The 72,089-nt window shown below is 37.7% G+C and overlaps 1 pseudogene; it reads left to right on the forward strand.

Annotated features, from left to right (window-relative positions):
• Window positions 1-26,329: 26,329 nt before the first annotated feature.
• LOC125088504 (putative elongation factor 1-alpha-like 3) lies at window positions 26,330-27,701 on the forward strand (annotated as a pseudogene).
• Window positions 27,702-72,089: the final 44,388 nt, after the last annotated feature.

A 72,089-nucleotide genomic window follows, 5' to 3' on the forward strand; every position in this document is an offset into this window, starting at 1 on the left:
ATCATATTTAGAAGGCCTAATGGTTAGCTGGCTAACTTAAGATCAGGGAAGGGGAAATTGTTGCTTATTATAGGACTATTTCCACCTCTGATTTGGGTCCTTATTTGATGTGATCATTCTGCTGGCTTAGGAACATAGTAAAAGGGGATAGTGGTGTTAGTTCTTTTTATCTCCATCCTATATCACAACTGTTATAGGAAGCATCTGCTTCCACACAGCAATGAGTTAGTCATTATATGTGGCCACAGTTTATTTCCTAAAATAATTTTAATGCAGGCTTGGCACATTGCTTTTGTTACTTTCACAAAGGCTAGGAAAAGACTATAAATTATTTTAATAAACAACTTTTTAGATAAGGCATTTACTATTTCAACTCTGGTACTAATCAGCTCCTAGCTGAATTAAGAAACTCCCATTCTCTAGGTCTCAGATTATTCACCTGTAATATGAAAGAATAGATAGGTGGTTGATGTGGGTCTTGATTTCTGATCTTCCAAGAGTTGGTGCTGTCCATAACTACTAACTTTGTTCTTCTGGTTTTTCATATACCGACAGTGTTAATTACATGTAGAGGATTGAAATATGGTAGAGACTTCTCCATTTACCTTTTCTCTCCCCAATCTCTCTCCAGACACCATCACTTGCCATCTTTCCTTTGAGTGTAGCTTCTCATCTCCCTATTTCCTTTACCTCTTTCTTAGCCTCTAAGAGGCTCCTTTTCTGGTCCTTCCTCCGTCATCACATTATCTATTTCTGCATGTTTTCACCACTTCCCTCCTTCCTGCCTTACTTCTTTCCCCTCTTTCATCCTCCCCTCCTTTTCTGCAGGTTTGTTTTGAAATCCCCCTGGAGCACACTTGTGAATCTGCTTTCTCTCACAGTGCTGAGGTCCTCAGGTGAAATGCCTTTGCTGAAGGTGTTAGGCAGAATGCTAAGTGTTCTAAGGACCTGCGAAGGTCTAGTACCTGTCTATTGGAATAAGTGGAGCTTCACAGTGAGACCAAGTTGACACAATGGGAAGACCCAGTGGATTTTCCTTCTCTGTTTGCCCATGGTGAAATCAATCATAATATGCCTCCTTGAAAATTGAACTCAGGGAATTGGAATCAGTGAGGTTCTTTGTAACTGTGCCTGAAATAGTAGGAGAAGGAAAACTGAGAGATAAATGAGCCAAGCAGCCTTTTAAGAAAAGCATCTTAAAATACTTTTCCATTGATGATTCATGCTTGTCCTCTGTCCTCATTGTCTTGTGTACAGAACCACTAGAAATGATTCATCATGAAACCCAAAGCCCTCAAAACTCCTGAATTGGGATTTAAATATGTATCCCATCCATTTTTGATATAGTCATGAAGCAGGCATAGAAGGCTTGTGACCATGAACTTGATATCTTTCATGGATTAACCCTGCATTATGTACAAAGTTGAGTGTAATCTAGTAGTAATACATATGTGGATTAGAAAGGCACTGTAATTGCTTATAGCTAAAGGTTGGCCATATAGAAGAGCAAGAAGATTTGTTCTGTTCTGAACTCGAGGGGTTGGGTGCAGATTGCAGGAAGGCAAAGTTTGGCAGAGTATAAGGAAAGAATTGCTAACAAGCAAATCTTCTTTAAGTAACAGGTCTCTGTGTTTCCAGTTCAGGAGAGGCTGGAAGGAAGAGAGTTTGCAAGGGATTTGAAGCAAATATTTACTTAGTACCTACTTAAAGTCAAGCACTTTTCTCAGTTCAGGCACCAGCAATGAACAGAGATAACTGGAGGATTGAGGTATCACATGTGTGACTTTAAGATCCCTTGGCCCTTGAGAATAATTCTGGTTTTTTTTTTTTTCCCTGATTTCAGGAATGGAGATTTTAATTAACTAAAAATAAAAGAAACCATCACACATGAACTATCATTTTTTTCTAGAATTAGAATGAGGCAAAACTTACTTATAACTGAAATTATATGAAACACAATGGACAAATGAATTAATCTTTGTAGATATTGCATGGCATAGGGTCATAATTCTGAATAATTACAAGTTACAAGTTCCAGAAGAAAGCTGGTCATTTGTGCTTGACTTGGATGATGAATAAGTAGGTATTCACTTCTTATTAGATTTTTTAAAGGCTAATGTTGAAATGCATTTGTAGTTCTAATCATAAGACCTATAGAGGAAACTGAGAAGAAGGGGAAGTTTATCTCTGGTCCCTTTCTTCCATTTTTGCCTTCCTCTCCCAGCTCCAGACAGAATCTTCTTTTATTTGCTTCAGAGATAGTGGTACCCTCAGGCCCAAGGCTCCCATGCTTCTCTGTGTCTCCTATCTTCCTTCACCCTTCCAAAGGTAGATCTTTGCAAATCATACAATTTTATCAATTCTCCTCTCATCTCTCAAGTAATATTCTTTCCTTGATCCTGCTTCCCAAACTGTTACCATAACAATAAGAACATATCCACATTGAGGAGACCACATTGTCTGGAGTAATGCTTCTGAAACATACAAATTATATATGTGTATACTCACCTCTGTGGCTCTTATCTCTTATTAGGATGTCAATTAAGTTTCAGCCAGTCTGGTTTGGGGACTTGAAATTCTGCATTTCCAACAAGCTCCCAAATGCTGCTGCTCTTGGACTGTCAATCAAAATATGAGTAGCAAGAATTTCATGGATTTGGAATTAGGAACTTCTCACTTAGTTTTATGATCTTGGGAAAGTTACTGACCTCCCTGGGCCTGGTTATCTCTTAAATGAGGATAAATCTATCCCCCTTTTCTTGGTATACTCTTCAGTCTAAGTTCATCTGCAGTTTGTAATTGTAAGGGCCTATTCAGCCAGAGCAGCCCCACCCTGGTTGAACTGCCATTTTGTTGTAAAACTTAAATTGACTCCCCCCCACCCCAGGGGAACTTACTTAAAAGCAAGTCTGGGAAACCAGTCCCAGGTAACAAAGTCCAAGTACAAGGGTGTGTCAGGCCAGGAAGAGGTATTCAATCAGTGGGGGCATACTGTCTCCTAGCTACCAAGGAGTATGGCCCCGCCCTTTGGGAGCCTTTTGGCACCAATTCTGACCAAGGTGTGATAGGCTAAATCAAATATCTACTAGGGTAAATTGTAATTCATTTGGTCACCTAGCATCACTGTGGAGTTTTCTGTGTGTGTTACAATTTCATTGGCCACCTGTGTGTGGCCAGGCCCAACCACGTGGCCTTTGCTCTATAAAAGTTAGTGTGGAAAGCAGGGAGGGGTTGCCCTCTCTGTAAGTGGTGCGGCCCTAGCCGGCCAGTTTGGTTCCTGATGCTTGGCGCAAAATAAAGCTTTGCTTGACCTTCACTTTGTATCAGTCTCGCTCCTTTAATCACGGACCCATTATTGGGGTACCCAATTTTGGGAGACCCCACAGTAATAACTATTTTCTATTTCATAGCGGGCCTTGTGAATGCCATTTGGTCACATTTTTATGACAAAGTAATACAGACTGCAATATTCTCATGGGGTGCATTGGAATATCAAGAGTGAACTCTCTGTTTAGACATAATTCCTACTGTACTGGATCAAATCCCACCATCTGACCTTCTTGTTATGTTCCCTTAGGAAAAAACAAAACTTGCTTCCTGTGAGGTCCATGTGACATTCTTATAGTCAGGATCACCTGGGGAAAGTTATTGCCAGGGAACCCAACTTATCCTTGGCACACTCGGAATAAATTTGAGCCAACTTTTCTGCACTGGTCTGTTCTTAAATCTGGCACTTAGCAGCTCTCTAAATTTAGTGGGCATTTTATGCTTTAATGAATATCTAACTGTGTAAATATAGATGTTGTTTGGTCAGCACTTTCCCTAGCAGTATTTTCCAGAGATAATTTGCCTGCAATGAAGTCCTGAGGCAAACATGCTTCCCCTCTACCAGCCTTGCACAAACAGCTGATCTAGGCTTGGGGACATAAATAACCTCTGCAGAGAGACACTTACCTCCAGAGAGTCCCAAACTTTGTCGAGAGTCCCAAACTTTGTCAGGGCAGTCTTTGTTTTAGAAGCAACTGGCTTTCACATTTCTGTTGGTTGAGTCTCTGGGTTTCCCTTAAGTCTCGATACTGGTGGCCATGGCCCTTCTTCAGGATTGTTTATCTTTTTAGAGCTAGAAGTTCTTTGAGATGAGCTCTAGTGGTTCTTAACCTGGAGTCAGTGATGGCTTTGGGGGTGCTTAATTTACAAACCTCTCAAAACATGTGTATACTTTGGAGGGTATGGAGGCTGTGAAGAGGAGGGGCTCATAGCATTCATCAGATTCTGAAGGAGTCTGTAATTTTAAAAAAAATTTAAAAATCTCTGATCTGATTAGATCCTCTCATTCCCACAGCACCTCTTTTTTTTTTTTTAAACACATAAAATAATGATTATCCTTTACCTGAATTTTTTAGTTATTAAACAAGCAACAAATATATTATGTTAGGTACTGTGGAGTGTGCCAGGAGATGCAATGAGCAATCACTGCTATTTTATATCTTACATTATTCATTAATTCATCAAGTAATTGAGGATTAAAAATTACATGGCATCCCTTATTTAGGCTGGGGATATAGTGATAACACTATTTCTACTTTTAGTAAAACTTCAGTGTAGATGAAGACTCGTGACCGTACAGCCATTTGTGGTAAACATCAGTGTAGCATATACTCCCCCTTCTCCACTTCCCCTTCTCAGAGGAGTTGTAGGACACATGTAGAACTGCCAGAGTTACATGGATTCAGCTCAGTGAATTGGGAAACCTAAGGGACAATTCTGAATATTCTGCAACAGTACAAACATGTTTCTCATTAAAATAAAAACAAAATAAAAACAGACAAACTCTTCCCTGGGAAAGTTTGGGGAGGAGTTAGCAGTATCCCAGGATTGGGGGAAACAACCACATCCATCAAATAGTTTCCAAATCTGCCTATATATTAGAATACTCTGGAGAGATTTTTGTTCTTTAATGCTTATCAAAGTAATTCATGACACAGTTACAAATATCTAGGAATTCACCCAGATATCCCAACTGTTTGGATGAATGGGAGAGGTCCTAAACCATTATTTTGTGCTGGGGCAGCACAGTTCCAAAGGTTTCCTGTGGACTAGTCCTGGGTGACTGAGTAGAATCACTTGGCTTGGGACCTTTCCCCTCATCCAAACAGTTTAGGCCTTCAAGGCCTATGATTAAAATGCCAGATAAGTGCTATAGATGTGTTCAAAGGAAGGAGAGATCACTTCAGCAGCCATCATTAGTGTCAGCTTTCTGACTGAAGTGGCATTTAAATGACCCTGGAGAAATGGGTTGATTTTGAGGCATACCCTGACCTTCATGTATTGGGAGACTATCTTAAAGATCTTCTGAACACTGGAAATTGTGGGGGATTTCAGTTTCCTCTCTCTCAGCCATTCCAAAAGACCTTCTGTTTACTCACATGCCTAACTTTAATATGGACCACACTTATTGATGGTTACCCCCAGATGGGGTTGGGGGGAATGAGATAAAAGGTCATGGGAGTACTCTCACTGCTACTTTTCCTTGAAAACAGTATACATCAGCTTGCAAAATGCTGTGGCGGAAAATACAGTGAACCAAAATGAAAATATGCTTGTGACTAACTTGACCTATTCTCATAACAGTCTCTAAATACTAATCTCATTATGTGCTTCGAATGCCATACATGAAGACGGATGCTTTTAAAGGTCGTCAAAATGAATGTATTAACAGTCCTTTGTTGGCTTATCAGGTGAAAAAAAAAAACATGAAATGCAAGCTTTTTCTCTTTTCTAGGGATTTTATTTTTTCTTCTTCCCTATTCCTAGTCCCATTGTGTTTTTTGACTTTAATCTTTACAAAATTACTAAAAATCTCTGTACCTTGAAAGTTTAGTAATTGTCAACAAAACAAAAATGTATTTGTTTTTCATTTATGGTTGCTTTTTCTCTTTTAATGGGTATCCATCTCCTATGGGAGCAAGCCATACTGTTCTCTGCTGAAGGGACAGTAAAAGTAAATATTACATTAATGAAAATATAATTTGAAATCCTTGGGAGAAATGTACTACATAAAGTAGTGTCACATTTTTCAAAGAAGTGCAAGAGTTAGGTATAGTCAAGGAGTGGGATAAAAGTTACATAGGAGTATAGGAAATAAGAAATAGTTTCTAAACTGCAGGAAAAGGAAGTATGTTTCCTCTTTATTTAACTAGGAGAGAAAGCAAAGAACAGATGATTTCAGAGTGCACTGATTTTTCATACTTAACAAAATGCTTAACTTTGCTTTGAAAACCAGAATAGACAAATGATAGCATTCTAGGTTGGGATAGCAGGGAGTTACATAAGAACAGAGTAAGAGGCAGTTTTCTGAATCCTTTTAAAAATGATCAAAGAAATTGTGGCTGGGAGAAAAGAGAGAAACCCCAGGGAAGGCTTGCAAATACATCTGACGTGAAAATAGGAGCTCCATTTTGCTACATTCAAGTCAGAGTCTAGAATTTTGGAGAAGCAGTGAGGTGTTAATTCTCGAAGGGGAAAGCCATGCCCAGATATCCTGTGGAGAATCGAGTCAACTGCCATGGAAATTAGGATAAATTCCTGTTCAAGGCCCAAGATCAGTATTAGAATTAGGATGTAGAGCCGAAAGTTTTGAGTTGGGGGAATAGTGGTCTAGTAAGTACAGAGCTAAGTAAGAGATTTCAGAGTTGGGGAGGGTATGTGCTATGGTGAGTGCTGTGACTTGTGTAAAACTGATGAATCACAGACCTGTACCCTTGGGGCAAATAATACATTATATGTTAATAAAAAAAAGAGAGATTTCAGAATGCTTTAGGAGGTTTTTATGACTCACTTATCTTGGGTTTGGCAATGGCTATGTGGTCTTTTGGAGTATCTGAGCAGCTTAGATACTGAACAGTTCTTGTCACTGAAGTACAAATGCCATGTGCACATCCTCAAAAAGCCCAGATAAACTCCATAGTCTGTTATATGTGGTACGCTGGAGTCACTGCTGAACTGGTCCATACACTTTTTTAGGAAAAGATGGAGACCCTGGAGGCTTAAAGAGGGAAGCTTTACTTGTCAACATAACTTCTATGACTAGAAATTATTAAAGCCAGTTGTACAATTAGGCTAACTGTACAGGGTTTATCAAATGGTAGACCTGTTTCCTTGAGGAAGATAACCCTGAAACCAGTTGTGTGCTGGTAAATGATGAACAACTGGATCTCCAGAAAAAGTGCATATACATATGTACACAAGTTTACTATACATTTTATTGGCATAAAGATATATAGCACCCAATTTATATTTGATAATAAAATATACAATACTCTTTATTATAAATTCCATACAATTGATTCTTGCAGAATGCTGACATTGATTTTCTTCCAAATTCTTGTATCCAGAGCCAAGATGTGGGTGCATTTGATGAACGAGTGTAGTTGTGATATGAATGTTGATTGATATTTTCTTTTACAATGATGACTGATGTGAAAATCAGACAGTGAGGACACGTGCTGGAAATTTACTCTTTTGTCAATGATATCAGTGATTTCTTTGCTTAATTGGGTAATTTTCAAATACTGGCAGGGTATTTCCTAAACTTCTTGTGCAATTCACAATGTAATGGCCATAGACACAATAAACTTTTATGTTCAATCTGTATTATTATTAGTTTTACTATCAAGAAAACAATAAATTAAGCCCAGATTTTTAGCATTTGCTGATTTCCATGGAATAAATACTCTCACTATGGTTAACTTCAATTCACCAGTGTGAATCACTGAACATGGGGGTACTTGTTCATTACCACACCAAAATATAATAATTCCAGTATACATATAAAATACATTTAAATAACCTCAAGAACATTAAATCAGCTGGCTATATATTTGAGGGTTCCTACAATCATGTTTGGGTTTGATAATTCACTAGAACAACTCACAGAATACACAAAAGTGCTATACTTATTGATTACACTTATATTGTAGGACAATGCAAATTAGGAACAATTAAAGGAAGAGATGTGTAAGGTGAAGTCTGGGAGGGGTCCAAACGTGAGGCTTCTGGTTATCTTTTCCTTGTGGAGTTCTGGATAGAATTATCTCCTGCCAGCTATGATATATGAAACCTCATAACTCCCAACCTGGGAAATTCACCTGAGCCTTTGGTGTCCAGAGATTTTGCTGGGGCTCTTATCACCTACTGCCCAGATGGCTAAACTTTTGTCTTCACTCTTCCTGGAGATTTAGGCTATACCTTTAGTCTTTATTTCTTCTGGAGGTTGGAACTAAATGGTGTATCCCAAAGCTCCTATCCTAAATCATAATGTTAGACTCTCCAATGGTTAAAGCCACAGGAAACAGATATACTTCTATCAGGCAGGGCATTTCAAGGACCTAGAGATCATCTCCCACTAGCTGGGGGCAAAAACCAGACCAGAGGACCTCTTTATGGATAAAGTTGATTTTTACTGTATAGATTTTGATTAGGGATTATGTTGAAACTGTAGACCAATTTGGGTAGTATTGTCATCTTAACAATATTAAGTCTCTCAAGTCATGAACACAGAATATCTTTACATTCACTTAGGTCTTTAATTCTCTCTGCCATGTTTTGATGGATCTCTTTGCACTTACACTTCTTTTGTTATATGTATTCATAAGTATTTTTGTTATTTTTTGGATGTGAGGGCAATCTGGCTGCAACTTCTGTTACTCTGATGATCGCCAGTGTTGATTTGGCTGTTCTAGCTGGCTAGGAGGGCATCCCCATCCTCTCTATTTGCTCCGTCTATGTCTCTCCTGAAGCTGCATGCTTGCTCTGTTGAAGAGGAAGACCTTCCCTTATAGAGGAGGACCATTCTTCAGTCAAGGGTATATGAGTAGCTGCACGCCCCTTCTAGAACCTGCAAACAAGCTCTCAAGGTCCATTTGTAGGAGAACGTAGGGTAGTTAAACTTCCAAGACTCTAAACACATTCAAATGAGGCACTGCATGTGGAAGTCCGCCTTTTTAAAAAATTTTTTTATTATGTTATGTTAGTCACCATACAGTACATCATTAATTTTTGGTGTAGTGTTCCAAATTTCATTATTTGTATATATTACATAGTACTCCATACAGTATGTGCCCTCCTTAATACCCATCACTGGACTAACCAATCCCTGCAAACCCCTCCCCTCTAAAACCCTCAGTTTGTTTCTTGGAGTCCATAGTCTCTCATGGTTTGTTTCCCCCTCTGATATCTCCCCCTTCATTTTCCCCTTCCTTCTCTTGATGTCCTCCATGCTATTCCTTATGTTCCACAAATAAGTGAAACCATATGATAATTGACTTTCTGTGCTTGACTTATTTCACTTAACATAATCTCCTCCAGTTCCATCCTTATTGCTACAAAAGTTGGGTATTCATCCTTTCTGATGGCTGAGTAATATTCCATTGTGTATATGGACCACATCTTTATCCGTTTATTGGTTGAAGGGCATCTCGGCTCTTTCCATAGTTTTGCTATTGTGGACATTGCTGCTATGCACATTGGGGTACATTTGGCCCTTCTTTTCACAACATCTGTATCTTTGGGGTAAATACCAACTAGTGCAATTGCTGGTCATTGGGTAGATCCATTTCTAACTTTTTGAGAAACTTCCAAACTGTTTTCCAAAGTGGCTGTACTAACTTGCACTGCACTCCTACCAACAGTGTAAGAGGGTTCCCCTTCCTCCACAACCCCTCCAACATTTGTTGTTTATTGCCTTGTCAATTTTTGTCATTCTAACTGGTGTAAGGTGGTATCTCAATGTGTTTTTTTTTAAATTTAATTTTTAATTTAATTTTTATTTTTTATTAGTATATAATGTATTATTTGTTTCAGGGGTACAGGTCTGTGACTCATCAGTCTTACACAATTCGCAGCACTCACAATTGCACATACCCTCCCCAATATCCATAATCTAGACACACTATCACTCCCCCATAACCCCCCAGCAGCCTTCAGTTTGTTTCCTGAGATTAAGAGTATTTTATGGTTTGCCTCCCTCCCTGGTCCCATCTTGTTTCATTTTTTCCCTCCCTTCCCCCCACAACCCCCCTGCCCTGCCTCCCAAATTCCTCATATCAGAGAGATCATATGATAATTGTCTTTCTCTGATTGACTTATTTGGCTCAGCGTAATACCCTCTAATTTCATCCACGTCATTGCAAGTGGCAAGATTTTGTGTTTTTTGATGGCTACATAGTATTCCATTGTATATATATACACCACATTTTCTTTATCGATCCATCTTTTGATGGACATCTAGGTTCTTTCCATAGTTTGGCTATTGTGGACATTGTTGCTATAAACATTCGGGTGTACGTGCCCCTTTGGATCACTACATTTGTATCTTTAGGGTAAATACCCAGTAGTGGGATTGCTGGGTTGTAGGGTATTTTCAACTTTTTTTTTTTTAAGATTTTATTTATTTATTTGACACACAGAGAGAGAGACATCACAAGTAGGCAGAGAAGCAGGCAGAGAGAGAGAGGGGGATGCAGGCTCCCCACCGAGTAGAGAGCCCGACACAGGGCTCAATCCCAGGACCCTGAAATCATGACCCGAGCTGAAGGCAGAGGCTTTAACCCACTGAGCCACCCAGGTGCCCCTATTTTCAACATTTTGAGGAAACTCCATACTGTTTGACAGAGTGGTTGTAACAGCTTGCATTCCCACCAACAGTGTAGGAGGGTTCCTCTTTCTTTGTATCCTCACCAACATCTGTCATTTCCTGACTGGTTAATTTTAACCATTCTGACTGGTGTGAGGTGGTGTCTCACTGTGGTTTTCATTTGTCTTTCCCTGATGCCAAATGATGTTGAACACTTTTTCATGTGTCTGTTGGCCAATTGGATGTCTTCTAGTGTCTGTTCATGTCTTCTGCCCATTTTTTGACTTGATTATTTGTGTTTTGGCTGTTGAGTTTGAGAAGTTCTTTATGGATCTTGGATACCAGCCCTTTATCTGTAGTGTCATTTTCAAATATATTCTCCCATTCTGTGAGTTGGATCTTTGTTTTGTTGACTGTTTCCTTTGCTGTGCAGGAGCTTTTAATCTTGATGAAATCCCAAAAGTTCATTTCCTCTTCTGTTTCCTTTGGCTTTGGAGAAGTGTCTTTTTTTTTTTTTTTAAAGATTTTATTTATTTATTTATTTGACAGACAGAGATCACGAGTAGGCAGAGAGGCAGGCAGAGAGAGAGAGAGGAGGAGGAGGAAGCAGGCTCCCTGCGGAGCAGAGAGCCCGATGTGGGGCTCGATCCCAGGACCCTGGGATCATGACCTGAGCTGAAGGCAGAGGCTTTAACCCACTGAGCCACCCAGGTGCCCCTGGAGAAGTGTCTTGAAAGAAGTTGCTGTGGCCAGTGTTGAAGAGAATACTGCCTACATTCTCCTCTAGGATTTTGATGGATTCCTGTCTTAAATTGAGGTCTTTCATAGGTCAATGATGCTCAGAAAATTGGACAGCTATATACAGAAGAATGGAACTCAACCATTTTCTTATACCATACACACAGATAAACTCTAAATGGCAGTCTGCTTTCTTCCTTTGCAGTTTGTGTCCTTCTATTTCTTTTTCTTGTCTAATTGCCTAGGCAGCCATCTTCCTACAGTGTAATTATACCTTCGGATTAGAACCAGAGCAATTGTACTATAAAATAAAACTGTCTAGAGTAAACATCCTTGTCTTGTTCCTGATCTTAGGAGGAAAGCTTCAGTCTTTTGTCTTAGGTATGATATTGTTGCATAATTTTTACAGATGCCCATTTTAGGTTGAGGAAGTTCCCTTCTATTCTTCCTTTGTTGAATATTTACATACTTTAACTTTTACTAGTGGTTGTTATGTAACAAGTAGCTTATAGAATTCCTAACAATGTAACTGTTGGAACTCTCCAGCCCATATAAAGTCAGTCTTAGCACTATACTGTAATTGACCCTTTCTGTCTTTTTTTCACACACCATTTCTAACTGTCGGCCTATTAGATGCCATTTGAATGAGTGCTATGTCGCTGTAATGCTAACAAAGGCCTTCAAAAAAGAATTAAATGAAAATTTTTATCTTCATAATAAAAATTAGTTACCACATTCCTTTCTGAAAATACAAAATATGTATTGTATTAAATAAGTAGCTTGCTTTGAGACTAAAATTTTTCAAGTGCCTGTTAACTTATGTAATTTAGTAAGGTGATTACTATATAAAACTAACATTTTCTTTTTTTTTTAGGTGAGGGAGGGGCAGAGGGACAGGGAGAGAGAGAAAGAAAAACCTTAAGCAGACTCCACACCTAGTGTAGAGCCTGACACAGGGCTCCATCTCACAACCCTAAGATCCTGACCTGAGCTGAAACCAAGAGTTGGACACTTAACTGAGTGAGCTATCAAGGCTCCCCGAAAATGAACATTTTCTAATTTATTATCTAGAAGCCTGGCTATCCTAACTCAAGTTTAATTTGTAAAAGATACTACTAATGAACATCAGGTCTATTTTGATCATGGAAATTTATGTGGTTGTAAAGTATTAGCCACAAAGCAATACCCAGTAATAACAACAAAAACTTTAGTACTATAGCCATGGAAAGGCCTCATTAAAAAACACATTTCAAGGTGCACTGTTTTGGTTTTGCCTCATTACATGTGCAATTAAGGAATAAACAATAAGGAAAAAATAGTTTTCTGCTCTCTTTTACCTCAGTTACCTTTAGGAAGTTTAATTAGTTTAAGAAATTTGCAGAGGAAATAAATTTGAATATAAAACTGTCATGTAGTCTGAAAGCATATAAGTGGAACTCTGTAATGGTTTATAAGTGCTATTATTTTTGTGGAAATGGTAAAAATGGCATCAATGAAGTCAGAATTTGTCATTTATGCTTTTTATTTATATTTAACCATTGTTTTCTGTAGCTAGATTTTATTAAACCATTAATTTAATTATGTGAATTGGTTAGACAAAAGCATTTGGGATTTCTGTCTTCATGATCTAGCTTTTGGAGGTTCAATTATTGAGACATTTGCTGCTTTTTTTTTTTCTTATTTAAACTAAGTTGCTTTTTTGGTTCTCATTTAAACTAAGTTGCCGTTTTAGGCACATAGGCACATAAATTTCCAAGGCCCCTTGGAAATTTATTGGCACTTCTTAGAGTTTGCAATAGTGGTGAGAAATTTGGTTAGAGTCAGATATGAACCCCAGAATTTAAGAAGTCAGATACCAGAAATCCTCAGTTAAAAGATTTTGAGGTAAAACATGGCTCAAGAGGGTTTGACAGTTCTCAAAAACAGTTTCTAATTATGATAGTGTCAACAAGGAAAGGTATGAGGGTCCAAAGAAAAGGCACCAAGTCAGAGAGTGATGTGCTACCGGTTTAGACTTATTGGGATAAAGTAGTTATGTTTGGGGTTATCTTTCCTTCTTACAGTGATGTCCTTAGCCTTCTCTTATATCAGTGGACATGGCTTCCTGGAAGCTATCTTCCTACAGTGTAATTATACCTCCTGGGAAAAGAATCTGGCCCAACCATTATTAGAATCCTTTCCTCCAGACACTGATTAGTAAGAGAACGAGTTTCTTTATGTATCTAGAACTATAGCATAGGAACATGGGAGTTCTGAGGCGGCATCTTCTCTCTGCTTTATTTATTGAAGGTCATAGAAAACCAATTTGAAGGAATGAAACAGATACACATGTGTAGAGATTAGATGAGATAGAATACATACTGTTTAAAATGTCAAAGAGTTTTTGAGCATGGGAAGGAACTGTCATTATTCTTTATCTTTATTTAATGCAGTTATTATTCTCTTACTTGTACAGGAAACTATTTTTGTTGAGTGAATTTAGGTATTGATTACAGATTTTGATTGAAGCCCTTCAAACAACTTAAACTGCAGTTATAAATTTACTGTGGTTGATTCTTCAAATTCCTGAAACGGCAGATGGAAACATATATAATAAAATGATTACAGATCTTCTTGATGCCCCTTTACCAGAGGGAGTTACAAAAAATACTAATACCTTCTACTTAATTTTGTTTTTATTTTTTGGCTTCATCTCTTTTTTACTGTTTTCAACAATTATGATTTCTTAGGATTTCAGATGCTCAGATAATTTTTTATATTTTCTTCAAGTTGTTTTTTGTAATCTTACCAGTACAAACATTAAAAAAAATTAGGTGGGGTGCAGGTTTGTGTTTTAATGAACTGAATCTTATCTTTTTCCTACAGATTTTGATTTTTTTGAGACTTGATTCATTTTTTAATTCTTTTTTAAAATTTATATTTCAGTTAGTCAGTATACAATGAAATATTAGTTCTGGTGTACAATATAGTGCTTCAGCACTTCTGTACAACACCTGGTACTCATTGCAACAAGTGTACTTTTTAACCCCCATCACCTATTTAACCTATCCCCACAAACATCTCACCTCTGGTAACCATCAGTTTGTTCTCTATAGTTAAGGATCTTTTTCCTGGATTATGTCTCACTCTCTTCTGCCCTTCCCTTCTTATTTGTTTTCTTAAATTCCAGAGATGAGTGAAATCATATGGTATTTTTCCTCTCTGCTAACTTATTTCACTTAGCATAATACTCTCTAGCTATATGCATGTCATTGCAAATGGCAACATTTCATTTTATATGACTGAGTAATATTCCACTGTAGTTATGTATACATACACACTTTATCCATTCATCAGCTGATGAACACTTGGGCCGTTTCCATAATTTCACTAATGTAGCTAGCTAATGCTGCTATAAACATCAGGGCACATTTATCCCTTTGCATTAGTATTTTTGTATTCTTCAGGTAAAAACCTAATGCATTTGCTGGATTAAAGAGTAGTTCTATTTTTAACTTTTTGAGGAACCTCTGTACTTTTCCCACAGTGGCTGCATTGGTTTGCGATGGTGCAAGAGGATTCTCCTTTCTGTGCATCCTCGCCAACACTTTTTGTTTCCTGTGTTGTTAATTTTAGCCATTCTGACAGGTGTGAGGTGATATCTTCTTGTGGTTTTGATTTGTATTTCCCCGATGATAAGTGATGTTGACCTTCTTTTCATGTGTCTATTGGCCATCTGTGCATCTTCTTTGGAAAAATATTTATTCATATGTTCTGCCATTTTTAAATTGGATTATTCATGAGTTTTATAAAAAATCTTTATATATTTTGGATACTACCCCTTTATTAGAGACATCATTTGCAGATATCTTCTTCCATTCCATAAGTTGCCTTTTAGTTTGTTGATTGTTTTCTTTGCTGTGCAGAAGCTTTTTATTTTGATGAAGTCCCAATAGTTTATTTCTGCTTTTGTTTCCCTTGCCTCAGGAGATATATTTAGAAAAATTTTGCCACAGCTGATGTGCTTGGCACATCAGAATTTACTGCTTGTACTCTGTTCTAGGATTTTTATGGTTTCAGGTCTCACATTTGGGTCTTCCATCCATTTTGAATTTATTTTTGTGTTTGGTGTTAGAAAGTGATCCAGTTTTCATTCTTCTGCATGCTGCTTTCCAGTTTTCCCAATACCATTTGTTGAGGCTACTTTTTTCCCCATTGGAAATTCTTTCCTGTTTTGTTGAAGATTAATTGACCATATAGTTGTGGGTTTATTTATGGGTTTTCTATTCTGTTCTATTGATCAGTGTGTCTATTTTTTTGCCAGTGCCACACTATTTTAATCACTATAGCTTTGTAATATAACTTGAAGTTTGGAATTGCTATGCCTTTGCTTTTCTTTTTCAAGGTTGCTCTAGCTATTCAGGGCCTTTTGTGGTTTCAAACAAATTTTAGAATTGTTTGTTCTAGCTCTGTGAAAAATGCTGTTGGTATCTTGATAGGGATTGCATTAAATGTGTAGATTGCTTTGGGTAGTATTGACATTTTAACAATAATTGTTCTTCCAATCCATGAACATGGAATATCTTTCCATTTCTTTGTGTCATCTTCAGTTCCTTTTTCTTTCATCAGTGTTTATAGTTTTCAGGGTACGGATCTTTAACCTCTTTAGTTAGGTTTATCCCTGGATATCTTACTGTTTTTGGTGCAATTGTAAATGGTATTGATTCCTTAATTTCTTTCTGTTGCTTCATTATTGGTGTATAGAAATGCAACAGATTTCTCTAGGTTGATTTTGTATCCTGTAACTCTACTGAATTCTTGTATCTGTTATTCAGTTTTTTGGTGGAGTCCTGTGGGTTTTCTGTATAGACTATCATGTCATCTGCAAATAGTGTAAGTTTTATATCTTCCTTGTTGAAGATGTACCACACAGAAATACAAACATTTGTACCATACAAAAAAAATACAAGATACCACCGCAGAAATACAAACAATTATAAGAGAATATTATGAAAAACTATATGCCAACAAATTGGACAACCTGGAAGAAATGGATAAATTCCTAGAAGCATATAAACTACCAAAAGTGAAGCAGGAGGGAGCAGGAAATTTGAACAGACCGATAACCAGCAAAGAAATTGAATCACTAATCAAAAATTCTCAACAAATGAAAGTCCAGGGCCAGATGATGCCACAGGCAAGCAAAGTCTACCAAACATTTAAAGACGTGTTAATACCTACTCTTCTCAAATTATTCCAAAAAATAGAAAAGAAAGAAGAACTTCCAAATTCATTTTTTGAATATTACCAAAACCGGTAAAGACTCCATTAAAAGAACAACTGGCCAATATACCTGATGAACATAGATGCAAAAATTCTCAATAAAATACTAGCAAACTGAATCTAATAATACATTAAAATCCCTCACCCCAACCAAGTGGGATTTGTTCCTGGGTTACAAGGGTAGTTCAATATTCACAAATTGTCAACCTGATAGACCATGTTAATAAAAGAAGGGATAAGAATCATATGATCATTTCAGTAGATACAGAAAAAGCATTTGACAATGTACGACACCTATTCATGATAAAAACCCTCAACAAAGTAGTTTTAGAGGGAACATGCCTCAATATAATAAAGGACATATATGAAAAATACACAAGTATCATCTGCAATGAGGAACAACTAAGAGCTTTTCCTCTATGGTCAGGAACAGGGATGTCCACTCTTACCACTGTTATTTTAACATAGTACTAGAAATCCTAGCTACAGCCATCAGACAACAAAAAGAAATAAAAAGCATCCAAATCAGCAAGGAAGAAGTAAAACTTTGATTCCTTTCTTGACAAGTGATCTGTTCTTTTTTTCATACAGCATCAAGTTTGTAACTACCAGGTTGTCTTAATTGTTTGATATAAAATATGTTTCTTATTATAATTTATTATAATTAGTATACTTGCTGTAATTATGAGTTTCATTCCCTTGGAGGTAAAGATGTGATTATGTGTCATTTTCTTGCTTCTTTAGAACAATGGGCTAATTGATCATCTTGGAACATATACTGTTGTCAGAGACAATCAACTTCAGGACTTTCATTCTACTTGGTCATCATAGTGAACCGTGTGGATTTGTTCTTCCTATTTGTGCATGGGTCTTACTTTTTCTAATGCTCTTTGTCTCACATATGTTAGTTCATTCTTTTCCTGCTGACATAGAGAGAAGCTGGTATACATACATGTATGGTTTGTAGACAGACATGCTTACCAGAAGAATAAATATCTATTATGTATTATTTCTTTCTGACTTGTTAAAATCAGTGAAGGTTCAACTCTCTATTGTATTCACTCTAGATTTATATCACTACATTTTGGTACTCTTTACATTAATTTTTCTCTTCTGGGGTATCCTTATGGGCTCATGGCCTTTTATACATTCAGCTCTAAACTGGGTCTTTTGTCCTCTAGAATTCTTGAAAGCAATCCTTTTCGGAAACAGTGGATTTCCAAACCCATTGTAAGTTTGCTCTTCCATAAGACATGGAATCCATTACCCTGTTAAGTGTTGGTGACATAGCAGGGAAGAATACTAGAGACCGAAGTCTGAGTATACATGAAACTGAAGGGGATAAAAGTGCTGCTACTTTCATTGAGTCGCTATGGTCTGAAAAAAGTACTTTTATGATTATGCGTTCAAACTCACCTTTTCAATTTAACTTTTTTGTTGTTTCCTACTTTCCTTATATTATCAGTTTTATCAGCCACAAATACTTTTGGCTTCTTTGACTAAAGAAAGTGGCTGTATTCATGACTAATGGAAGTGGCTGTATTCATACCTCTGCTTGGGTGGGCATATCCATTTATTCTTAAACTTCTGTTGCTAGAGTTAGTTCAGGTGAGCTTCTGCTTCTTGCAACCAAAGGTCTTAACAAACACAGGTTTATTATGACTAAGGAAACATTTCTTCTAGGGCTCCATAAAGATAATACAACCTAGTGCTTTTTCTGTCTCTTCATATTAGCACTGTTCAATAGGACTTTCTGTGATGATGATGATAATATTCTTTAACCTTTGCTGTCCATTATAATAACCACTGGCCACATACAGGTTTTTGAGCAATTGAAATGTGGCTAGTGTACCCGAGGCACTGAATTTGTTTTATTTTATTTTTAATTATTTAAAATTAAAGTAGCCATATGTGGCTAGTGTGGCTAATATGTTGTACAGCACAGCTTTATACTATCTCCACATTTTTAATGAAATATATGCAAAGTATATGTATATATATGTATATTATATATATATTTTAAAAGATTTTATTTATTTATTTACAGAAAGGTCACGAGTAGGCAGAGAGACAGGCAGAGAGAGAAGAGGAAGCAGGCTCCCCGCTGAGTAGAGAGCCTGATGTGGGGCTTGATCCCAGGACCCTGAGATCATGACCTGAGCCGAAGGCAGAAGCTTAACCCACTGAGCCACCCAGGCACCCCCAAAGTATATATTTTTATTACAAATATTTAAAGAGTTATAGGATCATAAAATGGTTTTATTGAGAGGATCCTTAACTATCTTACAACTATTTACAAATGAGAATAATGAAACCCAAAAGAACTAAATAATGTATTCAGAATCATGCAGTTATCAACTGAATAGGGACTCTAAAGTTTTTTTGAATCTCAGTCAATGCATTTTTTTCATATGTACCATATTATAGAAAATTGTTCTTTAAAGTTAATATAAGTGTATATTAGATATTGACTTCCAGTAAAAAAGCAGTAAAAATTTTTCCTTCCAATTTTTTTGATTTTAGGTATAGATACATTGTGTTCTTAAGTCAATACATTGATTAATTGTAGATAAGGATTCTTAAAAATGAAATCTTGAGATTTTGTTTCTTGTTGTGAAGTTCTGAAGGCAAAACTAATTATCATTAGCTTTCAATGAGTAAATGTGTATGCTTTCTGGGAAGACTATTTTTAGGTCCCTGAACTTCAGAGTTAATTTCCTCTTTTTTTCCCCTCACTCAATTAAAAAATGTATTATTTAGGATTACAGCACTGTGCTAATGTATTTCTGGAAAAGGGAAGAGATGACCTGCTGCTGTGTAAAATTGTAGCAAGAAATCAACAGGGAAGGGATTAGAACAATTAAAATCTTACATTCACAAAGGGAGGAAATGAAGTCTGATTAATAAGATTTATAGTCTGTATTTATAGGAAGGAGAACAACACTGTTTCAAATATTATTTGTACCAAACTCATTATCTTCTCCAACTCCCCAATATATAGGAAAATTCTTCCTTCTAATATCAAATTGAATGGGCAAATGCATGCTTGTATCATTTTTTAAGAGAAGAATTGGATTGTCTTAATGTCATTTTAAAGAAAAATCCATTTATTCTATCTTCTCAAATGCAGGGAGGTGATGTGTTAAGCTAATTTGCTCATAAGTGGAATTTTTATTTTTCAGAGAGAAAGAAAAAAGAAATCGATGTAGTTTTTTCCTCTGGCTATTGGTATATTCAAATCCTATTTTATTTATCACATAGGAGTCACAAATATTCTGGTAAGTAAAGGGAGGGAGGGAAAGATGTCAGAAAAGGAGCCGAATCTCCTTTTACACCAGGGTAGGTATAAAGATGGAGAAAGGAATAAATGCCTAAGAGAAATCACCCACTTGGAGGAGTCCCTATATCTGAATAATGTCTGTGCTGTACCTTTGCTTCTGATTCCTACTCTCTTCTTCCCCTATATAACCTCAGAGATTATATAGTACAAATCTCCCCTTGTATAGAGGACGTTGAAGTGCAAATAGCTGAAGTGACTCTCCTATGTTTACACAGAATGTTAAGACAAATTTAGGGGCAGAACAGAGGTCTCGTAATTCCCAGCACAGGGTTGTTCTCTCCCTATTGTGCTTCTGCTTACTACGGAGCACTGGGTGTTATACGCAAACAATGAATCATGGAACACTGCATCAAAAACTAATGATGTACTGTATGGTGACTAACATAACATTAAAAGAAAAGTTTAAAAATGGCTGAGTTTTCTCTTCCAACTATTTCATCAATAAAACAAGTATAATACATTTGTTTGATTCTGAGTCTTGTCAGAAATTATATCTGAGTAGTAGAAAAGGATTTGCTTCCTATAGACAATATTGAAAACAACCTTCCCTCCCCCACACTAAGCCTTTTGTTTGCCATTTAGCCTTTCCCTCTCATTGTGATCTCTAACAATATTTGTTAAATGTCCACTGTATGCAGAATATAGAAGTTAGCTTTTGTAAGGAGTTAGTTTGTGACCTTAAGTATTCGTATTGGTGAAGCTAATTTTTGCTGTGCTGTGGTATGACTTCCCCACCCAAACTTCCCTCTGAAGATCTAGGTCTCCCTCATCTAAAACATCACCTCTTCAAAAATGCTTCCTTGCCCACCTTATCTTCTGCTGCACCTCTCCTCCAATCTACTCACCTCTGCGTTACTTTGCTGTCTTTTCTTCTAGTTGTAATCTTGTCTGAATTTACTCTTTTTCTATTATTGTCTTTCATGTATCTTATTCTGTATTACTTAAGTTCCATGAAAATAAGGATCATCTCTCTGTCATACCCAAATTATAGAATGATGTCTGGTACTGGTGAGCTGTTCACTGTGTAGATACAGAATGAGTAAATTTGTGATTGAGTGCGCACATATCTACCTTTCCCCTGGTGCCCAGGTGGTGGATGCAAGGACGATGGGCATCAGCCACAAGGAAGCCCAGTCTCCACCAATAGCAACTGAGGTCCTTTTGAGCTGGGGCAAGGGCCCTGGGACCCTCTCCTTTTAAAGACAGTTTTTCCTTAGCCCTTGGGGTTCTTTCCTGCTAACTAACCACAGTTAGAGCCACGTTAGTCACTTTCAGCAGTAATATTAAACTTCAGAGTTGAAGTTTGGGTTGAGGTCTTTATAAGGACTTCTGGTTGGCTTATTCGGTTAAGTGTCTGACTTTGGCTCGGGTCATGATCCCAGGGTCCTGGGATTGAGTCCCATATCAGGCTCCTTGCTCAGAGGGGAGCCTGATTCTCCTTCTGCCTATGACTCCCCCTGCTTGTGCCTGTGTGCTTGCTCGCTCTCTCTCTCTCTGACAAATAAATAAATACAATCTTAAAAAAAAAAAAAAGGACTTCAGATTCCTAATGGCAGTTTTCTTTTATTCTCCTGTCTAGGTTTACATTCTCCTCATCTCAGTAGGCCTGTACTATTTTGTCTTGATAAAGTGAAATTCATATAACATAAAACCATTTACAATTTATCAAATTGGGTGGCATTTAATACGTTCACAGTTTTGTAGAACCACCACCTCTATCTAGGGCAAAAACACTTTCATCACCCCCACATAAAACTGTGTGTTCATTAAGCACTTTCTATTCCCCACATGTACTGCCTCAGGCCCCTAACAACCACCAGCTTGCTTTCAAATTCCATGAATTTGCCTGTTCTGAATATTTCATATTCATGAAATCATATAGTATATGACCTTTTGTGTCTTGCTTATTTTACTTAGCATAGTATTTTTGAGGTTCATCCATATTTTAGCATGTATCAGTACTTAATTTTTTTGTGGCAAAATAATTCTCTATTGTATGGATATACCACAATTTATTCAGTTATCTTTTGGTAAACCTTTGAGTTGTTTCTACTATTTGGCTATTTTGTCTGGTGATGCTATGAACATATACATACAAGCATCTTTTTGAGTCACTGTTTCCATTTCTTTTATGTATATATCTATAAATGAAATTGCTAGATCATATAGTAATGCTCTGTTTAACTTTTTTAGGACTGTGGTATTTACATTTAAAATTATGTCTGTAGGCTACAAGGAGCCTCCCCGGTGATTCCTGGCAGAATAAAAGGTCTACCTTAAGTTAATATTCCCAACTCTGTTAGTTAAAAACGACTGTCATTTTTAGAAGGTAGTTACCTTTGTAAAAAAACTTACTTCCCCTTACCCAAACAGCCCTATTACGAGAAGATTAAGTGAGATCTAGCAATTATGCATGGAATCTTGTATGCAGTAATTTGTAATTTATTAACTATTTGACTTTGATCTTGGAGAGGTCATTTAATCATTCTGGCCTCAGTTGTTTCATTGTTAAAAATGTTATTCATGTGTCTGTTAGCCATTTGTATGTCTTCTTTGGAGATGTGTCTGTTCATGTCTTCTGCCCATTTTTTGACATGAGTATCTGTTTTTTGGGTGTTGAGTTTGAGGAGTTTTTATAGATCTTGGGGATCAGCCCTTTGTCACGGACACATGAAAAAATGTTTGTCATCATTAGCCATCAGGGAAATTCAAATGAAAACCACATTGAGGGGTACCTGGGTGGTTCAGTGGGTTAAAGCCTCTGCCTTCGGCCCAGGTCATGATCTTGGGGTCCTGGGATCGAGCCCCACATTGGGCTCTCTGCTCAGCAGGGAGCCTGCTTCCTCCTCTCTCTCTGCCTGCCTCTCTGCCTACTTGTGATCTCTCTCTGTCAAATAAATAAATAAAGTCTTTAAAAAACAAAACAAAACAGAAACCACATTGAGATACCAACTTACACCAGTTAGAATGGCCAAAATTAACAGGACAGGAAACATCAAGTGTTGGAGAGGATGTGGAGAAAGGGGAACCCTCTTATACTGTTGTGGGAATGCAAGCTGTTGCAGCCACTTTGGAAAACAGTGTGGAGATTCCTAAAAAAATTAAAAATAGAGCTACCCTATGACCCTGCAATTGTACTACTGGTTTTTTAGCCTAAAGATACAGATGTAGTGAAAAGAAGGGCCATCTGTACCCCAATGTTCATAGCAGCAATGTCCACAATTGCCAAACTATGGAAAGAGCCCAGATGCCCTTCAACAGATGAATGGATAAAGAAGATATGGTCCATATATACAATGGAATATTACTCAGCCATCAGAAAGGATGAATACCCAACTTCTGTATCAACATGGATGGGACTGGAAGAGATTATTGTGAGTGAAATAAGTCAAGCAGAGAAAGTCAATTATCATATGATTTCACTTACTTGTGGAGCATAAGGAATAACATGGAGGACATTAGGAGAAGGAAAGGAAAAGTGTATTGTGGGAAATCGGAGTGGGAGATGAAGCATGAGAGACTGTGGACTCTGAGAAACAAACTGAGAGTTTTGGAGGGGAGGAGCCTGGGGGGATGGGTGAGCCTGGTGGTGGGTATTAAAAAGGGCATGTATTGCATGGAGCACTGGGTGTGGTGCATGAACAATGAATCTTAGAACACTGAAAAAACAAAATAAAATTTTAAAAAATGTTACTCATGAAATGGGAGCCTGAAAATAAAATTAGCTATATGGAATCTTGAAATGTAGTGTTGGCTAGAAAAAAAATCTCAATAGTCAAATCCAGTTTCCTTAAAATACAGTTGAGGAAGCTACATCCTTGAATGGTTATGTGACTAACCCAGGGTCACAGTGTTGTTGCTAAATTTATTACCCTGGTCTGAAGTCGGTCCAGTGTTTCCCATCCCATACAGTAAGTTCTGCTAGTTTAGTTATTTCCTATTTGCTACCAATGATGGATCGCCCAATATAAACTGAGAATTGGGCTCAGTATCTAAAATACCTTACCTCATGTTCTCACAATAATCCTGCTTTTTACCAATGAAGAAACAGAAGATCAAGGAGTTTTGGCAGTTTGCCAATGGTTATACAATTAGTAAATGGTAGTATCCAAATTGGAAATCAGGTGTGTCTGACACTGAACTGCTAAGTTTTTCTGACACTACAAATTTGGGAGGTTGTGAAGGAGAGAGTAGAGCGTAGAACCATCAGCCTAGGCTGTTAGTTAGAGTGATCTACCTAGAATTCACCTGCCTCAAACATCCTCCTTGTAGCATTTTGGAAATCCCCTTCTCCAGACATTTTCATCTGAAATCTGCAGTGGGAGAGGGACCCTTTCTTTCTTCTGGCTTGCCATTTGGTCTTGAATTTCCCACAGGTATAATTGTGACTCCAGGTGGCCAGGCAGTATTATGATTATTTTCCCCACAGGATAGACACCAAAGCTGGTATTCTAGGTCAGATTTGTGCAAGGATATCATGAATATCCTATAATTTTAGCTGCTCAAGATTACTTCTTTGAAAAACCTTTTTCTACTCCCTTTGCCAAATTATAGAAGCCTGAAATCACAGATTGTGAAACCTGACAGATTTTATAGAGAGCCTGATTTTGAAAGGTATATTAGATTGGCTTACTCAACAAAATATATTGATTATTGTATTAGGTGTCCAATACTGGACTTGTCACTGAGTATACAAATGTGAATAATATATGACCTTTAACTTCAGAAATTTCACAATCCTGTGATAGAGGTGGGAACATAAATATATAAATTATAGTACAAAGCTGGCAGCTTTTATGTGTTTGTAATCTATGGGTAAAGACATTATTCATGGACATTGTCCCCTGTCTCAGCTTTCTCCTATTTGTGAGGATATGCCTGTGTTGGTCCTGAGTTTGGTTTAATAAACAGAATGGCCTGTTGTTTGCTAACATTTCCTAAAAAGGAAGATCATAGCTTGTTAGTATACATTCTTCTGGAATGGCAATATAAGTCCAAGTATAAAAGGGTGGTGGTATAGCAAGATTTCAGCTTCTTTCTCAAATATGGCTATACCCTACTTAAAGGTAGAGGTCAGTGGCAGCTGGATAGCCTATAGGGAACCAAGGAACAAGGAACAAGCTCCTCAAGGGTAAGTGGCATGTGCTCCTGTTCTGTGCAGCCACTTCTATTAAATTTTGTATTTAGCCATTAACTCAATACATTGAGAACAGTTGTGTGTGTGTGTGTGTGTGTGTGTGTGTGTCCTTTTCCTGTAGATTCAGAGCCTAACCTGCAATGCCTCAGGAGATAAGAACACAGGGCTGTGGGAGTATTGAGAAAGAAGAACTTAGTTTGCATGGCTTCACAGAAAAAGTCACATTGCAGCAAAGTCTTGAAAATTTAGTATGAGTTTTCCAGTTGAAGAAGTTGAGGAGGGAATTATAGGCAGTGTGAACAGAATGAAGTGATAAAAGAGCCTGAGGCATTTAGGGACCGGTAGGGAGTCCAATGTATGTACTGCAAATGTGTCTGTGTATTAAGGTAATATTGACTGAAGTGTGGGTTGTAATCAGACTGTGGGAAGGACTCTGAGGCCAAGAAAAAACTACTCTACTGATAATGAGCCAGTGGAAGGTTTTAGGTAGGAGCAGGATGTGATCAGATTTGGCTCTTAGGAAAATAACTGGCAGTAATGAAGAGAGTGGATGAATTGTCAGTCATGGGAAGAGAATGGCATCTGAAGGGAAACATTAGGGCTAAAATAAGGCAGTAGTGGTGAGGATGAGGAGCCTAAATTTGAAAGCTCTTTCTCATCTGAAGATTGAGGGAGTTGTTGAGAATGACCGCATGGTTTCTAATTGGGTCATACCATTATGCTGGATGAAGATTGTAGCAGGCTAAGAGGATTTGGATTTTGGAGTTGGGGACAAGTGGGAAAATGATGAAGTCAATTTTGTACATGCTAAGTTTGAGGAGTTTTTAAGACATTAGATAAAGAAATAGTTGGATTAGAGATCTGGCAGTCACTGGCTTATAGACTGTCAATTCAAACTTGGGAGTAAGGTCATCCAGTAAGAGTGCATGGATTAAGAGGAGGATAACTATAAAATGGAACCCTAAGGACATCAAAGTTTAATGTAATGTAAAGAAAAATCGACAATGGTGATATTGAGCTAAGAGGAGGAGAGCTAGGGGAGAGGGCCATCCTAGAAATTAAATGAGGATGGGGAAGTGATCGAATGCAAATATTGCATAGTTCTTCAGTAGTATGAGTATTGAAAATAGTCCATTAGATTTGGCATTTAGGCTTTTTCAAAATGGGTTTGCTACCAGAACATACGTGTCACGAAAACCACTGCTAAACCTAAACCAAAATGGGAAAGGAAAAGACTCAAATAAACATTGTTGTTATTGGACACGTAGTAGATTCAGGCAAGTCTACCACCCCTGGTCATCTGATCTACAAATGTTGTGGGATTGACAAAAGAACCATGGAAAAATTTGAGAAGGATGCTGCTGAGATGGAAAAGGGATCCTTCAAGTATGCCTTGAATCTTGGATCAGCTGAAAGCTGCACATGAATGTGGAATCACCGTTGATATCTCCCTGTGGAAATTTGAGACCAGTAAGTATTATGCCCCAGGACACAGAGACTTTTATCAAAAACATGATTATGGGCACATCTCAGCCTGACTGTACTGTCCTGATTGTTGCTACTGGTGTTGGTGAATTTGAAGCAGCGTATCTCCAAGAATGGGCAGGCCCATGAACATGCCCTTCTGGCTTAAACACTGGCTATAAAACAACTCATTGTTGGTGTTAAAATAGATTCCACTGAGCCACACTACAGCCAGAAGAGTTATAGGGAAATCATTAAGGAACACAATACCTACATCAAGAAAATTGGTTACAACCCCAGCACAGTAGCATTTGTTCCAATTTCTGGTTGGAATGGTGACAACATGCTGGAGCCAAGTGCTAATGTGCTTTGGTTCAAGGGATGGAAAGTCACCCATAAAGATGGGAATGTCAGTGGAGCCACACTGCTTGAGCTTTGGATTGCATTCTGCCACAACTTGTTCAACTGACAAGCCCTTGCATTTGCCTCTCTGGGATGTCTATAAATTTGTGGTATTGATACTGTCCCTGTGGGCCGAATGGCATCTGGTGTTCTTAAACCTGGCATAGTGGTCACCTTTGCTCCAGTCAATGTTACAACTGAAGTAAAGTCTGTTGAAATGTACCATGAAACTTTGAGTGAGGCTCTTCCTGGGGACAATGTGGGCTTTGGTGTCAAGAATGTATCTGTCAAAGAAGTTCATTGTGGCAGTGTGGCTGGTGACAACAAGAATGACCCATTAAGGGAAGCAGCTGGCTTCACAGCTCAGTTGATTATCCTGAACCATCCAGGCCAGATCAGTGCTGGATATGTACCTGTGCTAGATTATCACATAGCTCACATTGCTTGCAAGTTTGCTGAGCTGAAGGAGAAGATAGGTCCTTGTTCTAGATAAAAATTGGAAGATGGTCCCAAGTTCTTGAAATCTGGTGATGCTGCCATTGTTGATATGGTTCCTGGCAACCTATGTGTGTTGAGAGCTACTCTGACTATCCTCTTTTGGGCCATTTTGCTGTTTGCGACATGAGACCGGCGGTTGCTGTAGGTGTCATCAAAGCAGTGGACAAGAAGACAGTTGGAGTGGCAAGACCAACAAGACTACTCAGAAAGCTCAGAAGGCTAAATGAATATTATCCCCAATACCTGCCACCCCAGTCTTATTTTTTTTTTTTGCACCTGAGACTTAATCAATGGTAGAAGAATGGTCTCTGAACTGTTTGTGTCAATTGGCCATTTAAATTTAAAGATTTCATTTATTTATTTGACAGACAGAGATCACAGGTAGGCAGAGAGGCTGGCAGAGAGAGAGGAAGGGAAGCAGACTCCCTGCTGAGCAGAGAGCCCGATGCAGGGCTCGATCCCAGGACCCCGAAGGCAGAGGCTTTAACCCACTGAGCCACCCAGGCACCCCAATTGGCCATTTAAATTTAATAATAAAAGGCTGGTTAATGATAACAATGCATCATAAAACCTTCAGAAGGAAAGGATAATGTTTTGTGGGCCATTTGTTTTTGTGTGTGTATGTTATTAAGTTTTAAGTTATTAGTTTTTAAAATCAGTACTTTAATGGAAACAACTTGACCAAAAATCTGTCACAGAATTTTAACAACCTTTAAAACAAAAGTTTAGTGAGAAAAAAAAAAAGATTTGGCATTTAGAATATCAGTATTGACTTAATAATGTAGTTACTATGGGGTGTTAAGGAATAAATTAGAAGTAAAAAAATGTTTATAATGAGTATAAATAGTAATTTCAAAATTCATTTCTGTTTTTATCAAGGCTATACATGTGCACATTTAAAAAATTAAAATAGTGCTGTGAATTGTGTAAGACTGATGAATCACAGACCAGTACCCCTGAAACAAATAATACATTATATGTCAATAAAAAAAAATTCAAACAGTACTAAAAGGTCATTAAAAAAAAAATGGTAGTCCCTCTTTCTGAAACTAAAATGTTGGACTTCATTCTCGAACTTTCTTAACTTTCCTCTTTTATTTCTATTTCTTTGATATTTTTGTCCTATTTTCTGGAAATTTCTTTCTTCATTAAACTCTTCTATTGCCTTTTAAATGTGGACAGACAATCACAGTTTAAATCTTCAAGGCTCTTCTTTGTTCTCTTATATATTGTTTCATAGTACCCTGTTCTTATTTCATGTATAGGTTATGTTCTTTTATCTTTCTGAGGAAGGAGAGACAAGGCTAAAAGTAAGTATGTTTAGACTTCCAAAGAGAACTCTGGAGCAAATTCCTATTCTTTGCTAAGAGAGGAAAGGTCCCATTCATTCATGCAAATGAAATTTTCATGGGCTTATCCTAACAGGCAGCCAGATTTGTCCTGACATGGCTGAGTATTGATGTGGACACAGTTTGGTTTCAAGCCAAGAATCCTTCTACAAAGACACATAGGCATTTTGTTTTGTATGCTGAACAAAATTCAAACCCTTCTGAGCCTCTAGGTGGCACAGAGGGATAATTAGAAAGGCATAGCTCTTGTCAGATCTCAACTTGAATATTAATTGGGACCAAGTAGTCCATGGAAATGAGATCCAAGAACCTGATGACTTAACATATCTATTTGTTTCATGTGGAGCAGAAAACCAAAGTGAGAATCAGGGCAGAAATACTGTTTAAGTTATATTTTTTGAATTCTAACTCCATCGTCCATATTTTCATACACATTTTCTCAGGGAATTCTCATAATAACATCATGAGTTAGGTGGTATTACTGTCTTCATTCTTTTTAAAAAAATTTCATTTATTTTTTAAAGATTTTATTTATTTGTCAGAGGGAGAGAGAGAGAACAAGGAGGGGGGAACAGCTGGCAGAGTGAGAAGCAGGCTTCTCACTGAGCAAGGAGCCTGATGTAGTACTCAATCCTGGAACCCTGAAATCATGACCTGAGCCCAAGGCAGACATTTAGCCAACTGAGCCACATAGGTATCCCCAATACTCATTCTTGATAAAGAAACTAAAGCCCATTGGGGTAGTGAATCCTACCCAACTAAGAGAGACTAATAGGATAATCAAGGCCTTTGACTGCCAAGTTCAAATCTCTTTTCATTAAGCCGCCTATTTTTTCCTAAAGCAAAAAAGGGGAGGACCAAGAAAATAAGTTGCAGAGAAGATGGGGAAGAAGCTGCCCTTAACTCACTGCTCACCTATTTATAATTTCTTAAATATTAATTAGCATTATAATTTTAATTTCTTCTCAGGAATAATTTGTTATTTGGTCAAATGTGATGTTTTCCTTTATGTTAATTTTATGCCATGATCCTTCCCATGTTTGAAGGATGGGAAAGGAAGGACCACGGTTTTGTTAACCTTTCCTTTAGTTAACTTTCTACAGACAGGCTTTGACTTTTCCATTATTATAAGGTAAGAAAGATAAATTCATTGTAGGAAAACTAGGAAATAAAAATAAATTTAAAAAAATGAGAATAACATATAAATCCTCTACTTAGAGAGAATCAGTTTTTAGACTTTCTTTTTTCATGGAGCCATATTGTTAAGAATGGAGCCATACTGTATAGAGTTCCATAAAATGTTATGAGCTTCTCATGTCAGTAAATATAGATCTGTGCCATTGCTTTTAATGACTGAAGAATTTTCCATTATATGATTATAACTAAAGCTTTATTTTGTTCAGTCAAGATTCATTAGCTGATCACAAGCTTTGTTTTATACAAAATAGTTTTCCCAAATAGTTTTCCTTTGTATTTTGCAATGCCACGTATCTGACTTTATTGCTTTCCAAGTAATGGCAGATTTGGACTCATGATTTTATAACTGCCAATCTTAGTAGGCATCAAGCCGACTTGGTAGAAATTGCTGGAATTGTCCAGCGAGAAGTAAATAGTTGTGTAGCACTTATTTTCAGCATAACCTAAGTGAAGATACCAGATAAGAAGTGATTAAAGTACAGACCAAAGAGGCTCTGAGTGAAAAGCAAGGGTCACTCCTTTATTGCTTTTCACATAAAAAGGGGAATAAAAGGGAAAGAAACTCAGGGACAAAGTGTAAATGAATTTGACTTGCTGACCCTTGAGAAATTTGGGATTTGAGCACTGAATCTTAAACACCTTCAGAGAATCACTGAGTTCAAAATTTAATAGATCAAGCTGGGATATGGGAAGATAAAACCCAAAGCTTCCTCACACTTCAGTGTAGCAATAGATATCTCTTTTGAAAATTTCAGGTCATATATGGGAAAGCTTTGCTGGAAAACAATCACATGTGGTAGTGGTTAGAAATTGCTTTCTCCTTGAACAAAGGAGAAAGGTGAATCCAGGGGAATAATAGTCAATGTTCCTGTGTTTCTTGAAGACATTTAGATATGGGTAGTGTGGACCCCAATGATGGGAAGTGAAGTAATGTGGCAAATCATTCTGTGATGTAACAAATTAAATTAGCGACCAGGAAATTTGGATTGGTCCCTGTTTTACATTAACTTTCTGTGTTACCTTGTACAGGCCAGTTAATCTTTTTGTGTCTCATGGTCTTCATCTACAAACTGGGGATGGTGTTAACCCTGGACTGATCCACCTTGTAGACATTGTGGGAATCAAATGACTTAATGATATAATGAATTTGGAGATACATTGAGAGGGACCATCTTCTACAGATTAGAAGCTCATGAAAAATAACAATAACTTTCATTTACTTGTTTTTAACCAAGTGCCTGTTTTTGTTATTGCTGTTGTTCCTAGAATACAATTGTTGAACCTCAGAACTATTTCTCTTGATGGAACTCCACACTAGAAGACCTACCAACTCAAACAGTAAATTGCCCAGAGTTAGTCATTATATGTTTACAGGGTAGATGTCTTTAGTGGTGTATTTCTTAGATATAATTTCATGTCTAGAAAAATCAGCATTAAGGCGTTTAGACTAAAACATAAAATCATTTCATTCAAAAGTAGACTCAAGAACGGAGAGGATGTAGTTAGCTAAAATAAAAATCAGGAAGGAAACAACCTATTTACCTAGCCCAAGGATTAGATTATTTCTCCCCACAAAAAAAGCTACATATTTTAAGTACATGGAAAGAATTTTAAAGAGGCAGTTGTTCTTGTTTGTGAACCGAACGCCATCTTTCATTTCGTGTGTGTGTGTGTGTGTGTGTGTGTGTGTGTGTCTAATCCACATGGGCACATAATTCAAAGATGCTTTCAACTTCTGAAATTCTTGAAAGCTGTAGTATATCTTAGACCAAATCTTACTATTAAACTGCTTTCCCAAATATTGCTATGTCTTATAATTTTAACCAGGAAGTTAAATCTCCCCAATTTAGCCTCTCCAGACCATTCCAGACCAGCTGAGGTGCCTTCAGGAAGTGGTTTAACTTGCTAGGGGTATCATTAAATCTTTATGTTGGCTACTTAAGGTATGTATAAAAGTAGGACATTATGTGATATGAACAGTAGAACAGTAATTTACATTTACTAGTGCCATTCACTTGCCTGGTTAATGAGGGAAACACATTAAGGACTCTGAAATTATGTGAATATGTATACTTAACATTTAATAAAACTGGGCTTTTCTAGAATCCTACCTTAATTGGGAAAATTACACTTTGAATTTAGAGATACTTTCATCACATGGGAGTTTAGACGTCTTTTGTCCTAGAAGTCTGTAACTGTAGATTACACAGGGATATGATAGATAAAAGAACATAAAAGCCTTGATTCTGCCATTGAGAGTGCTGCATGGTACCTAGCTCACCCAAAGGACTTAATATCCTTCCCCAATGTGAGTAATTTTCTCTTTTTTCATTGGTAGTAATTGTCCTGGATCAAAAATTTCAGTGGTGTAATAAGACAGTTTGATCTTGAATTTAGGCTTTTGGTCCCTCAATTCGAGTGTGGAATGTCTCCCAGCTCCATCTAAGAAATTAGTTTATAAAATCTCCCCTAAGAATCAACAGATTAAGTTGGATCTAGGAAAAGTCCATTCAATATCTTTTGATATTAGCTTTCAGAGAAGGAATACTTTTAATCTGTTTGCACTCTGCTATATATAGGATGTTTTATAAATGTCCAAGAAAATTTAGAGGAGGCAAGTATATTTTGTCCATCCCTTCCCTTTCCCTTCCTGTCCATTCAGAAGGAATACTTTTAATCTGTTTGCACTCTGCTATATATAGGATGTTTTATAAATGTCCAAGAAAATTTAGAGGAGGCAAGTATATTTTGTCCATCCCTTCCCTTTCCCTTCCTGTCCATTCAGAAGGAATACTTTTAATCTGTTTGCACTCTGCTATATATAGGATGTTTTATAAATGTCCAAGAAAATTTAGAGGAGGCAAGTATATTTTGTCCATTCCTTCCCTTTCAGGCATTTAGATCTGCAGGATAACTTTCAGTGTTTACTCCCACCCTCCTACTCTAAGTCTTTTTTCCTAACCCTGATTTGGGAGTGGTGGTAGGTCTTAATTTTCCAACCTGAAGAGGAACTAAGGGATTTATTTTTATTTTTTTAAAGAGTACATCTTCCATTTAAATATTTTTTAATATTAATTTTTAATAAGTTTTAAAATTTAACTTTAGTATAGCTAACATTATAGTGTTATATTAGTTTCATGTGTACAATATAGTAATTCAACAGTCCCGTACATTACTCAGTGCTCATCATGATAAATGTACTCTTTACTAGTATTAATATTTTAATATTAGTATGTTAATATTTTGGTGTACTTTTCCCCCTGCAAATGCTTTTTTTTTTTTTAAAGATTTTATTTATTTTACAGAGAGAGAGCGAGATCACAAGTAGGCAGAGAGGCAGGCAGAGAGAGAGGGGAGGAAGCAGGCTCCCTGCTGAGCAGAGAGCCCGATGTGGGGCTCGATCCCAGGACCTGGGATCATGACCGGAGCTGAAGGCAGAGGCCTTAACCCACTGAGCCACCCAGGCGCCCCTGCAAATGCTTTTAATGTTGTTTATATCATCTGCAAAATTTATTAATTATATAGCTCTATATTGGTGTAAGTTATATTGTGAGCACTTTCCATTGCCATTATAATTCTTTAAAAGCATTAATTGTTGTGTAATTTTTATTTAAATAGTTGTAACATTATTTACTTAACCCTTCTTCTGTTGTTGGATATTTATTTCCAATTTTTGCTATAATTTAAAATTTTACTACTGAAATCCTTGTACATTATTCTTTGTACCTGGTTCCCTAGACGTTTCATTAGGATTTTCGCAAAGTGGAAACACTAGAATGAGAAGTAGAAATCATTTTTAAGACTTTTCATTCTTGCTGTAAAATTACTGTCTAGAAAGGATATACTGAACTATACTCCCAGTGAATTCAAGTAGCTATCTTGCTTGATCCTTGCTAATGCTAACAATTACCAATTTTAAATTTTGTTTATTTTATGAGCTGAATATATTTTATTTTCCTTAATTTCCATCTCTTCTTAATTTAGAAGGCAATTGTATTTTCTCTTCTCTTGGTGTCCTCTGCCCAGTTTTACTGATACATCTGTTTGATTTATTAATGTATGTGAACTTCTAAAATTTTAACTATGGGAAACCTTTCTTCATAGTTATTTCCTTTTAGTCTTATTTCTAATGTGACTTGCTATCTAGATATTTTTAATTCCCATGAAAACATTATTAATCTTTCCCTTTCTGACTTCTTACATAGTTTTATGCTTGGAAAATTTTATGTGTTAAAAAATCAAATGACCCTTTAGCTGTATTTGCTTTAACATCTTTCTCTTAGTGGCACTCATCTACTTTAGCATTGTTATTTTAAAAATCCTCTCTTAAAAAAAATCCTCTCTTTTTACCAAACACGTCTTCACAATTACTGATGAAAACCAGAGGGAAGTAAGCGGATGTGGAGTCAGAAGACTCCCATGCTGCCACAGCCATGAGAAATTACAACTTTTTATGCAGATTGATGGTAAATTAATATTAGATTGATTGACAAGCAAGATCAATCCACATCCTATGGGCTAGCAGGCATCTTAATGGCCTTGAAAATTTAAAAAAAAAATTTTTTTTGTAAACATCTGCAGCTTTTAATGTGTGAAAGCACAGATTGTTCTCACTGTGTTGAATGGTAGTGGAGGGGATAATGAGATATCTGGAGTTCACTATTCTCCTTTCTCTAGCTGATTTTACTCAGGCTGATTACAGCCCTATCACCCCCTGTTTCTTTCTCTTTTGCCTTTCTTTCCCCATTCAACCCCTGAGTTTAGCCTTTTTTTTAAAATTTTTTATCCAAAGTGATCCTAGACTCACTAAGGTGGCTTTATGAAGTAGTTTAATTGAATACAGTTTTCATTGATTTTTATGTTGGTTACTTAAGGTATTTCTCTATAAAGGACAGTGAATATTAAGCAAAATAAAGGAGGAAAAGTGTAAACTGAAAAGAGGTACTAGAAGATGCTTTAGAAGATGCTGAGATAAACAACTCAGCACCTTTTCATGCCTCTGACAATTTCTTCTCACTTTTTTAGTAACCCTTAGCAGGTTCATCTATTCTTGATACAGATTAATCCTTTTATTGGAAGGGACCAGGTATACACTAATGCTAAGATGTAAATGAACAACAGATAACTTAATAATCTGTTATCCTTCCTGCCATTTACATGTGAACTTAGATGTATGTATGAACAGAAACAAGTTCTTTGTCCAAGAAATGTTTTGTTCCATTTACCAGTCACATTTTTTGTACATGGTCTTCTAGTTCTATTTGTAAGTTTCCTTAGTAGATTGGTTCCTTGCTTGCTTGGTGTGCGTTTTGATTTATTTACTAGAATTATTGAAAGGGTCTAAGGCAAATTTGAAGTGGAATTAATTGTAGAGTAGGTCTGTTTGTCTCAAATTATAAATGGAGGATAAAATGAGAGATAATAACCACATACATCTCCCTATGACATCTGTTTTCATTTTGCTCATGTCTTTCCTGTGATTAATTTATATATATTCATCTTTTCTATAACTGCCACTATAATGTCTGTACTAATTTGTGACCTATGTTCCCCTTAACATTATTGTAAACATTCTCCAGGATTTCTTGCAAGTAAATTTTAATGAATTTTAATAACATAGGGTCAGTGCATTTCAAAATTTTTTGACTATCCCCTACACTAAGAGATAAATTTTACACTGTACTTGGTAAACATACATAGATGTACATATACATATGTAACAAACATATTTACATAGAAATAAGGTTTCATGGACCTTCTTACTCTCCTAAGGGGTGATGGACTCCAATATTTTCCATTCCATTTTCTTTTTACCCTTTTCATTAAAAAATGCTGGTTTTGTTTTCTTGACTGTTTCCTTTGCTGTGTAGAAGCTTTTGATTTTGATGAAGTCCCAAAAGTTTATTTTCACTTTTGTTTCCTTTGCCTTTGGAGACATATCTTGAAAGAAGTTGCTGTGGCTGATATCGAAGAGATCACTGCCTATGTTCTCCTCTAGGATTCTGATGGATTCCTGTCTCACATTGAGGTCTTTTATCCATTTCGAGTTTATCTTTGTGTACGGTGTAAGAGAATGGTCGAGTTTCATTCTTCTACATATAGCTGCCCAGTTTTCCCAGTACCATTTATTGAAGAGACTGTCTTTTTTCCACTGTATATTTTTTCCTGTTTTGTCGAAGATTAACTGACCATAGGGTTGAGGGTCCATATCTGGGCTCTCTACTCTGTTCCACTGGTCTATGTGTCTGTTTTTATGCCAGTACCATGCTGTCTTGGTGATCACAGCTTTGTAGTAAAGCTTGAAATCAGGTAATGTGATGCTAGTTTTATTTTTGTTTTTCAACATTTCCTTAGCGATTCGGGGTCTCTTCTGGTTCCATACAAATTTTTGGATTATTTGCTACAGTTCTTTGAAGAATACCGGTGCAATTTTGATTGGAACGGCATTAAAAGTATAGATTGCTCTAGGCAGTATAGACATTTTAACAATGTTTATTCTTCTGATCCAAGAGCATGGAATGGTCTTCCATCTTTTCGTGTCTTCTTCAATTTCTTTCATGAGTGTTCTGTAGTTCCTCGAGTACAGATCCTTTACCTCTTTGGTTAGGTTTATTCCCAGGTATCTTATGGTTCTTGGTGCTATAGTAAATGGAATCGATTCTCTAATTTCCCTTTCTGTATTTTCATTGTTAGTGTATAAGAAAGCCACTGATTTCTGTACATTGAGTTTGTATCCTGCCACGTTACTGAATTGCTGTATGAGTTCTAGTAGTTTGGGGGTGGAGTCTTTTGGGTTTTCCATATAAAGAATCATGTCATCTGCGAAGAGAGAGAGTTTGACTTCTTCCTTGCCAATTTGGATAACTTTTATTTCTCTTTGTTGTCTGATTGCTGTTCTAGGACTTCTAATACTATGTTGAACAAGAGTGGTGAGAGTGGGCATCCTTGTCGTGTTCCTGATCTCAACGGGAAGGCCCTTCAACGGATGAATGGATAAGGAAGATATGGTCCATATACATGATGGAGTATTATGCCTCCATCAGAAAGGATGAATACCCAACTTTTGTAGCAACATGGACGGGACTGGAAGAGATTATGCTGAGTGAAATAAGTCAAGCAGAGAGAGTCAATTATCATATGGTTTCACTTATTTGTGGAGCATAACAAATAGCATGGAGGACATGGGGAGTTAGGAGAAGGGAGTTGGGGGAAATTGGAAGGGGAGGTGAACAATGAGAGACTATGGACTCTGAAAAAACATTCTGAAGGGTTTGAAGAGGTGGGGGGGGTGGGAGGTTGGGGGAACCAGGTGGTGGGTATTGGAGAGGGCACGGATTGCATGGAGCACTGGGTGTGGTACAAAAACAATGAATACTGTTATGCTGAAAATAAATTAAAAAAATGATTTAAAAATGCTGGTTTTGATCAACTACAATATTTTCATCATTCACTGTGAATTACAATGTATGGTTTGAAAACCACTGTTTTAGCCTTTGATATACTGAGCTTTATTCCCCTCTTGTTAGGCATTTGGATTATTTCCAGAATTTGTTTTCACTTCCTTCCATCCCTTCCTGACATTTTTCTTTCTTTCTTTTTCTTTTTGTTATACAGAACATTCTGTACCATGTATTTAGTAGCTTGCTTCTGTTGAATCATTCCCAAGAATTGAATTACTAGGTCAAAGATTTGAAAGTAAAGTATGGTTCTCTATATTTGCACTTTATGTAGAGAATAATTTCTTCTAATGGAAGGCTGAAGAACTAATTATAGAAGGTAAGGCAGTTCTGATAGATGTTTAGGAGACAGATGGGATATACAACATAGGGAGGTCTTTATTTACATATAACCATTAAACACCTACTAAAAAAGAGGCAGGACAGTATTGTGAGGAAAGGATCAGAGTTAGAAGATTTGCATATCCATCTCAACACTGTCATTTGCCAGTTTTTTGTCAATTCTGGGATCCTCAGTGATCAATACCTCTTTGGGCTATTATGAGGAGTAAATGAAATAGCACACCAGTATAAGTGATACTTCTTTATTATTACTGCCCCTATTATTTTTTAAAAAAATATTTATTTATTTACATATAATATATTATTTGCCGTAGGGGTACAGGTCTGTGAATCATCAGGCTTACACATTTCACAGCACTCACCATAGCATATACCCTCCCCAATGTCCATAACCCAGCCACCCTAGCCCTACCCCCCTACCCCCTAGTGACCCTCAGTTTTTTTTGTGAGATTAAGAGTCTCATGATTTGTCATCCTCCCAATCCCATCTTGTTTCATTTTTCCCTTCCCTACCCCCCACAATCCCCTGCCCTGCCTCTCAAATTCCTCATATCAGAGCGATCATATGATAAATGTCTTTCTCTGATTGACTTATTTAACTCAGCATAATACCCTCTAGTTCCATCCATGTCATTGCAAATGGCCAAGTTTTTGTTTCTTTTGATGGCTGCATAGTATTCCAGTGTGTGTGTGTGTGTGTGTATTTTCTTTATCTATTCATCTGTTGATGGACATCTAGGTTCTTTCCATAGTTTGGCTATTGTGGACATTGTTGCTATAGACATTCGGGTGTACATGCCCCTTCAGATCACTATATTTCTATCTTTAGGGTAAATACCCAGTAGTGTGATTGCTGGGTCCTAGGGTACCTCTATTTGCAACTTTTTGAGGAACCTCCATACTGTTATCCAGAGTGGCAGCACCAGCTTGCATTCCCACCAACAGTGTAGGAGGGTTCCCCTTTCTCCGCATCCTCGCCAACATCTGTCATGTCCTGACTTGTTAATTTTAGCCATTCTGACTGGTGTGAGGTGGTATCTTATTGTGGTTTTGATTTGTATTTCTCTAATGTCCGGTGATGTTGAACACTTTTTCATGTGTCTGTTGGCCATCTGTATGTCTTCTTTGCAGGAATGTCTGTTCATGTCTTCTGCCCATTTCTTGATTGGATTATTTGTTCTTTGGGTGTTGAGTTTCATAAGTTCTTTATAGATTTTGGATACTCATCCTTTATCTGATATGTCATTTGCGAATATCTTCTCCTATTCTGTCCATTTGTTCCATTTCTGTGAAAAGAGTTTGATGGTATTTTGACAGAGATTGCATTAAATGTGTGGATCACTCTAGGTAGCATAGATGTTTTAACAATATTTGTTCTTCAAATCCATGAGCATGGAACATTTTTCAATTTCTTTGTGAAGCCAAAAATGTTCCTTTTTTTTTTTTTTGGTAAATCTAAATTCAATTAGCCAACATATAAAACATCATTAGTTTTAGATGTGGTGTCATTTTGTTCCATTGGCATATATGTTTGTCTTTATGCCAATGCCAGTACCACACTATATCTTTGTAACATATTTTAAAATTAGGAAGCTTTTCAGTCATTTGTATATAGCAGTACTTGTCAATGTGTATCCCTCCCCCAAAGAAAATAACTACTTAAACAGAATACTAAAAAGAATGGAGATTCTATGGTCAAATATGTTTTAAAATAGTATATATTTTACCCTATTATATATGCATAATAGAATTCTGAAAAAGTTTTGAAGTGAAAAATTGGGAAACCTAGAGTTTAATCAACCTCCATGAACACTGAAACCTTTGTACCTTCAATACTTATTAACATTCCCCAGACATAGTATTTCAGAAATACACTTTAGGAGCAAATCAATAGTGAAGTCTTTGTATCCAAAACAGAGTGATGCAGATGTATTACAACTATAATATTCCACATTTACTTATATTTTCTTTACATATGTAGATAATATTTTCATGGACTTTAAGAGATCAAGAGGAATTTTGATGTTTTCTTGTAATTACACAGCCCTTCCATGGTGGCCAGCCACATCTCCATTCACACTGCCTTTGAATATCTCTCTGGCCAATACCATCATTTTCCCTGCTCCAAAATAACCATCGTGCAAATTTTTGTAATATTAAAATTTTTTTTTCCTGATTATAAAAGTCATACATGTTTGTTGCAGAAAATTTAGAAATTCCAGGAAAGTTAAATTAGGAAATAAAACCACTTAAACTCCAAAACTCCATACCCAGAAATAACCATTATTTGTATTTCTTTATTATTATTTTTTAAAGATTTTATTTATTTATTTGACAGACAGAGATCACAAGTAGGCAGAGAGGCAGGCAGAGAGAGAGAAAGGAGGAAGCATGCTCCCCACTGAGCAGAGAGCCCAATGCGGGGCTCAATCCCAGGACCCTGAGGTCATGACTTGAGCTGAAAGCAGAGGCTTTAACCCACTGAGCCACCCAGGTGCCCCTGTATTTCTTTACTAATGCTTCCATTTCATACACTCATACGCACACAAGCAAATCAACCCACACATGCACCCTTATAAGAAATAGGCATTGTTACAGGCTGCAGTGTATTCCCCAAAATTTATGTTTTGAAGCTCCAGCCCTCAATGTGACTGCATTTGGAGACTCACCCTTTAGACAGGGGTGCAGACACAGAGAAAAGGCCATATAAGGTAATAGCAATTAAGTGGCCATCTGCAAACCTCAGAGTGAAGCCTCAGGATAAACCACACCTTTCAACACCTTCATTCTGGACATAGATCAGAATGATGAGAAAATATATTTCTGTTGTTTAAGCCACCCCCTCTGTGGTATTTTGTTATGGTATCTATGGTAAACTAATATAGTAAATTAATACAAGTACATATTGTACATAACTAATTTTTATCACATACTTAATATATACCTCATCATAAGCTATCAGTAGAATTGGTACAGTGAATCATTCCTATTGTCTTCTGAGTGACAACTCTTTCTAGCTCTTTTCCTTCCTTTCTGACTCTTCCTTCTGCTGTTTATCCTTCCCCCCCACAATATCTCAATATTTGGAGGATCCTAGGGCTGTATTTTGATCTTTTGTCCCTTTACCCCCTTCAGTGAGTAACTTATCCATGTTTCTGGCTTTTTATACCATCTGTATGTGTATGACTTTCCAAATTTCAGTCTCCAGTCTGAGTCTCTTCTCTAAACTCCTGACTTTTCTCCCATCATTCAATGCTTAAAATAATTTGTGTTTTATAGATGAGGGAATGAAAGCTCTGAGAGGTTAATTTACTTACTCCAGGCTTCAGAACTAGTAAGTGCAGGAAACTGAATCCAATTCTAAAGCAATCTAACTCCAAGACTCCCTATATTATGTCTTTTCTCTAGTAAGGTGAACTTGTTTCCAATCATTAATATACATGACCATTTTGTTAATTCAGTTAACAAACTGAAAATTAACCGAATTAACAAAATGGTCTATACTGAACAGTCAGCTACATTCCAGACTTTGTTCTAAGTGTTGAGGCCATAACAAGAAACTAAGCAGATGAAGTCCCTGTTCTGGGGATCTTATATTTTAATGGTGGAGACAGAACTAAAAAAATCATGAAAAAATTAGTTGTCAGGTGATAATAAACACTATAAAAATGTCAGTGGGAAATGGGTTGGGAGGTAATATTTTATAAAGGTGGTGAGAGAAGGCATGTTTAATAAGGTAACATTTGAGAAAAAACTAAAAGAAGGCAAAATCAAGCAATAGAGATCCTCAGAGAAGGGAATTCCAGGTACAGGGACAAGCAAATGAAAAGACACAGATAATGTGGGACATGATAGGTTATAGTAAGGCACTTAGATTTCACTGTGCATGAGTTACAAAGCCATGATCAGAAAAGTGGCATATTTGATATTTTAAAAGGAGCAAAATTTTATAGATTAGTCTATAAGGGGAGAGGGAGGGAAAGGGGCCACCAATTTGGAGGACATTGCAATAAGTTGAGAAATGATGGTGACTTGAAAAGTGGTACAAGGACAGTCATGCTGAGAAAGGAAAGAGTGGTTGAATTTGAGTCATATTTTGAAGGTAGAGCTTATAGAATTTGGTGAGGGGTGAAGTGAGTATGAAAGAATCGGAGAGGAATGCATGTCTTCTGGTCTGGGAGCAAAAGACATGGAATGGAAGGATCAACTTCTGGGGGCAAGTCTTGAACTTAGTTTTTATGAATTAAATATTTATGTAGAGTTATCAAGTGAACAATTTGAAGTTCAGAAGCAAGATCTAGGCTGGTTAAAAAATAATTGAAGAGACAAGATGGCGGGGAAGTAGGAGGAGGAGCCGTTTCAACCTGTACCCTAAAGTGAGCTGATTACCTACCAAAGAACTCCGATCACCCATGAAATCAGCCTGATATCAGAATTATACACGTCTGGATCTCTACAGGGGCAGAAGACGCCAGTGGGCAGGTAAAGCAGAGTGGGAACGTTGGACTGATATCAGAAGATAAACAAAAGGGGGAGGGAGCCACCAGAGGCAACTGATTGGAAAGTAATACCCCAATATGAGAGTGTCCTGCGTCTGGGGACCAGCATTAACTTGGAGTCTGGTTGAAAGCACTAAGAAAGAGCAAAGGATGGCGGGGGGAAATTGTGGGGCTTAAGTTCCTGGACCCAAGACAGCCTCCCCTGGCGCTGAGCCAGAGAGAGTGTGGCAGAGAAACCAGGTCTTGGTCCCTGAGCCACCAGTGTGCCCGAGAACGCATGGGGTCCGGCTCCTATGAGGGGCTGGGAGCCTCGCCAGCCAGCAGAATGCCGCGCCTTACTATCAGAGCCTGAGACACGCGTGCCCCACACCCTTCCTGAAAGAGGTGTGTGAAGACCCAGCCCGGCGCTCTTAGACCTGCGCCATACTATCAGAGCCTGAGAAGAGCGTGCCCCATACCCTCCCCTGAGTGAGATGCGCGCAAGCCCTGCGCTCTTAGACCCAGAAAGACCAGGCACTCCCAGCCTGGGCAGGTGGGAAAATCTCAGTGTGGGATCACTGCTTGGAACCTCTCTGGTGGTCTGGAGCTGCCCAGACAGCCGCCACTGCCATGGTTTGGGGTACAAGCAGGAGATCCTGTGTCCCCAGGGACCGCAACTTGGAACTTGCTCTGCCAGAGGCCAAGGGGGAATTTATATGGGTTCTGCAGCACCCGCAGGGGAGCAGACTGAGGCTTCTCTCTGAGAGGGAGGTCGGGGTGCAGTTTGCTTTCCTCTAACACTCGAAAAACCATCAAAAGCTGTCAAGGCGAGAGAAGAGAAGTGAACAAACATAAAAATCTCCAGAGAACAAAAGCCTGAAAAAACCAGTTTCCTCAGAGCCCACCCGCTTGAGGGGGGTGGGAGGACATAACTCAGGGAACATCATTAATTGAAAACCTACATGGCAGGCCCCTCCCCCCGGAAACCAACCAGGTTCATTTTTTTTTTATATAGATAATTTTTTAACCTATTGACCATCACAGTGAGATGTCCAGTACATCAAATTCCATAATAACCTTCTAACCTGAACTTTTTGATACATACACCTGTGTTTTTCTTTTGCTTTTCTATTTAAAAAATTTTTTTAAAATTTAGTTTAGTTTAATCTAGTTTATTCCTTTTTAATTTTTATTTTCTAATATTCATATAGAATTAAACTTCAAGGTAACCCCCTTTCCCCAATCAATGCTACCCCTATAGGTAAACCAATTTTTAATCCCCCTTTATCTTAGGAAAGTTGAGTCCTTTAACAAAGATATCAAGATACATCCAAGAAAAATCAAAATAACCTTCCTCACCCACACTGAGAATTTATAACAACTCTCCCATCTTTTTCTTCCACCAGTGTTTCTGTGTATGTGTGTTTGTCCTGATAGTATATAAATCTTATACTTGGGGTTCTTTTTGACTAGGTTCTTCCTTTTTTTGCTTTTATATATATATATATTTTTTTCTCTTGTCATATACTTTTATCGGTCTTTTTGTTTGTCTGTTTTTGTTGATATACTTCATAAATCTTACCTTGGGGCCCATTTGGGCTGAGCCTTCTCTTTTATCTTCCCTTTCTTTCCTGTCTCTCTCTCTCTCTCTTTTCTTTTCTTTTTTCTCTCATTTGGGTGGGGAATCCTGATTGCTCAGAAGCATTCCAGGGTGCACTTTGACTGCACCACGGTTGATACATCCAGCTACATCCGTTCAGTCATCTCTCACCAAAATAACAAGGAGGAGGAATGCCCAACAGAAGAAAAATACAGAGGATGGGCATTCTGCAACAGAGCTAATGGCTATCGACATAGACAATATGTCAGAAAAGGAATTCAGGCTAACAATTATCCAGGCAATAGCTAGGTTGGAGAAAGCCATGGATGACCAAATGGAATTGATTAGGGCAGAACTGAAAGCCACCAGGGATGATGTTCAAAATGCTCTCAATGAGTTCCAATCTAATCTAAATTCTCTAAAAGCTAGGGTAACTGAGACAGAAGATAGAATTAGTGATCTGGAGGACAAACAGATAAAGAGAAAGGATCAGGAGGAAGCCTGGAACAAACAGCTTAGAAGCCATGAAAACAGAATCAGGGAAATAAATGATGCCATGAAATGTTCCAACGTCAGAATTATTGGAATCTGAAGGGGAGGAGAAAGAAAGAAGTCTAGAAGATATAGTGGAACAAGTTGTCCATGAAAATTTTCCCAATCTCACGAATGTAACCAGTGTTCATGTACTAGAGGCAGAACGGTTTCCCCCCAAGATTATAGACTCTTGAAAGTCCTTGAGACACCTAATAGTAAGAATGAAGAATTATAATTGTAGGCAGACCCTCTTGAAAGCAGCTAGGACAAAGAAGCTCCTTACATACAGAGGAAAGCCCATCAGAATAACGTCAGACCTGTCCACAGAGACCTGGCAAGCCAGAAAGGGCTGGCAAGATATATTCAGGGCACTAAATGAGAATAACATGCAGCCAAGAATACTTTATCCAGCAAGACTGACATTCAAAATGGATGGAGAGATAAAGAGTTTCCAAGACCGGCAAGGCTTAAAAGAGTATGCAACCACCAAGCTGACACTGCAGGAAATATTAAGGGGGGTTCTATAAAAGAGGAAAAATCCTAAGAATAGCATTGAACAGAAATATAGAGACAATCTACAGAAAGAAAGACTTCAAAGGTAACACGATGTCAATAAAAACATAACTATCAATAATCACTCTCAATGTGAATGGCCTAAATGCGCCCATCAAACAACACAGGGTTGCAGATTGGATAAAACAACAGGACCCATCCATATGTTGTCTACAAGAGACCCATTTGAACCTAAAGATACACCCAGACTGAAAGTGAAGGGATGGAGAAGCATCTTTCATGCCAATGGGCCTCAAAAGAAGGCCGGGGTAGTGATTCTCATATAAGATAAATTAGATTTTAAGCTAAAGACTGTAGTCAGAGATACAGAAGGACACTACATCTTTCTTAAAGGCACTATCCACCAAAATGATCTAACAATTGTAAATATCTATGCCCCCAATATGGGAGCAGCCAATTACATAAGAAAACTATTAATCAAGATAGAGAGTCATATTGATATGAATACATTAATAGTAGGAGATCTTAACACGCCTCTCTCAGAAATAGACAGATCACTGAAGCAGAAAATCAATAAAGAAACAAAAGCATTGAATGACACATTGGACCAGATGGACCTCATAGATATATACAGAACATTCCACCCTAAAACAACAGAATACTCATTCTTCTCAAGTGCACATGGAACCTCTCCAGAATAGACCACATACTGGGTCACAAATCAGGACTCAACCGATACCAAAAGACTGAGATTATTCCCTTCATATTCTCAGATCACAATGCTTTGAAACTGGAGCTCAATCACAAGGAAAAGTTCGGAAGGAACTCAAACACCTGGAAGCTAAAGACCACCTTGCTTAAGAATGCTTGGATCAACCAGGACATCAAAGAAGAACTGAAACAATTCATGGAAACCAATGAGAATGAAGACACTTCGGTCCAAAACCTATGGGATACAGCAAAGGCGATCCTAAGGGGGAAATACATAGCCATTCAAGCCTCCCTCAAAAAAATTGAAAAATCCATAATAAACCAGCTATCTCTACACCTTAAAGAACTGGAGAATCAACAACAAATCAAACCAACTCCACATGTAAGAAGGGAAATAATCAAGATTAGAGCAGAGATCAATGAGGTAGAAACCAGAGATACAGTAGAACATATCAATGAAACTAGAAGCTGGTTTTTTGAAAGAATCAATAAGATCGATAAACCATTGGCCACACTAATCCAAAAGAAAAGAGAGAAAGCCCAAATTCATAAAATTATGAATCAAAAGGGAGAGATCACAACTAACACCAAGGAAGTAGAAACAATCATCAGAAGTTATTATTAAAAGTTATATGCCAATAAACTAAGCAACCTAGATGAAATGGATGCATTCCTAGAAAACTGTAAACTCCCAAAATTGAACCAGGAAAAAATTGACAACCTGAATAGACTGATATCTAGTAACGAGATTGAAGCAGGGATCAAAAACCTCCCAAAAAACAAGAGCCCAGGACCTGATGGATTCCCTAGGGAATTCTACCAAACTTTCAAAGAAGAAATAACACCTATTCTCCTGAAGCTCTTTTAAAAAATTGAAGCAGAAGGAAAACTTCCAGACTCTTTTTATGAAGCCAGCATTACCCTGATCCCCAAACCAGACAAAGACCCTACCAAAAAGGAGAATTTCAGACCAATATCACTGATGAATATGGGTGCTAAGATTCTCAACAAGATCCTAGCAAACAGGATCCAACAGCACATTAAAAAGATTATCCACCATGACCAGGTGGGATTCATCCCTGGGTTACAAGGATGGTTACAATCAACGTGATAGAGCAAATCAATAAGAGAAGAGAGAAGAACCCCATGGTCCTCTCAATTGACGCAGAAAAAGCATTTGACAAAATCCAGCATCCATTCCTGATTAAAACGCTTCAAAGTATAGGATAGAGGGAACATCCCTGAACTTCATAAAATCTATCTATGAAAGACCCACAGCAAATATCATCCTCAGTGGGAAAAAGCTTGCAGCCTTCCTGTTGAGATCAGGAACATGACAAGGATGCCCACTCTCACCACTCTTGTTCAACATAGTATTAGAAGTCCTAGCAACAGCAATCAGACAACAAAGAGAAATAAAAGTTATCTAAATTGGCAAGGAAGAAGTCACAGATGACATGATACTTTATATGGAAAACCCAAAAGACTCCACCCCCAAATTACTACAACTCATACAGCAATTCAGTAACGTGGCAGGATACAAAGTCAATGTACAGAAATCAGTTGCTTTCTTATACACTAACAATGAAAATACAGAAAGGGAAATTAGAGAATCGATTCCATTTACTATAGCACCAAGAACCATAAGATACCTGGGAATAAACCTGACCAAAGAGGTAAAGGATCTGTACTTGAGGAACTACAGAACACTCACGAAAGAAATTGAAGAAGACACAAAAAGATGGAAGACCATTCCATGCTCTTGGATCAGAAGAATAAACATTGTTAAATGTCTATACTGCCTAGAGCAATCTATACTTTTAATGCCATTCCAATCAAAATTGCACCGGTATTCTTCAAAGAACTGTAGCAAATAATCCTAAAATTTGTATGGAATCAGAAGAGACCCCGAATCACTAAGGAAATGTTGAAAAACAAAAATAAAACTGGTGGCATCACGTTACCTGATTTCAAGCTTTACTACAAAGCTGTGATCACCAAGACAGCATGGTACTGGCATAAAAACAGACACATAGACCAGTGGAACAGAGTAGAGAGCCCAGATATGGGCCCTCAACTCTGTCAAATAATCTTTGACAAAACAGGAAAAAATATACAGTGGAAAAAAGTCTCTTCAATAAATGGTGCTGGGAAAACTGGACAGCTCTATGTAGAAGAATGAAACTCAACCATTTTCTTACACCGTACACAAAGATAAACTCGAAATGGATAAAAGACCTCAATGTGAGTCAGGAATCCATCAGAATCCTAGAGGAGAACATAGGCAGTAACCTCTTCGATATCAGCCACAGCAACTTCTTTCAAGATGTATCGCGAAAGGCAAAGGAAACAAAAGTGAAAATGAACTTTTGGGACTTCAGCAAGATCAAAAGCTTCTACACAGCAAAGGAAACAGTCAACAAAACAAAGAGGCAACCCACGGAATGGGAGAAGATATTTGCAAATGACAGTACAGACAAAAGGTTGATATCCAGGATCTATAAAGAACTCCTCAAACTCAACACACAAAAAACAGATAATCATGTCAAAAAATGGGCAGAAGATATGAACAGACACTTCTCCAATGAAGACATAGAAAGGGCTATCAGACACATGAAAAAATGTTCATCATCACTAGCCATCAGGGAGATTCAAATCAAAACCACACTGAGATACCACCTTACACCAATGAGAATGGCCAAAATTAACAAGACAGGAAACAACATGTGTTGGAGAGGATGTGGAGAAAGGGGAACCCTCTTACACTGTTGGTGGGAATGCAAGTTGGTGCAGCCACTTTGGAAAGCAGTGTGGAGATTCCTCAAGAAATTAAAAATAGAGCTTCCCTATGACCCTGCAATTGCACTACTGGGTATTTACCCCAAAGATACAGATGGAGTGAAAAGAAGGGCCATCTGTACCCCAATGTTCATAGCAGCAATGGTCACAGTCGCCAAACTGTGGAAAGAACCAAGATGCCCTTCAACGGACGAATGGATAAGGAAGATGTGGTCCATATACACTATGGAGTATTATGCCTCCGTCAGAAAGGATGAATACCCAACTTTTGTAGCAACATAGACAGGACTGGAAGATATTATGCTGAGCAAAATAAGTCAAGCAGAGAGAATCAATTATCATATGGTTTCACTTATTTGTGGAGCATAACAAATAACATGGAGGACAAGGGAAGATGGAGAGGAGAAGGGAATTGAGGGAAATTGGAAGGGGAGGTGAACCATGAAAGACTATGGACTCTGAAAAACAATATGAGGGTTTTGAAGGGGCGGGGGGTTGGGAGGTAGGGGGAACCGTTGGTGGCTATTAGGGAGGGCATGGATTGCATGGAGCACTGGGTGTGGTACAAAAACGATGAATACTGTTATGCTGAAAAGAAATAAAAAATAAAAAAAAAATGGAAGATAACAGCTTTCAGTTCTAACTGGTGTAAGGTGTAGCTCATTGTGGTTTTGATTTGTATTTATTTCCCTGATGGCTAGTGATGTTGAACATTTTTTCATATGTCTGTTGGCTATTTGTATGTCTTATTTGGAGAAGTGTCTGTTCATGTTTTCTGCCCATTTATCGAATGGATTATTTACTTTTTGGGTGTTGAGTTTCAGAATTTCTTTATAGATCTTGGATACCAACCCTTTATTTATGATGTCATTTGTAAATATCATCTCCCATTCCGTGGGTTGCCTCTTAGTTTTGTTGACTGTTTCCTTTGCTGTGCAAAAGCTTTTTATATTGGTGAAGTCCCAAAAATTCATTTTTGCCCTTGCTTCCCTTGCATTTAAAGACATATCTTGAAAGAGGTCACTGTGGCCAGTGTTGAAAAGGTTACTGCCTATGTTATCCTCTCAGATTTTGATGGATTCCTGTCTTACATTGAAGTCTTTCATCCATTTTGAGTTTATCTTTGTGTATGATGTAAGAGAATGGTGTGTTTCATTCTTATGCATGCAGCTGTCCAATTTTCCCAGGACCATTTATTGAAGAGACTGTCTTTTTTTCTATTTTATATTCTTTCTTGATTTGTTGAAGATGAGTTGTCCATAGAGTTGAAGGTCTATTTCTGGGCTCTCTATTCTGTTCCATTCATCTATGTGTCTGCTTTTGTGCCAGTACCATACTGTCTTGATGATGACAGCTTTGTAATAGAGTGTGAAGTCTGGAATTGTGATGCCACTAACTTTGGCTTTCTTTTTCAATATTCCTCTGTCTACTAGAGGTCTTTTCTGGTTCCATATAAGTTTTAGGATTATTTATTCCATTTCTTTGAAAAAAATGGATGGGATTTTGATAGGGATTGCATTAAATGTGTAGATTGCTTTAGGTAGCATAGACATTTACACAACATTTGTTCTTCCAATCCGTGAGTATGGAACATTTTCCCATTTCTTTGTGTCTTCCTCAATTTCTTTCATGAGTATTCTATAGTTTTCCGAGTACAGATTCCTCAACTCTTTGGTTATATTTATTCATAGGTGTCTTACGATTTTGGGTGCAATTGTAAATGGGATCAACCCCTTAATTTCTTTTTCTTCTGTCTTGCTGTTGGTGTATAGAAATGCAACTGATTTCTGTGCATTGATTTTATATCCTGACATTTTACTGAATTCCTGTATGAGATCTAGCAGTTTGGGGTGGGGTCCTTTGGGTTTTCCACGTAAAGTATCACATCATCTGCAAAGAGTAAGAGTTTGACTTCTACTTTGCCAGTCAGATGTCTTTTATTTCTTTTTGTTGTCTGACTGCTGAGACTAGGACTTCCAGTACTGTCTTGTACAGCAGTTGTGATACTGTCTTGTACAGCAGTGGACAGCCCTGCCGTGTTCCTGACCTTAGGGGAAAAGCTCTCAGTTTTTCCCTATTGAGAATGATATTCGCTGTGGTTTTTTCATAAATGGCTTTGATGATATTGAGGTATGTACTCTCTATACCCACCCTGTGAAGAGTTTTGATCAAGAACGGATGCTGTACTTTGTCAAATGCTTTTCAACATCTATTATTTTATATGGAGATGTTGAACCAACCTTGCAGCCCAGGAATAAATCCCACCTGGTCATGGTGACTAATTCCTTTAATGTACTGTTGGATCCTCTTGGCTAGTATTTTGGTGAGAATTTTTGCATCCATGTTCATCAAGGATATTGGTCTGTAATTCTCCTTTTCGATGGGATCTTTGTCTGGTTTTGGGATCAAGGTAATGCTGGCCTCATAAAATGACTTTAGAAGTTTTCCTTCCATTTCTATTTTTTGGAACAGTTTCAGAAGAATAGGTATTAATTCTTCTTTAAATGTTTGGTAGAATTCCCCTGGGAAGCCATCTGGCCCTGGGCTTTTGTTTGTTGGGGTATTTTGATGCCTGCTTCAATCTCCTTACTGGTTATGGGTCTGTTCAGGTTTTCTATTTCTTCCTGATTCAGTTTTGATAGTTTATATGTCTCTCAGAGTGCATTCATTTCTTCCAGATTGTCAAATTTGCTGGCATATAGTTGCTCATAATATGTTCTTATAATTGTTTTTATTTCTTTAGTGTTGGTTGTGATCTCTCCACTTTAATTCATGATTTTATTAATTTAGGTCCTTTCTCTTTTCTTTTTAATAAGTCTGGCCAGGGATTTATCAATCTTATTAATTCTTTCAAAGAACAAGCTCATAGTTTCATTGATTTGTTCTACTGTTCTTTTGGTTTCTATTTCATTGATTTCTGCTCTGATCTTTATTACTGTTCTTCTCCTTCTGGGTTTAGGCTTTCTTTGCTTTCTCCAGCTCCTTTAGGTGTAGGGTTAGGTTCTGTACTTGAGACCTTTCTTGTTTCTTGAGAAAGGCTTGTATCACTATATACTTTCCTCTCAGGACCACCTTTGCTGTGTCCCAAAGATTTTGAACAGTTGTGTTTTCATTTTCATTTATTTCCATGAATTTTTAAAATTCTTTTTTAATTTACTGGTCGACCCATTCATTCTTTAGTAGGCTGCTCTTTAGCCTCCGTGTACTTGAGTTCTTTCCAAATTTACTCTTGTGGTTGAGTTCTATTTTCAAAGCATTATGGTCTGAAAATATGCAGGGGATGATCCCAATCTTTTGGTACCGGTTAAGACCTGATTTGTGACCCAGGATGTGATCTATTCTGGAGAATGTTCCATGTGCACTAGAGAAGAATGTGTATTCTGTTGCTCTGGGATGGAATGTTCTTAATATATCTGTGATGTCCATGTGGTCCAGTGTGTCATTTAAAGCTTTTATTTCCTTGTTGACCTTTTGCTTAGATGATCTGTCTATTTCAGTGAGGGGGGGAGTGTTAAAGTCCCCTAGTATTATTGTATTATTGTCAATGTGTTTCTTTGATTTTGTTATTAATTGGTTTATATAATTGGCTGCTCCCATGTTAGGGACATAGATATTTAAAATTGTTAGGTCTTCTTCTTGGACAGACACTTTAAATATGACATGGTGTCCTTCCTCATCTCTTATTATAGTCTTTGGCTTAAAATCTAATTTATCTGTTATAAGAATTGCCACCCCAGTTTTCTCTTGATGTCCATTAGCATGGTAAATTGTTTTCCACTCCCTCACTTTAAATCTGGAGGTGTCTTTGGGTCTAAGATGAGTTTTTCTTGTAGACAGCATATCATTGGATCTTATTTTTTGGTCCATTCTGATACCCTATGTCTTTTGATTGGGGGCATTTAGCCCATTTACATTCAGGGTAACTATTGAAAGATATGAATTTGGTGTCATTATATGGCCTGTAAGGTGACTGTTACTGTAAATTGTCTCTGTTCTTTTCTGGTCTGTTACTTTTAGGGTCTCTCTTTGCTTAGAGGACCCCTTTACTTATTTCCTGTAGGACAGGTTTGGTGTTTGCAAATTTTTTAAATTTTTGTTTGTCCTGGAAGCCTTTTATATCTCCTTCTATTTTCAGTGACAGCCTAGCTGGATATAGTATCCTTGGCTTCATATTTTTCTCATTTAGTGCTCTGAATATATCATGCTGGCCTACTACATCTCTGTGGATAGGTCTGCTGCCAATCTAATATTTCTACCATTCTATGTTACAGACCTCTTGTCCCAAACTGCTTTCAGGATTTTCTCTTTGTCACTAAGACTTGTAAGTTTGACTATTAGATGATGGGGTGTGGACCTATTTTTATTGATTTTGAGGGGGGTTCTCTGTGCCTCCTGGATTTTGATGCTCGTTCCCTTTGTCATATTAGGGAAATTCTTTTCTATACTTTGCTCCAGTGTACCTTCTGCTCCTCTCTCTCTTTCTTCTTCTTCTAGGATCCCAATTATTTTAATATTGTTCATCTTATGGTATCACTTATCTCTCGAATTCTCCCCTTATGGTCCAGTAGTTGTCTCTCTTTTGCTCAGCTTCTTTATTCTCTGTCATGTGGTCTTCTACATCACTAATTCTCTCTTTTGCCTCATTTATCCTAGCAGTAAGAGTCTCCATTTTTTATTGCACCTCATTAATAGCTTTTTTGATTTAAACTTGGTTAGATTTTAGTTCTTTTATCTCCCCAGAAAGGGATTTTATTTCTCCAGAAAGGGATATCTAATATCTTCCATGCTTTTTTTGAGCTGAGCTAGCACCTTGATAATCATCATTCTGAACTCTAGTTCTGACATATTACTAATGTCCTTATTGATTAGATCCCTAGGCATTGGTACTGCCTCTTGTTCTCCCCACCTCCGTGGTGAGTTTTAACACCTTTCATTTTATCCAGATAAGAATAGATGAATAAGAGAACAAAATACTAAAAAGGTGGCAAAGACCTCAGAAAAATATACGCTAACCGAATCAGAAGAGACCTGAAACCAGGAGAGAAGAAAGGGGGGAAAATTATATATATGTACACACACACACACACACACACACACGCACATTGGACTGGTGAATAGAAGAGAGCCACCCCCACTTGATTCTGGGTGTATTCTGGTCTCTTAGAAGAAACGACCTCCCAAAATTTTAAGGAAAGATATATCTATATCTATATCTATATATATCTATAGATCTATCTATCTATCTATCTATCTATAGATACACACACACACACAAAATATACACAAAAATAAGGGTAAGCATGATAAAGTGTTGGAATATCACTGTAAAGATGAAAATTAAAGAAGATTCTAAAAAAGGAAGTGATAAGTTGTTTGGAAAAAGAAGGAAAAAAAGAGGAGAGAATGTGATCAGGGTGGAGACTAGAACAAAGTCATGCACTAGGTTTAGGGTCTATCTTGATCTATGAGAAGAAATTGTATCCCAACATCTTAAAGAAAAATATCCCTATATGTATACAAGAAAATAAGGTTAAATGCAATGAAGGGATAAAATATAACAATGACAATTTTAAAAGATTTTTAAAAAACGTTATTGATAAGATAAAATAGTTAAAAACATTAAAAAAGGAGAGAGGAAAAGTTAAAAAATAGAATAAGAAAAAATAAAATTAAAAAAATTTAACTTTAAAAGAGTCAAAGATCATGGGAAAAAACCCATGAATTCTATGTTTTGCTTTCCCCTAGCTCTGGAGTTCTGTAGTTCTCATTGATGGGTGAACTTGGCTTTGGCTGGATGTTCTTGTTGATCTTCTGGGGGAGGGCCCTGTTGCAATGATTCTCAAATGTCTTTGCCCAAGGTGGAATTGCACTACCCTTGCCAGGGGCCAGGCTAAGTAATCTGCTTCCATTCACTCTCAGGAGCTTTTGTTCCCTGAAGGCTTTCCATAGTACTTTGGAGGATGGGGATGAGGATAGCAACCTCTTAATCTCTGGCGCATAGGAGCCGAGAGCTCTGGGCCCCACTCCTCAGTGCACCTTCAGAGAAAAGCAGTCAATCCCTCCCATCTCATTGGTCTCTGGTCACACTCTGTGCCCACGCATCCTGTGACCAAATGTTTCTATCTCTGGTGCACAGCCCCCCTTGGAGTCTCCAAACCCAGCAGATTCCTCTGCACTGCTTCTCCCAGAGGAGGAAGGAGGGGGTCTCTCCAGATCTGTCACTGGCGGGGTCCCGGTTTGAAGAAGAGTGGCTTCACTGTGCCTCAGATCACAGATTAAGGTAACCCTGAGCTGAGAGTGCACTCCTTGGCTCCATCTCTGTAGCTGGCTTCCCCGCTCCAATACCTGGCAGTTCTGCCACACTCAGACACCCCGGTCTCTCTCTGACCCCACGGGTCCTGAGACCACACTGTCCCCGCGAGGGCTCCACCCCCCACTTAGCCTCTGGAGCCACATCTCTCAATGGAGCAGACTTATAAAAGTTCGAATTTTGTGCTCTGCTGCTCCACCACGTGTTGGGAACTGTACCCTCCCTTCACGATTTATCTTCCCATCACATCAGATTCACTTCTCTGCATGTCCTACCTTCTGGAAAATGGTCAGTTTTCTGTTCCTAGAATTGCTGCTCTTCTTCTCTTCTATATCCTGTTGAGTTTGTATGTGTTCAGAATGGTTTGAAAACTATCTATCTGAACTCCTGGGACCTGATGATCTTTCAGTCTCAACTCCTCCACCATCTTACTTCTTCTGACTTTTTTTTTTTTAAAAGATTTTATTTATTTATTTGACAGAGAGAGAGAGAGAGAGATCACAAGTAGGCAGAGAGGCAGGCATAGAGAGAGGGGGAAGCAGGCTCCCCGCTGAGCAGAGAGCCCAATGTAGGGCTCAATCCCAGGACCCTGGGATCATGACCCAATCCAAAGGCAGAGGCTTAACCCATTGAGCCACCCAGGCACCCCCAACTTTTTTTTTTTTAAGATTTTATTTATTTATGACAGCACGAGATAGTGAGAGAGGGAACACAAATAAGAGGGGAGCTGGAGAGGGAGAATCAGCCTTCCTGCTGAACAGGGAGCCTGGTATGGGGCTCGATCCCAGGACCTGAGCCAAAGGCAGACACTTAACCAACTGAGCCAGCCAGGTACCCCATTACTGCCTCTCTTCTTAAGGCTAACTCTATACATAGCTCTTCTAAGGAAAACATTATTCCTTGTTTAATAATTTGGGGCATCAACAGATTCTTAATTGTTGGCCTCACTAGAATGTGGGTGGTCTTGTACAGAGAGGGGAAGAGAAATTCTGGCAAATCACAGTTCCTACAAAGTGTATTTCATGTCTATAGAATGAAAGTAGCCTCAACTCAGATTTTAGTGTTACTAGAGGCACTAGTTTCTGTAGCTCCTTTTTTCCAGGATATTGATTTGAAGAGCTCACAGAAGGATGAGTTTGAAAAGGTAACAGAATGGAAAACAAGAGGAAACCCACCAAGCTTTCTGCATGATTTTGTCCTTTTCTGAATAGGTTGGAGAGACAGTGAAGTTTTTTCTTTCTTATATTTTGCTTTGTTCTAAAATTATCATGGAAAAAATTATGTACCTGATAGTGTAACTTTTTTGTTAAGATTCTAATATATACAACCCATGTTTACCTAGGGTGAATCCTAATTTGTTTCACCTTCTGGAGTTATTAAGGGCTTCTGAGGCAAGTTTGATATCCACAGTTAATTGAAGAATGGATCTTTTTGCTTCAAATCAGGGAACCCTCATTGGGAGGACAAATTAATTTTATAAGTTCAAGTAGAGTCAATTCTTAATGTCTCCTGGGGCTGCCTCGCTTGTAGATTATCAAGCTTCTACTTTCCCCACCACCTGCAAGTTGTTATTTGTTAGTTACTTTACTCTTTGCACTGGAAAAATGATTTTAAAAAAGGATACACTTAAGACAGTTGGAATTTCCTATTTGTTAAACTGTTTGATAAAAAAATGCAGGGCAGTTTTAGGACAGTGAAAATACTCTTTATGATACTGTGATGATGGATATATGTATATTTGTCCAAACCCATACAATTTATAATACCAACAGTGAACCAGAATGTAATTTATGGACTTTGGGTGATTATGATGTAACAAACGTACCACTCTGGTGGGCATGTTGATAGTGAAGGAACTCTGCAGGTTTGGGGGCAGGGGATATATGGGAAGTTTCTATATCTTCCTCTCAGTTTCATTGTGAATCTAAAATTAGTCTTTAAAGAAGTCTTTAAAAATGTCATTGTAGCAGAGATTGGAAGTATTACCTAAAATGAGGCATTTGTGAATTTCAGTTATCACTTGAAGGGTAAGTGTGAAGATTAAATGAGATAATGATTGCAAGATGCCTGATTTAGGGCCTGGAGAACAGTGCTATTTATATATCCTAGCTGAAAAAAAATTAGAAATACAACTACTGCAAACAGAAATATTTTTCTTTTCATTTCTTCTTTATTATTTTCCTTATGACTGCTGTTAAAATTTCACATTGACACCCAATAACACAGTACCTCAAAATCACAGTGTCTAAACCAGTTTTCTTTTTTTTCTTTTGGTACAACAATGCCACAAGAACCCTAGAGAAATCTTCATAAGGGGAATTATACTGGGAGATTCACTGTAGTATTGTTTGTTGTAGTGAAAAATATGTCAATAGAGAAACAGATAAAGAAAATATGACATATTCATATGATAGATTAATGTGTGACTGTTAGATGATAGATCTATATAAGTCAGCATGGGTGGAGTTCCAAAACATAATTTTGAATGAAAATCTTAGTTACCAAATTATGGAAATAGTAAATATAACATAAACATTTACATTTGTATCAGTATTAATAATAATGTTCATGGGATAGGATAAAAATGCATTATATAAAGTATAAAAACTTTTGTAAGAATATATATTAAATTCATGATAGAAATTTATCTGGGCAAAGAAACCAATAGAACAAAACTGGAACATGGAACATAGAGTACTTCAATTTTATCTGTGTTGTTTTATTCTTTTTAATAAAAAAAGCATTTCTTATAGTCTCTGAAACAAACAGGCATTCAAATGAAGAGACAAATAGGTCATCACAGTAACATGAAAAGTCTTAACTTTCTTTATTGATGTCTGTATTTCTATCAGTATTGTCATTTTCCAAATTACCTGGGATCAAAAATCTAGGAATTTTAAAAAAATATTCTCCTGTTTTATGACATATATCAGTCTTTCATTGGAGTTTTGTTACTTCTTTTTTTTAAATTTGTATTTTTAAAATTTCTTTTCAGTGTTCCAGAATTCATTGTTTATGGACCACACCCAGTGCTCCATGTAATATGTGCCCTCCATAATACCTACCACCAGGCTCACCCAACCTCCCACACCCTGCCCCTCCAAAACTTCAGATTGTTTTTCAGATTCCACAGTCTCTCATGGTTTGTCTTCCCCTCCAATTTCCCCCAACTCTCTTCTCCTCTCCATCTCCCCATGTCCTCTGTTTTATTTCTTATGCCCCACAAATAAGCGAAACCATATAATTGACTCTCTCTGCTTAACTTATTTCACTCAGCATAATATCTTCCAGTCCTGTCTATGTTGCTACAAAAGTTGGGTATTCATCTTTTCTGATGGAGGCATTACACTCCATACTATATATGGACCACATCTTCCTTATCCATTTGTCCGTTGAAGGTCATCTTGGTTCTTTCCACAGTTTGGCGACTGTGACCATTGCTGCTATGAACATTGGGGTACAGATGGCCCTTCTTTTCACTCCATCTGTATCTTTGGGGTAAATACCCAGTAGTGCAATTGCAGGGTCATAGGGAAGCTCTATTTTTAATTTCTTGAGGAATCTCCACACTGCTTTCCAAAGTGGCTGCACCAACTTGCATTCCCACCAACAGTGTAAGAGGGTTCCCCTTTCTCCACATCCTCTCCAACACATGTTGTTTCCTGTCTTGTTAATTTTGGCCATTCTCATTGGTGTAAGGTGGTATCTCAGTGTGGTTTTGATTTGAATCTCCCTGATGGCTAGTGATGATGAACATTTTTTCATGTGTCTGATAGCCCTTTCTATGTCTTCATTGGAGAAATGTCTGTTCCTGTCTTCTGCCCATTTTTTGACATGATTATCTGTTTTTTGTGTGTTGAGTTTGAGGAGTTCTTTATAGATCCTGGATATCAACCTTTTTCTGTACTGTCATTTGCAAATATCTTCTCCCATTGAGTGGGTTTGCCTCTTTGTTTTGTTGACTGTTTCCTTTGCTGTGCAGAAGCTTTTGATCTTGCTGAAGTCCCAAAAGTTCATTTTCACTTTTGTTTCCTTTGCCTTTGGAGATATATCTTAAAAGAAGTTGCTGTGGCTAATGTCAAAGAGGTTACTGCCTATGTTCTCCTCTAGGATTCTGATGGATTCCTGCCTTACGTTGAGGTTTTTTTAATCCACTTTGAGTTTATCTTTGTGTTTAGTGTAAGAGAATGGTTGAGTTTCATTCTTCTACATAGAGCTGTCCAGTTTTCCCAGCACCATTTATTGAAGAGACTGTCTTTTTTCCTGTTTTGTCGAAGATTATTTGACCATAGAGTTGAGGGCCCATATCGGGGCTCTCTACTCTGTTCCACTGGTCTATGTGTCTGTTTTTATGTCAGTACCATGCTGTCTTGGTGATCACAGCTTTGTGGTAAAGCTTAAAATCAGGCAATGTGATGCCCCCAGTTTTGTTTTTCTTTTTCACCATTTCCTTAGCAATTCAGGGTCTCTTCTGATTCATACAAATTTTAGGATTGTTTGCTCCAGCTCTTTGAAAAATGACAGTGGAATTTTGATTGGAATGACATTGAAAGTATAGATGCTCTAGGCAGTATAGACATTTTAACAATGTTTATTCTTCTGATCCAAGAGCATGGAATGGTCTTCCATCTTTTTTTCTTCTTCAATTTCTTTCATGAGTGTTCTGTAGTTCCTCGAGTATAGAACCTTTACCTCTTTGGTTAGGTTTATTCCCAGGTATCTTATGGTTCTTGGTGCTATAGTAAATGGAATCAATTCTCTAATTTCCCTTTCTGTATTTTCATTGTTAGTGTATAAGAAAGCAACTGATTTCTGTACATTGATATTGTATCCTGCCACATTACTGAATTGCTGTGTGAGTTGTAGTAGTTTGGGGGTGGAGTCTTTTGGGTTTTCCATATAAAGTATCATGTCATCTGCGAAGAGAGAGGGTTTGACAGAGAAATAATTCTTCATTGTTTCTCTTTGTTGTCTGCTTGCTGTTGCTAGGACTTCTAATACTATGTTGAACAAGAGTGGTGAGAGTGGGCATCCCCATTGTGTTCCTGATCTCAAAGGGAAGGCTGTCAGCTTTTTCCCATTGAGGATGATACTCGCTGTGGGTCTTTCATAGATAGATTTTATGAAGTTGAGGAATGTTCCCTCTATTCCTATACTTTGAAGCGTTTTAATCAGGAATGGATGCTGGATTTTGTCAAATGCTTTTTCTGCGTCAATTGAGAGGACCATGGGGGTTCTTCTCTCTTCTCTTATTGATTTATTCTATCACATTGATTGATTTGCAAATGTTGAACCACGCTTGCAACCCAGGGATGTATCCCACCTGGTCATGGTGGATAATCTTTTTAACCTACTGTTGGATCCTATTAGCTAGAATCTTGTTGAGAATCTTAGCATCCATATTCATCAGGGATGTTGGTCTGAAATTCTCCTTTTTGGTGGGCTCTTTGCCTGGTTTGGGGATCAGGGTAATGCTGGCTTCATAAAAAGAATCTGGAAGTTTTCCTTCTGCTTCAATTTTTTGGAAACAACTTCAGGAGAATGGGTATTATTTCTTCTTTGAAAGTTTGGTAGAATTCCCCATGGAATTTGTCAGTTCCTGGGCTCTTGTTTTTTGGGAGGTTTTAATCACTACTTCAATCTTGTTACTGGTTATTGGTCCGTTTAGGTTGTCAATTTCTTCCTGATTCAGTTTTGGAAGTTTATAGTTTTCCAGGAATGCATCCATTTCATCTAGGTTGCTTAACTTATTGGCATATAACTGTTGATAATAATAACTGATGATTGTTTCTATTTCCTTGGTGTTAGTTGTGATCTCTCCTTTTTCATTCATAATTTTATTATTTTGGGTCTTCTCTCTTTTCTTTTGGATTAGTTTGGCCAATGGTTTATCAAACTTATTGATTCTTTCAAAAAAACCAGCTTCTAGTTTCATTGATGCATTCTACTGTATCTCTAGTTTCTATCTCATTGATCTCTGCTCTAATCTTGATTATTTCCCTTCTTGTGTGTGGAGTTGACTTAATTGGTTGTTGATTCTCCAGTTCTTTAAGGTGTAGAGACAGCTGGTGTATTCTGGATTTTTCAGTTTTTTTTTTAAGATTTTGTTCATTTATTTATTTGACAGACAGAGATCACAAGTAGATGGAGAGGCAGGCAGAGAGAGAGAGGAGGAAGCAGGCTCCCTGCTGAGCAGAGAGCCCGATGTGGGGCTTGATCCCAGGACCCTGGGATCACGACCTGAGCTGAAGGCAGAGGCCTTAACCCACTGAGTCACCCAGATGCCCCTGTTTTTCAGTTTTTTTGAAAGAGGTTTGGATGGCTATGTATTTCCTCCTTAGGATTGCCTTTGCTATATCCCATAGGTTTTGGACCAAAGTGTCTTCATTCTCATTGGTTTCCATGTATTATTTAGGTTCTTCTTTGATTTCCTGTTTGATCCAAGCATTCTTAAGCAAGGTGGTCTTTAGTTTCCTGGTGTTTAAAATCCTTCCAAACTTGTTCTTGTGGTTGAGCTCCAGTTTCAAAGCATTGTGATCTGAGAATATGCAGGGAATAATCTCAGTCTTTGGTATCGACTGAGCCCTAGTTTGTGACCCAGTATATGGTCTATTCTGGAAAAGGTTCCATGTGCACTCGGGAGGAATGAGTATTCTGTTGTTTTAGAATGTTCTGTATATATCTATGAGGTCCATCTGGTCCAATGTGTCATTCAATGCTCTTGTTTCTTTATTGATTTCTGCTTGGATGATCTGTCTATTACTGAGAGTGGTGTGTTAAGATCCCCAACTATTAATGTATTTATATCAATATGACTCTTTATCTTGATTAACAGTTGTCTTATGTAGTTGGCTGCTCCCATATTGGGGGCATAAATATTTATAATTGTTAGATCTTCTTGGTGGATAGTACCTTTAAGAAAGATGTAGTGTCCTTCTATATCTATGACTACAGTCTTTAGTCTAAAATCTAATTTATCTGATTTGAGAATCACTACCCCAACCTTCTTTTGAGGCCCACTGGCATGAAAGATACTTCTCCATTACTTTCACTCTGGATATATCTTTAGGTTCAAAATGGGTCTCTTGTAGACAACATACATATGGGTCATGTCATTTTATCCAATCTGCAACCCTGTGCTGTTTTATGGGCTCATTTAGGCCATTTACGTTGAGAGTGGTTATTGAGAGATACGTTTTTATTGACATCATGTTACCTGTGATGTCTTTGTTTCTATAGATTGACTCCATAAATTTCTGTTCAATGATATTCTTGGGTTTTTTCCTCTTTTATAGTGCTCCCCTTCCTTAATATTTCTTGTAGTGCCGGCTTGGTGGTCACATACTCTTTTAAACCTTGCCGGTCTTGGAAGCTTTTTATCTCTCCATCCATTTTGAATGTCAGTCTTGCTGGGTAAAGTATTCTTGGCTGCATGTTCTTCTCATTTAGGGCCCTGAATACCTCTTGCCAGCCCTTTCTGGCTTGCCAGGTTTCTGTGGACAGGTCTGGCGTAATCTGATGGGCTTTTCTCTGTATGTAAGGAATCTCTTTCCCCTAGCTGCTTTCTAAAGCTGCTTTCTTTCCCCCTAGCTCCTGTCTAAAATTATGATTCATCATTTTCACAATCACGTGTCTCGAGGTCTTTCTAGATTCTATGATCTTGCGGGGAGACCTTTCTGCCTCTAGGACAGGAACGCTGGTTCCATTCACCAGACTGGGAAAATTTGCATGGAGAATTCATTCAACTATATCTTCTACTCTTCTTTCTTTCTCCTCCCCCTCGGGGATTCCAGTAATTCTGACATTGGAATGTTTCATGGCATCATTTATTTCCCTAATTCTGTTTTCATGGCTTCTAAGCTGTTTGTTCCAGGCTTCCTCCTGATCCCTTTTCTCTATCTAGATCACTAATTCTATCTTCTGCCTCAGTTACCCTAGCTGTTAGAGAATTTAGATTAAATTGGATCTCATTGAGAGCATTTTGAACATCATCCCTGGTGGCTTTCACTTCTGCCCTAATCAATTCCATTTTGTCATTAAAGGCTTTCTCCAATCTAGCCATCTCCAACCTTGCCTATCCAGGCAATAGCCATTGCCTAGATAATTGTTAGCCTGAATTCCCTTTCCAACATACTGTTTTTGTCCAGAGTTATGTTACTTCTTTTAGGATACCTCAGATCTGGAATTTTTCTTATGTCTTTAATATCACTGTTCTAATTCACAAACTTTTTACCTGTGTGAGAAGTCTCCTGGCAGAAACTTATGGCAAATGTAAGTTGTATGATGAGGGAAGCTTAATAAAGGGAAACTTTATAAATGTGTGAACATAGAAAAAGCAACAAGGGTTATTATAGGCTGGTAATGAGAAAATTGTACATTATATCACCCATAGACCTGAAAGATTAAGGGAAGAAAACTCTTATTATGAGAGAGAAACAGAGAGAGGGAGAAGGACGAGAGAAGGAGAAAGAGAAAAAGAAAGAAAGAGAGAGAAAGGGAGAAAGAAAGAAAAGACACAGAGAGAGGGATGGCAGGAGGGGGCAGTGGAGATTGAGAGAGAGAGAGAGATTGAGAATAACCAAGAATCTTCTACCTTTAGCTGATGACACAACTAACCTCAGGGGTCCAATAGTGAGGTATCTGGGGAATACGTATCCTGACTTCTCTCCTCTCTGATTCTCTGTTGACGCACACCTCTGGATAACCTCAGTGATTATCCAATATATGGATTTCCTTCAAGAGCAGGAGCATTGTTGCAGATCCTACAGGTCAGCAGCTGGGGTGTGAAGCATGGTGGAGAAGAGTGGGGTGTGTATCTGCAGGTCTACATGGAAATGCTGCATGCTATCTCATCTTCTAATGTTTGGACTTCTGAAAACACAGATGTAGGATGTATGGACAAAAACTTATTTTAATCAAAGTAAATTTTGCTGTCAGACTGTTATCACAAGAATGAAAAATGAGAAGGGAATAGAAGTTTCAGTTTTGGCTTTTCCAGATTCTCACATTAGTTGCCTTCCAACTGTGTGGTCTTGAGCAAAATGCTTAGCCTCTCTGTTTCAATTTTCTTATCCATAGAGTGGACATGATTGTAGTAGTTTTAATAAGGATTAGATGAAATAATTTATGTTCAACTCCTAGAACAGGGCCTGATGCATAGTAAGTATACTCATTAAATATTAGTGTTTATTCTCTGTTGTGATGAAATTTATTCTCCAAGGCTAAGAAAGAGAGCCAATCTTTAATCACTGTGTTATTCCAATGAGAATTCTTTAATTACTAAGGACAAATATAAGATGTGAGATAGAGTATGAAGCAGCATTCTAGGACTGGCCATCCTCTCTCTGTTTTGCTTTTGCAGCTCTTCACTTTCTTCAAGTTCTAGCAAAAACAAAAAGCACCTTTTTAAAATGCTCTTTTCCAATTCTGCATCCCAACAGAACTTTTTAAAGTCTCTATTACATTTCTTTTAGAAGCCAAATACTAGATTGCGTGGTTATATAGGTCACCTTATTCCAGCCTCCTGATATATAAAAACATATATTTCTGTTTACCCAACTAGATCAGAAGCTTTTTGAGGACAGACATAATCTTTTTGTTTTTTAATTCTTAGAAGTACTTATTAATGTTCAGTGTTACCTCTCTTACTGCTTGCCTCCCTCGCTCCCTGCCTGCCTTCTTTCTGTTCCTCCTTTTCTTCCTTTCATCCATTTTCCTTCCTTCCTTCTCCTCCTCTCCACTCCTTTCTTCACCCCATCAGTTAGGCTGCAGTAATTTTTTGAGGAGCTACCAGATACTGTGCTACTGTTGAAGGGATGCATATGAATTGAAAAGATAGAGTTTACGGTATAGTTGGGGAAACAGGGCACATGAATAAATTAACTATAGTCATAATGAGTCCATGTATAATGCTATAGAATGTAAAAAATATTACGTACTACTAGAAAATCACACTTGAAGTCTCTGGATATTTGTACTATAGAAAGATAACCTTTGAGGAATAGGCAAGACCTCAACAAGAAAAGAGTTGGCAAGTGGCCAGAAATTAAGATGAGAGGATACCCTTATTGCTGGCTCAGTGGAGAGTGTGCCATAAAGACAAAAGAAGTATGGGCTCTACCCTCACGTTCTGAGGTTTCCAGGATATTTGTTATAGTAAGGTTAGCTTAATGGAGCTTATATTCAAATTAAGGGTTTCATGAAGGGCTCTTGGACATTGACCTGTTTATCAAAGCTTTCAAGAAAAACACCTGGTATTAAGCTGTTTTTAACAGTGCTTACTCATGTCTCTGACAAGCTCTTGATTTTTTAGTATCAAGTTTTAGTGGTAAGTTGGTATCAATAGAAGTCTTTGTGTGGATTTAATGACATTAAGAAGCACAGCCCAGAATTATTATATGCAAGTTTCCATTTTAAGGAAAACTCATGTTCTCTGCCTCTCTGAAAATTACTTATATTAAAGTCTATGTAGCTAAAAGGACTAGAGGGGTCACAAGGCTATGTGCTGCAAATTAATGATATGATAATTATAGCTAGAAAATAATTAACTAGATCTTTACTATCAAATGAAAACAGAACAGAGGAAGAAACAACAGTTAATTAAGTCTTGCTAGATAAACATCCTGAGACTTCTCCAATTATAGCATGTAATATACAGCATAAAATATGTATGCAACCATGAAGAAGGAAAGGTATTTTGTGCCATTGCTCATCTCAAGCAATTTATTAGCTAATGCCTATTAATGATATTAATAGCTGATATTTCTGTAGTATCTCATGTGTTGGCCACTGTCGGGTGCTTGACACATATAATAGCATTTAATTAATTATTGGAACAATGCAACTTTAGGTCAAAGTTCATTGAGGAATGAGAGGGACATGAAAAACATGAGCTACTCTTTTGAGAAATGTGGCTTTGAATAAAAGAGGAAAGAGGTAGAAGGAGGAAATTGCTCACGTAATTGTGTAAAATATTATTTCTTCCACTTTTCACCCAGGAAACAGAGGAACAGAGATTGCATGTGACCCAACCAATATTTAACAGAGCCAGCAAAGGAATTTCATGCCCTTTTATTGGCTTCTAGGGTAATATATTATCTTTAGCTAGCTGATTGTGCCAGTCCCTCAAGTCAGGAAAGCATAGAACCTGGATAACCCATGTTGGATTTCTGAGAGAAGGCTGTGGCATGAGGTTAAGTTGTTTCTAGGAGCCCTGAATAAAAATGAGGTCAAAGAGAAGTCATCATCGTTCTTATTTTCATGTTATACCATCACTGGAAGAGTGTTCTAATCTCAGTAGGTCTTTAGTAACTAACAACAACAACAACTTTGATAGGTCACTTAGCTTGTGTCAGATGCTAAGTGAAAGCTTTATATACATTGTTCTTCACAACAATGCTATAAAGCATATAATCCTATTATCTCCACTTTAAAGATGAAGAAATTTAAGCCTAGACAGGGAAATAATTTCTCCAAGGTTATGTTGCTACTAAAATTGAGTTTAGTCATTTGTATCCAAAGCCCAGATTATCAACCACCTTCTCAGCATATCTTGCTAGGAAAGGGAGTGGAAGAATGTACAGAGTAACGGGTTAGTTAATACTCTACAACCATGTGTTTTCATCTAGGTCCTGATTTAGAAGAAGAATTTATTCTATGGAAGTCACTATTAACTGGGTAGTATATCTAGATGGACTCTGATCTTTTCTTTCCTTTTCTTTTTTTTTAAACTTAATTTTATTTTTTCAGTGTTCCAAGATTGATTGTTTATGCACCACACCCAGTGCTCCATGCAATATGTGCCCCGCTTAATACCCAACACCAGGCTCTCCCAACCCCCCACCCACTTCCCCTCCAAAACCCTGTTTGTTTCTCAGAGTCTACAGTCTCTCATGGTTCGCCTCCCCTTCTGATTTCTCCCAATTCACTTCTCTCCTTTTCTTACGCCATTTCATGACTCATGGAGGATAGGCTTGATGTTGTTTTTGCTAAGGGCTGCAGGAGCCAGTCTGCTTCAGTGTCACTAACAGATTAAAAAAAATCCATTTTCTAGGGATCTGGTACATCAGATGTGAACAGAATGCTACAGATCTGCTTAATGAGTCTTGAATGTGAGCAGTGCATTGGCATATTTAAGACAAATTACAATTGTGAGCTATTCCTTTGTGACTTCATCTGAAGTCTTTGAATGGAGGTTATGGTTCTCTGGTAGTTTTAATCTTTACATTTTTTTTCCCTTTGGCTTGAAACCATAAAGGATAAATTATCTTCAGAGTCTTTCTTGGTAGAAGGAAGAAATATCTGAAGGTCTCAAAGTAAAATCCTGTACCAACATTTAGCTAACATGATCATACAATTGCCAGAGAAAAAGATACTGTGCATAAAAATATGGAGATATTTAGTACAGAAAAAAAATTGTGTGCATTTAGAGTCCCAGAAATTCTTCAGAGGAAACAGCTTCTTTTGCCTCTCAAAACCATTAGTCATTCCCTCACAAAAGGTGTTTCTGGTATCTTGAAGAATACAAAGGAAATACATTTGGGAGTCCATTTCGAAACGAAATAGAAAATTAAAAAACAACTCTTAGCTGGAGCAAACAAATAATTTTTCAGGCTCTGCCAAATATTAATATATAATAATATGTGTCCATGTATATCTATAACCTTGAAATGTGTATGTCTGCTGGTTCTTAATCTAGTTTATTAGAGGTATCCTCTACTTAGAGGCAAAGGTGCTTCTAGGCATTAAGTACATTTTGTAAATTTGTTGCTCCTCAGAAAAGATATCTCCAAGAATAGCCTGAGGAAATGAAATACCTCAGCACTTGCAATAAGTGATACAATTATAGGAGCCTCAGTTTCCAGTTGACACTCTCCTGCCGAGTTGTTCTGAGGTTGACTTCTGTGTGAATTTTGGTATTAAAGGTGAAAGTGGTGTGAAACAACTCTGGAGAAAGGGAAGCTTTGTAGTCTCAACCCCAAGAGGAAGATGATTTATTCTTCTAAGGTGCTTTGGCAGAGGCGCTGTTTTGAAAGGCAAAACGCCAGAGAAGGCCTGAGAAATCATTGCCATTGTTTCTGACAGCTGTTGGGGGTGTTGATCAGATTAAGCAAGACCAGCAGGCTGTATTTTGAGTGAGCCCTGAGAATTCCCGGGAGTGTGTCTCTCTTTATGTATGCCACACCAGGCCTGGCCCTTGGCTGTTGTCAGTCTGATGGATAGCTGGAGCTAAGGCTTTAGGTGCAAGGACAGCTGGAGGTAGGAAAGGGTGACACTCCTGAGAGAACTCTAGTTAATCTAGGGCTATGCATCTTGAAGATTTTGGAAGCCGCAGGATAAATGTTTTCCTGGAGCATCAATTTGAGGTAAATGGTAAAGATTTGAGGTAAAAAACATCTTTCTGACATTAAAAGGAAAAACATGAAAAAATAAATAGCTAAAATAAAAGGAAAAAAATGGATGTATTTTGAATTGGAAGGAAAAAATCACATGCATTTTTAAGCTAAAACCAGAGGTTTTAAGGAAATAATAAGCTGTTAGTGGCCGTCTTTCCCTATGCCCCAATCCAGTGAGTATATGAAAACTCTAGTCTACTTTTAAGGGCACTGCATTTGTCATTTTTGAACAATTAGTTACAATTTGTGTTCAACAGGGAAGGGATAAAAGACTTCTTATTGCTTAAACTGGAACTTTTAAACTGAAATTTGGGGTCTGAAAATTGTTAGTTTACAGGCTCAATCTGACACTCAGATCAGATTTAATCAATAGACATGTTCAGGGGCGTCTGGGTGGCTCAGTGGGTTAAAGCCTCTGCCTTCAGCTCAGGTCATGATCCCAGGGTCCTGGGATGGAGACCCTCATCGGGCTTTCTGCTCAGCAAGGCACCTGCTTCCCTTCCTCTCTCTCTGCCTGCCTCTCTGCCTACTTGTGATCTCTCTCCGTCAAATAAATAAATAAAATCTTAAAAAAAAGACATGTTCAGCTTAATCCATACTGTTAATTTTACTGATTACTTGCTAGCATTTATAAACCAAATTTCTCATAATAATCCAGTTTTTCTTCTTAAAACATTCAGGGGAGGAGGAGATTTGGCAACATCAAGCATGATTTTTGCATGGCAGTATTCAACTAGAACTAAATAATGCCCCTTCCATCAAACAGCATAGTCCAGTTCCCCCCCAGCCCACTTCTCTCACTGTTATCTGTCAGATTTCTGTTGACATTTCTATTTGTGACTCATTCTTCAAGCAAAATGCCATTGGGATTGTTCTTGTGGCCTTATTTTTATAGGAATCACCCTCCTCATTCAGTCATATGCCCTCATGAAGACCATGGCTATCGTGGTAATCTACAAAGGGAGTTAGATTTCTTTGCATTAAGTCCTTGCTTAAGTATTGATCTCAAGTGTTTGTGGACAAGCTGCTCTGTGCAATGGCTGTATGAAGACTGAGCCTATAGGCTGGTGTTTGCTACCTTGGTAGGGACCTGCAAAAACTGCCCATCCCCACGTTTTGCCCATTTTTTTGGCTCAGGGAATGTAACTCTAAGTTGTCATCATTCATTTGAAAACTTAATGTGAAAGAGGCATGTGTCAAATGGAGGAGGAGGTGTAGAAAACTTAACTGCTTGTTAGCTGTAGTGTTAGAGAAAGACCCTTGGAAAGGGAATCAGGGTCCTTGGGTTGCTGTCCCAACTCGGCACTGTTGTATGCTCTCAGGCATGATGACTGGTGACGCTTGGCTTCCTCTTTTGATTTGGATTATATCACCTGCCTTTTCAATCTTACAAGCTTGTTGAGAAGCTCAAATGTACTAATGTAAATGAACCAGCTTAGAATATTATAAAAACTTTACAAATTTAGACATGATGTTCATATGACATCCTAATTGGTGGGCTATGTCTATGTATTTTTCTTCACATTGTGACCAGTCTTTTCTTTTCTTTCTTTCTTTTTTTTTTTTAAAGTTAGTTGTATTTTCTGATGGTGTTGTGGTTTCCATTTTTAAAGACTGAAGAGAAAATTCATTACAACAAGAGGCCAAGTAGACCTTTAAAATGATAAAAGAATATCTTGCTATCCCTTATTCAATGAATATCAGAGTTATCTACCACTAGCTCTAAACAAGAAATAATAAAGGCATATAAAAATGTGTTTGATTTTTATAGGTGTGGAGGTCACTGGGACTGAACTTTATATTCATTATCTGCTAACACCATTTTTCTTCCATGCACTGTGAATTTGTGAGGGTCTTTCTCCTTTCAGGCAGTCAGGAATATGAATTTTATATTGATCTGCTTACGGTAGTTGGTGTAACAGCATCTTGTAGCAGACATGCTGCTGGTCATATCTCTTTTTACCTTTTAAACTTTTATTTTTACTTTTTTTATTTTATAGCTTTACCTTTTATATTTTAGTGTTCTCGTTGGTGGCAAAAAACATCAATGTTTCTCCTTGAACAATTCTGAACATGTTGTTTGATGTTTTCTGGCTTAGCTCTTAAATCTTGTGTGGTGTGGATTACAAAGAAAAGAGACATTAGGGATTCTATCATCAATCTCATTCTTCAGAGCTTTCAAAATAAAACTTTGAAAGGCACTAGATTTTTCTGCAGCCAAGGAGGTTTCTGGCATTTACATTCATAGAGATGGCTTGCACAATAATCCTTTTGAACAAGAAAGCAGAATACCATTTGTTCTGTTACTTATGGTGTCCCATGGTCAGAATTTTAAAAACCATTTTAAAGTCTGAAACCTATTTTCAGACCATTAGATATACTATAGCCTATAAACAATTATTTCTTTAAAAAAAAAAAAAGATTTATTTATTTATTTATTCCACAGATTGAGAGAGAGAGAGAGAGAGAGAGATATCACAAGTAGGCAAAGAGGCCGGCAGAGGGGGCAGGGGAAGCAGGCTCCCTGCTGAGCAGAGAGCCAATGCGGGGCTCGATCCCAGGACCCTGAGATCATGATCTGAGCCGAGGCAGAGGCTCAACCCATTGAGCCACCCAGGTACCCCCAATTATGTCTTATTAAATTCAATAATTATGTCTTTGAAAAAGCCTAGAAATTGTTAAAGAGAATTTATTTATTTATTTATTTATTGTTAAAGATTTTATTTATTTATTTGACAGAGAGATCACAAGTAGGCAGAGAAGCAGGCAGAGAGAGAGAGGAGGAAGCAGGCTCCCTGCTGAGCAGAGAGCCCGATGCGGGGCTGGATCCCAGGACCCTGGGATCATGACCTGAGCTAAAGGCAGAGGCTTTAACCCACTGAGCCACCCAGGCACCCCTTAAAGAGACTTTAGATAGTAGTAGTTTAGATAGATTTATGCTATATATGAATTTTCAGATTATGCTGTGGGTGAGATAGAATTATCCTAGACACTCATATTTAGAAATACCTTACCTTGTACCCCATTCAATATTTTTTTCTGTTTATAATGTCATTGCCAATTTATCATAAAATCCTAAGTTTCTTGAAGTGTGTTCCATAGAACACTGATTCATGAACTACTTCCTCAAAGTAGAGTTCCATGGTGAAAATCATTATTACATGGTTTGGTTAACGTGCTTACATCTTAGGAGAGTTCCTCTCTTTTGAACATACTTCTCCATTCTCCAAGGGGATAGTTGGAGCCTAGAAGTAAGTAGATGACTTTAGGACCACAGAGAATGCTGTTATTATCTCCTTAGCTATAGACAGTATATTATTATTATCTTTTAAGGATTTTATTTATTTATTTGACAGAGAGAGAGAGTACAAGTAGGAGTAATGGCAGGCAGAGGAAGAAGGGGAATCAGGCTCCCCACTGAGCAAGGAGCCTGATGCAGGGCTGGATCCCAGGACCCCGGGATCATGACCCGAGCCAAAGGCAGATACTCCAACTGACTGAGCCACCCAGGCATACCTGCATGTTATATTATTAACAACAGCCTTTTTTTTTTTTTAAGATTTTATTTATTTATTTGACAGAGAGAAATCACAAGTAGGCAGAGAAGCAGGCAGAGAGAGAGGAGGAAGCAGGCTCCCCGCTGAGCAGAAAGCCCGATGTGGGGCTCGAACCCAGGACCTAGGATCATGACCTGAGCCGAAGGCAGTGGCTTAACCCACTGAGCCACCCAGGCGCCCCTAACAACAGCCTTTTGACTTCACCATTCAAGCTTCTTATTGACATTGATTATGAGCATTCATTCACCATGACTAGGGTTACCACATACTTGAACACCTAAATTGAGATACTTGAAAAAAGGGGCTGCTATTAGTAGTGATCCTTCACAAAAGGCATAATTGGGCCTATTGGGCAAATTGGGACATATGGTTAC

The sequence above is a fragment of the Lutra lutra genome, chromosome 1 (assembly GCF_902655055.1).
Source record: "Lutra lutra chromosome 1, mLutLut1.2, whole genome shotgun sequence".
NCBI lineage: Eukaryota > Metazoa > Chordata > Mammalia > Carnivora > Mustelidae > Lutra > Lutra lutra.